General features: G+C 51.6%; 3 protein-coding genes and 2 long non-coding RNA genes across 5 annotated transcripts; 3 read left to right on the top strand and 2 right to left on the bottom strand.

Annotated features, from left to right (window-relative positions):
• Positions 1-428: 428 nt before the first annotated feature.
• On the bottom strand, positions 429-4,495 carry LOC140213717 (uncharacterized). The gene is made up of 3 exons (XR_011890611.1): positions 4,129-4,495; positions 3,272-3,358; positions 429-623 (listed from the first exon to the last, which is right to left on the bottom strand). It is a non-coding gene; the product is annotated as an uncharacterized lncRNA (long non-coding RNA).
• Positions 4,496-17,594: 13,099 nt separating this feature from the next.
• LOC126519189 (uncharacterized) lies at positions 17,595-18,701 on the top strand. Its single transcript, XM_050168808.1, has one exon. It carries the CDS (start codon positions 17,595-17,597, stop codon positions 18,699-18,701), a length of 1,107 nt encoding a protein of 368 aa, XP_050024765.1.
• A 3,605-nt stretch (positions 18,702-22,306) lies between these two features.
• On the top strand, positions 22,307-23,499 carry LOC140213430 (uncharacterized). Its single transcript, XM_072284654.1, has 2 exons — positions 22,307-22,622; positions 22,766-23,499. Exons 1-2 carry the CDS (start codon positions 22,307-22,309, stop codon positions 23,497-23,499), a joined length of 1,050 nt encoding a protein of 349 aa, XP_072140755.1.
• A 936-nt stretch (positions 23,500-24,435) lies between these two features.
• LOC129381978 (uncharacterized) lies at positions 24,436-26,020 on the top strand. Its single transcript, XR_008610062.2, has 2 exons — positions 24,436-24,929; positions 25,781-26,020. It is a non-coding gene; the product is annotated as an uncharacterized lncRNA (long non-coding RNA).
• An 11,304-nt stretch (positions 26,021-37,324) lies between these two features.
• Positions 37,325-38,623, bottom strand: LOC126519192 (uncharacterized). Its single transcript, XM_050168810.1, has one exon. The coding sequence runs from the start codon at positions 38,621-38,623 to the stop codon at positions 37,325-37,327; it is 1,299 nt and encodes a 432-aa protein (XP_050024767.1).
• Positions 38,624-71,237: the final 32,614 nt, after the last annotated feature.

Below are 71,237 nucleotides of genomic sequence, written 5' to 3'. Positions count from 1 at the left end.
CGTTAAGGGATAAGAAAAGAGCAGATTGGTTGAGGGAACAAACGCGAGTTAATGACATCTTAGTTGAAATCAAGAAAAAGAAATGGGCATGGGCAGGACATGTAATGAGGAGGGAAGATAACCGATGGTCATTAAGGGTTACGGACTGGATCCCAAGGGAAGGGAAGCGTAGCAGGGGGCGGCAGAAAGTTAGGTGGGCGGATGAGATTAAGAAGTTTGCAGGGACGGCATGGCCGCAATTAGTACATGACCGGGGTTGTTGGAGAAGTATGGGAGAGGCCTTTGCCATGCAGTGGCCGTAACCAGGCTGATGATGATGATGATGATATGCAGCCTGTATGCATGTATGTATGTCTAGCGAAGATGCAGCACTTTTGACATCTACATGGGCCCTACATATGCTGCATGTAAGACATTACTCAACGAAAGAAATTTAACAAATACATTTATTGGGCATATCAATGCTTCCTTAAATGCAGAAGGAGGTTAAATGAAAGGAAAACACACTATCAGTCTGGTTACAGATGTGATATCTTCCTTTCATTTAATCTCGCTACTTATCATTGAGGAGAGGCTGTTCTTGAGGTGGAGTGTCGTCATCTTGAAGTAAGTGCACGTGTACCCTGCATGGTAGAAAGGACAGAAAATTAACAAAACTTGGCAATCAACCACAGAAATACACGCTGTATCACTTGCTGCAGAACGATCTGGAGATGTTATAGCTAGTTCTGCGAAAAATTTATGTGGTGTCGGTTCACACAAAGTTGAGGAACCACTGCGTGGCCTTTGGGTGCAGCAGTAACTACAGTAAGCAGGAATTGCTCTTGGCTGTACAAATGTGCAACATGGATCAGCTGTGGCATGTGTACATGTCGTGAACAACTTCGGCTATATCGGTTTCCACTTGACAAAGGACAGCAGTGTCTGTGGATTACCAGCGTGAATGACAAAATCTCACTAATTACTTGGCATGGAAATGAGCGTAGGAGTGTTTGTGTACGGGCAACCCAATGCATCCCAGAGACATCCAAGTGCCAGTCGTTACAGAATATTTGCATCAGCTACGGTCACAGTTCTCACATATTCCAGGCCTACTATGTCATGCATGTGTTGGCCTCCTGAATGACGGCATATATCCCATTGAAGAAATACACCACACCATGTCTGGGTTTTTTTATCATTTACACCCGAGCACTGCTTTCAGAGGGAGGGCACAAGTTGTAAAACAAATGCGTAGAAGCATGATAAACAAGCTTGCATAAAAATAATTTAATAATTAAGCATGGTGGTTGCTATCCCACGTCATTAGAGAGTATTCCTCTTTGTCATGCAATCATGAGCGTTGACTGACACACGTCCCATTTTTGGATGTGCTATTCCTCACTGATTTTGTTGTATCAATCGGTTGCCATAGGCGAACGAAACAGATAAACAATCTAAATCCAGTGCACAGCTTGTCATGTCAATGCATGGTCAAATGGGACGAGCACACTGGTTCTTTGAGTGAATTATGGTGCTCTCCTAGGCGCATGCTGAGGCACTGGCTAGTCAGCGTGCCCGATGTACATTGGACCAAATATGCATGTGATCAAAAGAATAGCCTACATTAACTCTGAAAGATACGAGACAAATTTTGGGTATCTTTAACTAAGCAAGCCTCCAATGCCTAGGTGCCTTTGTCAATTCACTTGTGGACTGCAATGCACATATATTTCCAGCAAAAATAAATTAGGCAGCATATGCACAACAGTCATGTTGTATGGTCTCCCTTCCCTCGCTGCGCAAATTTTGTCCTGAAAAGTTACATGAACTGATTGAATTGAAAATTGAATCGAGAAAGGCAAGGAGGCAAGCGAGGCTTGCTTGGTTAAAGGTAGCACCAAATTTGTCCAGTGCGTGTCAGAGACACTGTACTGCATTCCTTTCACAGGTGGTCAAATGTACATAGCGCAGACTGGCTGGTGCCTAAATATGTACCTATGAGATCAACATATTTTGCTCAAAAGACCAGTATGCTCGTCCTACTTGGCCACATACATCCGCAATGGGGCTTCAGGCCGGATTAGGATTGTTTATCTGTTTTCACCCATGGCTGAAAATTGGCAAGAGAAATCAGTCAGGCACACCACATAAATAACAATAAGTGTGAGCCAGCCCCCATTATCAATGCATGAAGAAGGGCATACTTTGTAGATTACAAAGGATAGAAATTAGTCTGTGCCTATTTACTTACTTCTTTTTATGCAAACCATTTATCATGATTTTATGGCTTTGTATTATAACTTCTGCCATCCCTCTCAAATTAACTGGTGCACAACACAAGTGCACATCCAGTGCTATTTTTGTTAGTCCTTCCAACAACTTAAACAGTCAGTTGTTAGCCAAGGTCATGTTGCATAGTCTCCCTTCCCTCGCTGCGTAAGTTTTGTCCTGAAAAGTTACATGAACTGATTGGCAAATTCAAATGGACACTACAAGTTTCACCGAGTGGACACAGCTGGTTCTCAGAAATGCACAAAAACAGTGATGGGTATCTGTTGGCATCCTGGAGTGTGTGCAAACTAGCTGTGGCATTGCTGCAGTAGACACAACTGCTACAATGCCTACCAGCATGAATAGGGGCAGCTTGCAAAGAAAAGAATACGACGAAAGTGAGAGAAAAAATAGAAAGCTTACCAGAAAACACCTCACTACTTAAGTAACTGCAGCACAATGAATACTGGCCTTCCTATTTCATTTCAAGAAATTCGAGTTCATCAAATGTGTATTTGCAGTGACAGTTATTCTGAGAACAAGACAGACATAATTGTAAACATCAATGTTAAACAATGGTATGCACACTGTGTGCTTAGACCTATGACATATATGGCACACTGCACTTCGAATTCTTACATGGACAAAAACAGCACATGTGTGTATCATAAGCAGAAAGGAAAACAGGGAAATATATGCTACAGCATAAGAAACAGTTCCAAACAAATAAAACCAAAATAAAGAAGAAACATACTGTCTAATAGGCAAAAATAAAATGGACTTGCAGCCAAGCAATTGATGCGAGAAAAATACTAAACGTCAGGACATGCGAGGTGTAGTTTTAACAGAACAAGATAACGTGTGCATAATGTCTACAAACACAAATAAGCAGCAAGTGGAATAAAGTTGCACAAATATTTAGCCTATTTAGCAAGATGCATCAAGTAATATGTCGATATACTTATCCACTAATGATACCGAGATGCTACTTTTGTGAACACGTACACTTAAATCATACCTGACATGTCCATCCAGATTACACGCCGTGCTGCTGCAGCCATTGCCACGGGTTATGTGGACACTGTTGTGGGTCACGGCTTCACCACTACAAAGAGAATTCTGTGTTAACTTACAGCTGTGGCACAATAAGACTATCACATCGTGAACACATGCAAGGAGCATGTAAAAACAGTCACGAAAACAATGCCTGCACTGGTGCAGGGTGGCAACAGAGCACAAAGTCGAAGTCACTGATGAATGTCACGATAACAGGGACCCCTTCAACAAGGCAAAATTTCACACGCAGCAGCAGCAGCGCATTACATGAATGTTTGTATACATAACAATTCTAGAGTTTCTTTCATGACTTTAAGTAACTATCCCTTGTAATGTTTACTTACGTCAAAGTTATGGCAACACCCCTTCAAAACAAACCTGTACCAGTAGCACGCTGTGATTGCTTACATTTTTTTTTCCTAATACTGCTCGTAAATCGAAAACCTTGTAAGCAGAGATTATCTACAACGTCGAATCATTTATAAGCGAGGAAACGTCGTAGCAGTAAGAATCGGTCAAGAGGTAGATGAGTCGTTATCATGCGACTTCAGCAGAAAAGCGGGAGCTCACGCACAAGCGCGCATGATGAACACGATTATTTCCGAACGTAATCTTTCTCATCAGAAGAAAACGCTTATCAAGATTTTCAATTCTGCATTATGGCAATAAATTCGCGCAACTAAACTCTGACACCCAGCAAGCATCGGCATAGGTTTCACTGTTGTTGTGGGAGTTCTCTTTCCTACGTTTGCAAGGCACCCTATGCCCACACGAGAAGCACGCACAACACGTGTGTAGTTAGCAAGCACGGTTACTCACCTTTTGAATGGCACGACGCGGTCGAAAAGCGCCCTCCAAGTTGCCGGTGCTTCGATGTTACTTCCAGCAAACATGCCGGTGCATAGTGGACGAGCAGTGGCACGCTAACAACACGCATTAATTCTTCGCGACGTCCACTCAACTTTTCACGACAACCAGAGACAAAGGGAACGCACTCCACGGCATGAACATCGTTGGTACACATTTGGCTGGCGCGCCACGCACACGGCGAGTTTGCAGCGAGACACAAGCTGTCTGTGGCACTTATGCGCACGCGAACTAAGTCACATTTCGTTACAGCAAACACAAAAACACACGATCAAACAAGCACATCATTGCAGCTCGCACACCCGACCGACTCGTAAACAGAGCGACAGGCTGATTGGATTGGATTGGAAACGGGGCGGTGGGTGGCGCCACCAACAGGTCGGTTGGAGCCAGCCAATGTCTCGGCTAGCGTCATCTGAGGATTTGTGCGGCTGCCTAATTGCGCATAGCTGTTGCAAGACAAACAGAACCACAAATAAGTCTATATTGTAAGCTATAGCTTGGCATAGAAAGAAATTCTATAACGCATTTTCAATTTGAATCGCTTCTGCTATCTGCAGCCAGCAAAAGCATGGCCTTCGAGATCTGAAAATGTTAACACTATAGAAAACCGTTGCGGTGACGTTTTTCGAACGATTTTCACTTCGGTTACCTCTCAGGAAACCCGTGAATTACGCATTTCGCTGCTCCCCGTGCTACCTGCGCCGTCACTTCAATTTAAATAACTTCCTGCTGTCGTTAACATCAACTATATAGCCTCAGACATCGTTGACGCGATCTCCGAGAGACACATGTGCAGTGTGCGATGTTTTAGTGCCCGTTGCAACAGTGTCAGTCGGAAAGCATCAAATCTGCTCGTGTGGCGCAGCTTACACCCCTGTCGTCCGTATCTTGCTTTCGTGTTAGTGCGTTTAATGTGCGCGGGTTGCACTCCTGTCCCTCGTGCCTTCTGTGTTGATCGTGCTACCCACGAAGATTCCTCGAAAAACCCACATGTCTCGGCAGCGTGCATTTGTCCTATGTGGTATATGCCAGAAATGTGCGCTGGCGTACGATGTGCTTGCAACCAAGTACTACAGTGCGTTCCAGCAAATAGACGCTGCCGCTTACGCGCAGTTTTTTTTTTTTTTTCCCCGTCGTGGTTGCTCAGTGGCTATGGTGGTGTTGGGCTGCTGAGCACGAGGTCGCGGGATCGAATCCCGGCTTCGGCGGCCGCATTTCAATGGGGGCGAAATGCGAAAACACCCGTGTACTTAGATTTAGGTGCACGTTAAAGAACCCCAGGTGGTCGAAATTTCCGGAGTCCTCGATCCACTACGGCGTGCCTCATAATCAGAAAGTGGTTTTGGCACGTAAAACCCCATATTTTTTTACGCGCAGTTTTCCATGTCATGATCATGTCAATCTGCACAATTGTCGGTTTGCCACTTAAAGACTAGTAACACATCCGAGAAATCAAACTGCTCAGAACAAGGCATACGCTATAGGTTTGCACTGTTTACCAAATGTGATAACGGGGTAACACGAACTTACAGTGCTCTTTAAAAAGGAAAGAAAATGACGTCGTTGTTTTGTGCCTGCCCTGATATATCGGAAGCGTTTCCAGAGTACTCGGCGCTCACGCTGTGTTATATCGTTTTTTTTTTTCATTTCTTCATTCACCCACCCAAGGTACTGGGTGTGAGTGACTTAATTGCTAGATATTAATGAACAGTGCATTAATTAGCACCATCTTCATTAACAAAGGTCGTGGGTTCGAGTGCCTCAAATAACTGTATCTTAACTGTGCCCTAATTAACATCGCCTTCATTAACACCGAAGATCGTGGGTTCGAGTGTCTTAATTGACTATATCTTAATGAACAATACCTCAATTAATATCGCCTTCATTAACAACAATGGTCGTTGGTTCGATTCCCACACAAGGTAATGTGTTCGAGTGACTTAATTCCTAGGTCGTAATTAACCGTGCCTTAATTAGCATCATCATCATTAACAAAGGTCGTGGGTTGGAGTGCCTCAAATAACTGTATCTTAACTACGCCTTAAGAGCGCCTTCATTAACACCAAAGGTCGTGGGTACGAGTGTCTTAATTAACGACATAATAATCAGCTGCACATTAATTAACAAATTAATTAACAGGTTTCGACTTCCACTAAGGGTCGTACGTGCGTTCGAGTGCATTAATTAACAATATCTTCAATAACTGTCTTAATTAACGGTGTCTTAATCAACACCAAAGGTCGTGGGTTCGTAGCCTTAATTACCGCCAAAGGTAGTGGGTTCGACTCCCATGAAAGGTTGAGAGTTTGTAACCTCTTTGTACATCGAGTGCTCACGCCGACAATGCCGGATTTTCCGACTCATGAGCCATTGAACGCTATCGCATTACAAAGAATTTTTCACGACTTGGCATCGTACACATTCATATATGATGTACTTTGACATTAGCAATAACACAAAAAAGCTGTATACTCCTCTCATCAGAAATCCTAAGGTGCATTGTCATTTGAGTCTCTGATGTACTTGTGATGCCAAAAAACATTAGACGATGCATTTCTTATGAATGTCTGATGTCACCTTAGGAACACATAACGTCCTCTACAGAAACTCATGGTTCATTTTCATAAGGGTAGGTCAGCCTCTGAAATGGTGGCGCAGATGGCCGCAACGCTGAAAAACGTAAAACTGCTCTATGCAGATGTGGATGAAGTAGAGAACTTTCGCCGCCTCAAAAGGAACCAGTGGAAATCTTTGCCACGTGTTCCGGGCATACGGTTATGGCACATTTGGTTAAGCGAGCCTGACGCCACCAATTTCGATCGCGTTGTATTAGTGTCTCGCACTGCTGCAAGTGATTGGAAAAGCATCGAGCCTTTCTGAGCGTATACAGCGGGTAAGCTCGATGTTCCTTGTGCCCTCTCCCTGCCTCCATGCTAGAGCACTTCAATGCGGCATATGCGGATCATGAACAAGTGTGCACTGACAGGTCAGTAAGTCAACAGGCAAGCAACTGTGCCACTGCGTATTTGATTAGCTCCATTAGAACTGAGTGATCTGGCCCTCTGGATCAGCTGATTCTATAGAAAAATGCGGAAAGCACTGCCAGTACTGCAGCACTTCGTAAACTTAGGACGTGTTTTCATCACGCTATCATCGTTTAGCATTCGTCAGTGGTGCTTCAACAACTATTCCGTACATTGTATACCAGCAAGATTGGTCGAGAGTTCATCTGGTCCTGCCAATACTTCAATGAAGAAATAAATGCTCTGCTTGAGGCTTTGCACAGAAGGCAATTTCCTCAAGAGTGCGCGGACCAGGTAATGTTTCGCAAGAGACCCAAATATCTGAAAGAGGAAGTTTCGTGCTCCTTTCCAGCTTTTCTAAGAAACTGTGAACTTTGCGACAAGTGGTGATCCTTAGGGACTGTGAACTTTGTGGGGTCTTAGGGTCTCACAGGAGTACCGACCACCGCGGGTTCGAGCTTAGCGAGCCACAGGGCCGCGTCAGCCGTCAGCCTCTAGCGCCGCTGCGCGCGAGCTCAGGCCACGAGGGGCTACCGAGCGACGCACGCAAGAACACAGTATTGCCCAAAATTGACGGAAACCGTTTATTGTCTCCAACGGCACCCAACACTGCACGAACGCCCTGTCCCGGGACGGCAGGGAACCAAAGGGGTCCCGCACCAAGGGCGAAAATTACAGTTAGGGGCACCTGTAGCACGTCGCTGCGAGAGCACAGGCTCAAGCTGGGACGCGCCGCTAGGAAAAGTCCCGGCGGCTATGCTACTCGCTCTCGCGATAACCGATGGGTCAACTCGCGAGAGCTCGGGCAATCTCCTTCGGCTTGGGCCTCCGATGAGTGCGGCTCGGCGTGGTACGACCTCGCGCGAGCACTAGGCACCCGTTCTTCGGCTTAGCGTCGGGATAGGAACAACACGAGGTACGCGCTCCCCGCACTGGCAAAGGCACCGTGCGTGAGCTCGTCCTAGTCACAAAGGTGTCGGCGGACGAGAGGAAGCATGTACGTACCGGGCGCTGTCCCAAGGAGCAAGACCCTCGCTACCGTCACGGCAGTAGCCACCAGGGGCCGCTCCGTGACGTCACTAGCTCCGCCCTCACCGCGAACCACCGCAAGTGGAGCGCCACCGCCAAAACTGGTTCGGAGCAAGGACGACGTGGCAAAAAGGATTGCAGACATGGGTGAAATGCGCCCGCGCAATGGCGCGTCGAATTCCCCAAATCCCCACAACTTTTGATTATATAGTGTTCTAACAGTTCCTTTTTTTTCTTTTTCTTCAGAGGCGGTAAAATAAGCAATCGCTGGAACTACCTGCCAGCTAACCCTGCCTTAACCAAACCATCGCCACTCCCACCACCGCCTCTTAGGTTGTATAATGACGTTCATGTAATGACCAGTACGACATTTTTAGAGGCATTTACCTGCCGTACATTCTGTTACCTGTGTACATTTATACAGAGTTAACTGTTAATTCTGTAGCACACAAACAAATAAAAACCCTGCATTAACAGAAGGCACAAATTATCTAAGCTGCAAGGCGCACTTGCTGTTAACTTGCTGTTAAATAATTGAGCCACGTAATGGTTATGCTGACGCTTTGTTATTCCCATTCAAGCGAATAAGTAGTGTACTAAACGCACTTTTATGCAGAAGTATTAATTGTAAGGTCAAAACTGGCTTTACGTCGCCATTACGGTCAAGTTTAGGCAAGTCAGAGCCTTATGCACGCTTTTTTTACCCCGATGTCCCCTTTTCCTCAGCACCTTGCTGCATTCTGGCAAGCTCTCATTTCTACCACCTGTATTGTGATTACAAACAAAATAATGCAACATGTTTTTTAATATTCTTTTTCACGTGCCTGTGAATAGTTGTTTACGAAATTTTGAGAAAAATTTACGATGGGGTTTTTCTTATTTTCATTTTTAAATAGCATTCATTTTTGTCAAAACTTCAAATTTGAGGCGAATTGTAGAAATGGTAATTTGTGATACAGCAAGAATATTCAACACAATTGTTGAATAGGTTAAGGTTTCACAGTCCAGCAAATTTTAAAAGGCTACATGTACTGGTTTAGTTGATAAAAAATCGTAAATATAGCAACTTTTGAAGATTGTAGCAAATTAAGCAATTTTTTAAGAACACTTCCGTTTTGCACGGAAGCCTGAAACAGTGCTAGCTGACCCTTCTTTACGTCTAGGTTCTACACACAAGAATGTATTCTTTGTAGCGGTAGCATACTGTATTTCACATGGTTGTGAATTTGTGAAAATGCCTTGTGCATTAAATGGGCACCTCCGCACTGAAGAATCTCGTTATTTTTTTCCTCCTAAAATATTCATTTGGCAAAGAAGCCACGTTCACTTTAGTGCTACCTAGTGATATGCGCATAAAATATAAAATATTCAGTGAAATCTAAAATATGAAATTTTTGACCCATGTTGATCTCTCGTGGAATCACCCTGTACAATTTTCTCGTTGACGCTTTCATATCTAATTATAATATTTGAGAAGTTGATTAATTATGACTAATTATGTAATTAGGCAGAATGAAAAAAATAATCGAGCATCAAACATCACCACCTCGGTTCTGTCCAGCAACGTGGCATTTGCATATTTTTCAATTTTGGCTCCAGTTACGTGGGACACCCTGCATATATGCCTGCGAAACACCACCAAGCGTCATCTGCGCAAGCCGTTTCGTACTCTGCATTGCTCAGTTTTTACCGCACTGCGACGATCACGACAATAATAACAATAACGATAGCGATTTGGTCACATTGGTCGTAATCCACGGTGTGAATGCAGTCGGTACTCAGCGGCGAGTTCCCGATTTGGTAATCGCAAGCGCATTCTTCGCAGGCGCGCATGACGCCGTTGGTTAACATGTCTCTCGTCTTCGGCTAGCTGTTTCGGTGCGCTTTTCTTCTTTGGCTGACATCGGAGCCACCAGCCTTGCATTGGTAGGGAGCATATAAGGAGGGAGGGATGTGGGGTTTCTGGCTCTCGCGGCGTTTTTCAGGCTCTGGCGATGGTTGTGTAGAGGCCATTGCGCTGTATTGCCGGGGGGGGGGGCTCCGTGTCGCTCTCCTCCCTGCCTGGACGGGGTGGCAGCGGGTCATAAAACACTGTCGCTCTGCTGTCATCCCGCCCACGCGAAGGTCAACAGGCTTTCGCCATTGGCTAGCATTTTGGCGGGATTCGGGCCTTGCTTGCGTGCACTCCGGGTAAGCGCGCGCAAGTCGGGTCCTAGGGAGACCACATCGGGGCGTCTGAAGGTGCGTACGTGTTCCTCTCTGCCGGCGGCGGCCCCCTTTGTCCGCCGCCGGCCGATGGTTACTTCGGCTTGTCGGGGTCCCGGCCTCGGCGGGCGCGCGCGCACTCTTCCGTCGTCTCGATGTCCTGAGACAGCGTCTACCGAACGTGCCCCCGCTGTTCCTCTGTCGTTTCTCTCTATTTCCCCTTTCACTGCTGTGGGGCGCGCGATGGCAGGCGCTGACCGAAGGATAGGCAACTTCTTACTGCTGGGGTTCTTTTGTTCTTTGTTCCTCGTTTCTTTGTTCTCTCTGTCGCGGTGCGCCGTTAGTGGCCACCGGCGACCATTCGGCCATGTTTTGTGTAACTAGCTTCAGATTCGGACGGGACGTTAAAATTGATGTTTGTATTGACTCCCAGTTTAATAAATGTACTTTCTGGCTTCTCGAGAGCTTTGCCTAGGGTCTTCCCTTGCTGCGCGCGCGGTCTCGCCTTCCCCCTAAGCTGGGGCCGGCGGGGCGCGTACGCGCGCAGCTGCGCGTCGGCACACGGAGCGGGCCGGAGCAGGCGCGGACGCGGTGCCCTGCACGCATGGCGCCTCGGAGTGCTCGAACCCGCGGTGGTCGTCCGGCGCGCGCGGAATCGGAGCGTGCGCGCCGTGAGCGTAGCGAGAAGACCACAAATTTTTCTTTTGTTCTTTCTGCAGGTTACGACATAATAGGTTTTGTGACCGCATGCGGCAATGAAAGTGACAAAAAAGAAAAGAAGAAGGAAAAAGAACATTGTGCTTTGGAGACGACCGGGAGCTTGTCTGTGGTTTTGTCGACAGCGTCTCTTTCATGTGCGCCGCGGTGCTTTGGTGGTACATGGTGGCCGAGTCAATGGAAAATAGCAACAGAATAGGCAGAGGGCCAACTATAAAGTTTTTGTGGATGGCCCACACAGTCAAAACTTACACACTTATGGCTTGATGCACGGAATTGTTAATTCTGGGGCTTTTGCTATAATGACGTTTCATATTAACGAACAATTTATTGTAGTCCCCTGCAGTTTATTATATAAAGATTTCACTGTAGCATCATTTTCAGTATTCCGGAATGGCACTTTGGTTTGCCACCTATAGCACCCTGCTGCTGAAGTGACACTCACCGAAGTAAATTAAATTCACTCAAGGTGCCCTAAGTTTGCCCGTCTGACCAGGATATTAAAGAGACACTAAAGTGCCAGTAAGTGTGTTCGATTATTTTTAACTAATTTTTTTCCTCTTTCTCAGGAAGGTCATCATCTTCTTTTTTAAGACAGTTGGTTCTAGTGATTGACATTGCTTGCATTTATAGTCTTTTTTTTGCTTACATTTCTCTTTTTTCTTTGTGAAGTTTATTGAATTGTATAATTTCTGCTTTGAAGTATGCCTTATTGTTTGCATTCAAATTTTTCTTATGTATAATATTTGCTTGTGTTGATCAGTGTTTGCACCGGTTTCTATCACTGTCTGAAATTTTTTTAAATCCACTTTCGTATGTTTCGTGGTCACCGTTCCCACTTATTCTTTCTGCTTTCATTTTGAATTTTTTCGTAACACACATTCAGTTGTACAGATATTGCAATCTATTCTTCGAAGCCACATTAGTATTTTCATTATTGTCCCCCCTTGTGCAATACCCTTAGTTGAGAGCCTTATGGGTGCGATGAATAAAACAATGAACACAAATCAATTTACACTGACGCAGTGGTTCGATAACTATTTTCGTTATTCTTGCAATATTAGATTATTTGTTAGAAGAGAAAATGAAGGCCAAAGTTCCATTTCTTGGATACTGCACCGAAACCTAAAGGCCAGTGCAACTACACAAATTTCAAAGTATTTTTCATATGTGGCAATGTCAGCTCAGAAAAAGTTCTCAAAGCTTACCATGATCGATCAGTGGGTACTTAAAGCACAATTTAGCTTACTTTTATTGATAAGCATTTGACTAGGCCCTAACAGGTGCCATTAAATTCCTTGACGTCATGGCAAGCTGGTGCAGTAACTTCAAGGTGGCAGCCTCACTTGCCCTTCCCTCTTTGCATCTTTTCCGGTTTACCAACCCTCTTCTCCCAATAAGTGACGTTTTGGTATTGTAGAATGACAATTTACTATATTGGCGAAATCATTTTTCTCTTTAGTGCTTGTTTAAATTCTGGGTTTGGTGCAGTGAAGAGCCACTAATGGCCTAAATAAGAGCTACTTACTCCCGAATGCAGAGATCTAACTTGGATCGGGCTTGGACTTGACGAAGTCGGCCCGAAGCAAGAGGCGGACTTCAAAACGCCCAAGTCGGCTTTCGCGTTTCATAGACGCTGAAGCTGACTTGCTTCGTCAAGTCAAGACTGTGCTTCAATACAAAAGCAGGTTGCTCGTCTGTGTTCGAGGTTAACAATAAATTTATTAGCGTAAGGCACGTTGTACAGCAAAAAAGTATGTATCTTTCCAAATTTCCACCAGGGCATAAATGCTGAAGTATAGTTTGCGTAAACTTATTCCACCTGGCTACGTCCGCCGCTGCGATGGGCAGTGTTGCTTGCGGAAAGCGCACGTTCCCGGCGGATTTAAGTGGTCTTCAAGTTTCGGCGTTTTGGCGCGCTTTTTGAGTTGCAGGTTTCACCATCTTTTCAAGTCGCCGCTACACCTTTAGGCGACAGTGTATTTGAGTGCAATTCAATTTTATCGTCCCATTTGTTTTGGTTTTAGCTTATCTTTAAATCGGAGGGCTTGTTGCATGTTTGTTGCCGTAGACAAGCGAACGAAATGGTTGGTTCGTATGGTGGTCTTTAAATGGCTTTTGTTCTCGATTGCCGCAAGGCGTTCATGCGCCGTCTGGGCCGGCAACCGGATACAAGAGGCCGAGACGAGGCATACGGTCGGTTTCTGAGGGAGCTCGCGCGTCCCTTTTCGCCCATAGGCATTCCAGGAGGAAGGCGACGGCCCGTGTTCTGCTCGGGCTACGTGACCCTTTGAAGAAAAAGCCAACCTATTCGAACGCACTAGGCCGGAGTCACAAACAAGAAAAAAACTGCAACATGTGCTGCGAACGAAGAGTACCGAGCGCCGTTGAGTCCCCTGCCCGGACCCATATGGGTGACAACACCCGATAAAAAACAAAATAAATAAGTAAAATGACACGTGCAAACGATTTGTCTGCTTCGCATGGAGGGTTTATCGAGAACAACGAGAGGGAGAGTGCGGCACAGTCGTAGACATCGCAAATTGGCAGTGCGTGTCGTCTGCTAGGAAAGTGTCGTCTGTTAGGAAAACAAGTTGTGGGGCTCGCGCGACGGCCGCGCGCCGCATTTGGTACGAAATTTCTGTTCTGTCAACAGGCTTTGACGCTGAAATGTCGCACTCACGTACGGTCTCCTCCCAAGAGAATGCACCGCAACGCAAGACGGCAGCCCGTTTTAAAGAAGACGAAAAGAGCCTGCCGACGACACTCCTGAACGACTACAAGCATATTGTGGAATGCAAGAAAACTGATGTCGCGTCGTTGACCAAGAAGAATCAGACATGGAAAGAAATAGCAAAACATTAGAATGCCAACCACGGGATTACGCGGCGCGATCACCTGCAACTGAAGAAATGCTGGACCAACCTGAAGCAAAAGCGGAAAGAGGAAGCTGAGGAAGAAAAGGGAAAGCGCCACAAAACTGGTAAGCGCACATGTTCTGCATGACTGACTTATTTGGGCTACTTTTTATTATGTGTAGTCACAGGAGATGAGAAAATACGCTCGGAATCAATCTTTCCGTGACTGCGGGAAGCGCACCAGCATCGGGCGCGGGTGCTTCGCGATGAGCAGAGTCACCTTTCCTACTGCGCGGCACACTGTTGACTGAGGAATGCGGACCGGACCTCCGGTGACTGTTCGAAACGTGCCAGCACCGTAAAACATCACAGCCATCAGCAACTGCAGCATGGGAGGCACACAGTCGGTCCTCTGTTGTCCCCGCTTACCCGGATAGGCAACATAGCGAGAAGTCGCACGGCGTTCTTCTTGAATCTGTCGCGACCGAGGAATTGTTCGTCGTCGTACAGCTCCATCGGATTCCCTCGGTCACGTAGGGTGCGTCGCGGAATTTTCGGCAAGGGCTGCGTCTCTGAAAATGCTGTATCCATGGCGTAGCAAGCAAACTCGAAAGCAGCTAACCTCCGCGCGACGTCTGTTCGGGAGGCTGCCATGTTGGAATAACACACGAAGTCAGTTTCAAGCTAGCCCGGGAGCAGACTTCAAACTTGAGCGGACTTCGACGCAGCCAAGTCGTCCGCAAGTCGTCCGCAAGATCAAGCACGATTTACGACGCGCGGCGAAGCTGTCTTGAGACTGCGAGAAGTCAAGTTCGAGCCAAGTTAGATCTCCGCATTCGGGGGTGTTCAGATGGTGGTCTTGCTGTATTGGTCAATTTTAAGTACAACGTGAACTTGCAGCTTTTCCGCTGGAGTCAAACTTCGCTGGTGGAGGAATGTTCTTCATGGTTGATGCACTAGAATAAGCACTGATAGCACTAGTTCACTTTTGTTGCCATGTTTCTTTATTATTATTCTTTATTTATAGAAATGCTGCAGGCTACAAGGCCCTAGCAGGAGGTGCAATACAAAGCATGATACAGTAACAGATATAGTGATATCAATTGAGTAATTGCAAGTCAAAATAACATTGCTACAAGTGGCAAAGATCAATGCAACAGGAAAGTAGTAAGTCATTGAAACTACCCATAAGTGGGAATGTATAATGTGTGCAATAGAAGTGTATGTACCATCAATTTTTTTTGTCTTTTTTTGAGGAGGGATATCTGAGACCCTCGCAATATTTGTAATGTGATTACCAGAAGCATTGTAATATATTTGAAACCATATGTCGTAACCGTATTTGTGAACCAAACATTTTTTTTTCTCCTACATTAAAAATGTTTGTTACATGCATTACATCAAAGTGTTCGCACCCTCAACATCCTTTTTTTTTACTTTGGGGGAAACTAGCAATACCTTGTGCTGTGATTACCAGAATCTTGCCACCCATACTGTGTTCGCAACATTATGCTATTGTATTTGTGCACCAATATTTGATTTACTTGGACATTAATCATGTTCATTACATGCATTATTTCAATGTGTTCGCACCGTCACTCTCCCTTTGGCATATGTATGCTAGTATTCCTTTTTTGTTTTGTTAATTGTGGCTCAAGATTATGGTGGCAATATTTAATTAAAAATAAACATGGGTTACTTGAGTTCGATCATTGTTGTTGCTTGAAAAGCTATGGCAACCTGGAATCATTGGAAAAGTGATTTCGGTGCATGACTGAAAAGTATGATTTATTCCAAACACTATATTCAATCCGAAACACGTTGTTTCGGATTGAATGTTAATCATTCCTGTTTGAACCGTTAGCCTCTAGAACATTAGGGTGGTATAACCATTACCTTTATGGTGGGCAACATTTAATCTTGGGGGAACAACTGTTGGTTTAGTGGAAGTACTTGAAAGGAAGAACATTTCTCCAGAGAAGGGCGAACAGATAGTCTCTGGGCTAACTTAACCAGGCCAACCATTGGTCCTCCCTGGCTTAAAAGTTGCTCGTTAAGTTAGCCCCGGTGGACTAACCTAAACAGACTAATCGTTGAACCTCTAGGGACTAATTGGGAGGGAGTAAAAGTTGTTCTTGCAGTTACTCTCTGTGGACTAACCTAAGGGGACTAACCGTTTATCCTCTAGGGACTAACTGGGATGGACTAAAAGTTGCTCCTGCAGTTACTCCCTGTGGACTAACCTGAACAGACTAACCGTTGGTCCTCTAGGGACTAACTGGGAAGGACTAAAAGTTGCTCCTGCAGTTACTCCCTGTGGACTAACCTTAACAGACTAACTGTTGGTCCTCTCGGGACTAACTGGGAGGGACTAAAAGTTGCTCCTGCAGTTACTCCTGTAGAGTTACTTTAATAGACTAACCGTTGATCCTCTAGGGACTAACTGGGAGGGTCTAAAAGTTGCCCTCACTTTTAGTCTGCAGTAGTTGCTCCCCCAGTGAGGCCGCCGCATTTGCTCCCGCAGTTAGTCCAAAATTGATTCAAGATCTGTGGCAGGTCATTTAGTCCCCCAAGAGACTAACAGCCATACCCGTTTTAGTCCTTTTTGGCTTAGAGTGTACGCGGCCGCGCTGAGGACGGGCCTCGCGCCGCCTGCTGGCGCGGCTGACGGCGGACCCGGTATTGCCGCGACGGTGGGCGCCGGGGCGGGAAGGCCCCGCGCCCCACACAAACACGTCGCCTTCCTCACGCCGGTGGGGGCGACCGCGACGCCGGCGCGAGACGTCCTCCGGCTGCTGAAGACCAACGTGGACCCGCTCGCCAAAGACATCACGGACGTGACACAACACCATACCAGGTACGGGCTGACCGTATTTATGGATAACATCAAATCGCTACGCAACTTAGAGCAGGCGATAGCCGCGAACTTAATGCGCGTCGCCCAACGGCGCAACCCCTGCATCAAGTTTACAGGGGTAGACCCCGACATCGGCCCCGATGAGTTCTTGCGAACGCTCAACGAACGTATTAGCGGTCTCGACCTCGACAAGTGTAAGGTCCGCGTCACCTTCGGGGAGAGGGCGGGCTCGCGATCATACGTAGCGGAGGTAGACCCGGAAGGATTCCAGATCTTATCGCGTCCGAAGCTCACGGTGGGGTGGACTTCGGTTCGCGCACGAGAAGACTTGCACGTGCCCACGTGCACCTTTTGCGCGTCTTATGGGCACGGGCGCATGACGTGCCCCCATAAGGCGGACCCGTCAAGGGCGCGCTGCATGAAGTGCGGCGGCCCGCACTTGGCCGTGACTTGTAAGGTCAAGATGGGGGACGCCGAGGTGCGTTGTTCCGAGTGCGATAAGGCGGGCCACAGCGAAAAGAATCACCCCACCGGTTTCCCCGAGTGTCCGGTGCTCCTAGAAAAGGTGGAGCGGCTCAGGGCGCGCACCTACTACGGCGACCCGAAGTAGAGGGAGCGCCGCGGGGCCGGGGGGTGTGGGGATGGGGGCGCATCCGACAACTGGCGAGCGTCGCGGGAGCGCCCGATCGACCGTTGGAGAGCGGATGCCGAGAGGAAACCAACATCATGCACCTAAATCTCGACCACGCCAGGCGAGCACTGACGGCCGCGACGCGACGGATGGACGAGGTCGGGATACCCATCGCGGCGATCAACGATCCGCCATGTACGAAGAGGGTGAGGCCGCAGCTGCCGCCGGAATTTTCGTATTTCGGGGAAGAGGAGGAACCCCTGAGCGCCATCTTCGTCCGTCGGCCCGATTTCGACGTGTTCCCTGTGTACGTGTCAAGGCGAGTGGTTGCGGTGAGGTGTTCCACAAGGGACCGCGAGTGGTTGCTGGTGGCCGCGTATGCGCCGCCGCACGTCTCCATTGAGCCCACGTTAGACGAGATCTCGGAGTGTCTCGACGGAGGGAAGACATCTGAGGTCCTGGTCATGGGCGATTTCAATGCGAAGCACGCCATGTGGGGACCGAGGGCCAATGATAATCGTGGCTCTCGTCTGATTGAGTTTGTGGCGGCGCACGGATTGGTCGTTCTGAATGACGCGGCGTCCCCTCCCACCTACTCAACCCTCTACACCGACAGCTGGATCGATGTGACGCTCGCGACTCCCGCGCTCGTCCGACGAGGCTACAGGTGGTGCGTGTCGCCGGACGAAACGTTTTCGGAGCACCGGGCCATCGACCTGGCGCTGCACAGTGGCACTGCGCGCGGCAAACGCCTCAGGAAGTGCGGCCGCCTGAACTTTGTCGCGGAGTTGCGCGACATTCCTTGGTTCCGGCGGGCGGCCGGCGCAGACATCCGTTCGCCGCGGGCGCTCGACGCACTGTTGGAGAAAATGTACGTAATCATCGACCGAACTCGCACCAAACATCTTCGGCCGGTCGTCCCGCAAAAACCGGGCAAGAGTTGGTGGACCCCGGAGCTGCAGCTCGAGAAGCGTCGAACGCGGGCCCTCCGGCGCAGATTCCAGCGCTGCCGGGACGACGCCCTTCGACCGCTCCATCGTCAGCTGTACAGCGAGGCGCTGGCGAAATTCCGCCGCCGAGTCGAACGCGCGAAAGAGCAGGACGCGGGCGAGCGATGCGCCGACTGTAGCCGCAAGTGTACGCGGCGCCTTCCGGGTGGGTTGTGTGCAAGGCCCAACTTACAGCAGATCTGCTTGACTTAGACACACAGTGGAAGCCGCCGGCCCAGTCCGAGGACCCGAGGCGCCGATAACGTACCATTGTGACGCGTGGCTTCCAGACCTCGTGTCGATGTATGTGGTGCCTACCGGGTGGATCGCATAAACGGCCCACCGTACAGTAGATCTTAGCGACCGAGCAGCACGGTGGATGCCGATGGCCCAGAGAGAGGACCCGAGGCACCGAACATGATCACTTGTGACGCGAGGCTTTCATGCCTTTGCTGCCTTTGTGGTGCGGTTATGCTTGGACGAGACGACACCACGAGAACACTCTGCGAGTGCAGTGTGTGTAGTTTGATTTTCTTTCTTGCTTTAATTTTTTCGTTTTCTTTACTTTTCTTCATCTTTCAGTGCTTGGTTTCCTTCCTTTTCCTCTTTTGTACCTTTACTTCTTTCACTTAGTTATGCTCAACCGCGTGTTTATTTTGCTGAGCCTCATGGATGCGGGACTATGAACACTCGTAAGGCAGAGGCTGTGACCACTGCCATCAGCAGGTGTAAACGGCCTTCAGATTGTTCGAGCATCCGGAGGCTATCGACCGTAGCGTCATGTTCGCATTAGGTTAATCCACAAAGCTGGCATTGGTATACGTGGCGCCTTCCGGGTGGGTCGTGTGAAAGGCCCAACTTATAGCAGATCTGCTTGACCGAGACACACAGTGGATGCCGCTGGCCCAGTCCGAGGACCCGAGGCGCCGACAACGTACCAATGTGACGCGTGGCTTCCAGACCTTGTGTCGGTGTATGCGGTGCCTACCGGGCGGATCGCATAAATGGCCCACCGTACAGTAGATCTTAGCGACCGAGCAGCACGGTGGATGCCGATGGCCCAGGGAGAGGACCCGAGGCACCGACCATGGTCACCTGTGACGCGAGGCTTTCATGCCTTTGCCGCCTTCGTGGAACGCTTTCCATCCTTTGTTTTTCTTCTTTTCATCTTGCCTGACTGTTTTCGTGCATAGACCGATATTTTACCTCTTTTCTTTTCCTTTTATTTTTGTTTTTCATTTTGCCGGGAATGGGGACTTTTCACTTCTCGCTTACGGCATGTTCATGCCACCCCTCGTCTCTGACTCTTTACTCATCTTCATTAAAAAGCCCGACGCGAGGGCTTCTGAGCTCGCTGAGACGCCTCAGGACACCAACGCGTTACCTATCCGCACACTTTTATTTTTTCAATTGGCTTTCTTCACAAAATATGCGCTTTGGGTATTAATTGACAACCCCTTTTCATTTATTTTCAATTGGCTTTAAACCTGGTATGCATCTTTGCAGGTACAGGTTTCCCCACCATTTATTTTTTGCTTTGATTTCGGGAATGACGGGGAAGTAGTCGGCCGGGGCGGTACACCCGCCACATGATAACACGATAGCGCCAGGGCAAGCTCAGCGCAAGAAACAAGGCGGAAACTTCAGTCCTGGATATCTTTCTTGTTTGAAGGGGCTGACGTACACGCGAGGACGGGTTCGAAAAAGGATTTTTGTATAGCGTTTTATTAGAGTGCGTGACCGTACGAAAGTGTCAAGGGCGCTGTCGCGTCCAGTTCACTGTATCTGGCTCACTAGAGGCCAAGAGAAATAAAGTTTACTGGGACGAGCGCGCGTGCAAGTGCTCGGCTGGCCGGTCGGATCGGGCTCTTGCTTTTCTCTTCAAAAACCAGGTATTTCGCATTTGGCACTTCTAAATTTTAGCTGGGGTTGTTTTTAAACTTGTAGGGACCTCATTCGACGCGAAAACCGGGACTAAAAGGGGCTTCTTTTGTATTTAACCGCGATTTCCTTGCCGCCGGGTATCGGGCCCAAGATGGCGTGGGCTCATACCCCCTGAGCCCCGGCCATGCCGAGTACGCGCAAGACGAAGAACGCGTCGCCGTCCCGCTCGCCCCCGCGGTCCCCGGCCGCCGGGGAGTCGCCCCGCTCGCGGGGCTCCGACTTTTCGGAAGACGGCGACGCGGCTCTTGCGCGATTTTGCGAGCTAGTCGATCAGCTCCCAACTGCAGGGGAGGAGAACCGGCCGGCGGCTGGCGGTGAAGAGGAGGAGGAAGCCCTGTCCTCCGTTTCGGAGGGCACGGCCGTGGCGGCGGCGCTTCCCGGCGACCCCGGGAACAAGGCGCAGGGGCGCCTGCAGGAGATTGTCAACGAGGCCCTGGCGTACAGCAACCAGCCGGCCAACCGCGTCTCCGTCGAGGCGCGCTCATTTTTCATGACGCGGCTCTTTGAAATGGCAGGTCTATGCGCGGAGACGCGAGCGGAGGCGGCCACGGAGCGCGGCGCGGCCCTCGCGTTGCGGGGCCAGCTCATCGAGGCGCGCCGCGAGGCCGCCGAGCTCCAGCGACGACTGGCCGTCATCGAGGCCGGCCTGGGCGATCCTGCGGTGGTGCCGACCGGCCCGGGGACCGCCGGTCGTGGTGCCGCCGCGCCCGCGCGCGCGGTCGCCGCGCCTTCGGGCGCCGGCGGCCCGGTGGGCGCGCCCGCGGGCCGCATGAACTACGCGGCCGCGCTGAGGACGGGCCTGGCGCCCTGTGTCGGCGCGGTCCGCGCCGGACCCGGTGGTGCTGAGGCGGCGGGCGCCGAGGAGGCGGCGCCCGGCACGCAGCACAGGCACGTCGCCTTTCTGACGCCGGTGGCGTCGACGCAGACGCCGGCTCGGGACGTGCTCCGCCTCCTCAAGGCGAACGTGGACCCGACGGACATCAGGGACGTCACCCTGCGCCATACAAGGTACGGGTTGACCGTCTTCACTGACAACGGGCAGTCAATTAAGAACCTAGAAAAGGCCATAGGCGGTAATGAGATCACGCGCGCGGCAATTATCATGCGGGTCGCGGAGAGGCGCAAGCCCCACGTGAAGTTTTCGGGAGTCGATCCCGACGTCGGCCCCGACGAGTTTATCAAGTTACTCAACGAAAGAAATAAGGGGCTCGAGCTCAATCTTGATCAGTGTAAGGTCCGCGTGGCGTTTCGCGAACGGGCGGGCACGCGCGCGTACGTGGCGGAGGTGGACCCGGAGGGCTTCAGAAAGGTCATGTCGAGGCCGCGCCTGTCGGTCGGCTGGACGTCGGTTCGCGTGAGGGAGGACCTGCACGTCCCGACGTGCACGTACTGCGCGTCGTACGGCCACGGGCACATGACGTGCCCGCACCAGAAGGACCCGGCCAAAGCGACGTGTATCAAGTGCGGCGGAAACCACCTGGCCGTCACCTGCAAGGTGAAGATGGGCGACGTCGCCGTGTGCTCCTCGGAGTGCGGCAGGGCGGGCCGCAGCGACGGGAACCACCCCACCGGTTTTCCTGACTGCCCGGTCCTCGTGGAAAGGGTGGCCCGTCTCCGAGCGCGCACAAATTACGGCGAACCCCAGTAACGAGAGCGCCGACGGTCGGGGGGGCGCGCGCGGGGCGACGCGGCGGCGGACCGGCGAGCCTCGCGGACGCACCCGCTCGAGTGTAGACTCGTCACCACCGGAAACGACGGTTTTGATGCAACTGAACCTAGACCATGCGAAGCGAGCGCTGGCGGCTGCGACGCGTCGAATGCAAGAACGCGGCATATCAATCGCCGCTATTAACGACCCGCCTTGCATCAAGAAAATGAGGCCGCAACTGCCGCCGGACTTCACCTACTTTGGGGTCGAAGAGGAGCCGCTGAGTGCAGTCTTCGTTCGTCGTCCGCGCTTCGACGTCTTCCCGGCGTACGTCTCCCGGCGGGTGGTCGCGGTGCGCTGTACCACAGCACGGCGCGAGTGGTTGCTCGTCGCGGCGTACGCACCGCCGCACTGTTCCATCGAGCCGACCCTCGACGAAATTTCGGCGTGCCTGGACAGTCACAAGACGCCAGAAATCTTGATCATGGGCGACCTCAACGCGAAGCACGCCATGTGGGGCCCGCGCGCCAATGAGAACCGCGGTTCTCGCGTGATTGAGTTCGCGGCGGCGCGAGAGTTGATCGTATTGAATGACGCGGCGTCCCCCCCCCCCCCACCTACTGCAACATCTACACGGCGAGCTGGATCGACTTGACGCTGGCGACCCCCGCGCTCGCCCGTCGAGGGTACCGGTGGAGCGTGTCGTCGGACGTCACCTTTTCCGAGCACCGCGCCATCGATCTCGTGCTACACAGCGCCAGCGAGCGAGGGAGGCGCCTGACAGAGTGCGGCCGGCTCAACTTCGTTGCCGAACTGCGCGACATCCGATGGTTCGCGCGGGCTAGCGGAGCAAACATCGGCTCGCCGCAGGCGCTCGACGCAACGATTAACAAAATGTATGAGGTCATCGACCGAACGCGTCGCAAGCATCTCAGGCCGGTCCTCCCGCACAGGCCGGGAAGGAGTTGGTGGACGCCGGACCTGCAGATTGAAAAGAAACGAACGCGGGCCTTGCGACGCCGTCTCCAAAGGTGTCGGGACGACGCGTTGCGGCCGATTCATCGCCCACGTTACTGCGAGGCGCTTGCCAAGTTCCGTCGGAGGATTGAGAGCGCGAAGGCGTCGGAGGCGCGCGAGCGGTGCGACGAGTGCAGCCGCAAGTCGCTGTTTTCGGCTCCATTCCGGGCGGCCTTCGGCAAGGAGAAAGGACGACCGCCTTTGCCGCCGCTGACAACACCGGACGGCGGCCGGACGGAAAGCGTCCTACAGTCGGCCGCACTGCTCTTAAACGTCCTAATAGCCAAAGATGACGCTCGCACGGACCTTACGGAACACAAAGAGCTACCCCTTACAAAAATCGGTTTGACCTTTCAGTCACTCATGAGTCACCTATCAGTCACCCCTGTCACCTATCTGTAGACTCGACCTTTCTGTAGACTAAGTCCGCAGAATGTCTGCAGACACCGTGCGGACTGCAAGTAGACTTGTCTGTAATATGCGTGCCCAGTGAGTGTGTGTGTAAATATGTATATGTATGTATATATACATACATATTCTGAACCATGACATATTTTATAATTACGGTTGAATAGTTTTGACCTTTCAGTCACCCATGAGTCACCCACCAGTCACCTCCACGTAGACCTAGTCTGCAGAATGTCTGCAGACACCGTGCGGACTGCAAGTAGACGTGTCTGTAAATGCGTGCCCAGCGAGTGTGTATGTGTGTGTAGATGTATATTTATATATAAACACATATATATACATATTATGAACCATGACACATTTTATAATTACGGTTCAATAGGTCTGACCTTTCAGTCACCCATGAGTCACCCACCAGTCACCTCCATGTAGAGCTAGTCTACAGATTGTCTGCAGACACTGTGTGGACGGCAAGTAGGTAGACTTGTATGTAATATGCATGCCATATATATATATATATATATATATATATTCTACATGACACATTTTATAACAGTTAAATCGGCTTCACCTTTCAGCCACCCACGAATCACACACGCACACAAGCACACACACAGAAACACACACACGTGTGCGCATCCTGAACCATGACACATTTTATCATTGCGCTCTGTTTTGCCATTTTAACATTTTGAAAACTTTGTCACTGATTGCTACAAGAATAGTCTGATAATGGCAGTTATATAAATCAATTATTTAATACTAATTGAAATAAGGTAATTGTTACATAACGTACATTAAATGCAGCAGTTATACTATGGCTCGAACCGCAGCCTCAATTTAAGGACATATCTACCGCGCGACGCCGACACCATCCATCCGACCACCGACTGCTTGGTTGCTTTCGGCGCCGGCCCCCAGGAGGCGCTGGCCGCGAGCACCGGTAAAATTACGGGTGAGATTATTTTCCCGTCTTCACCTGGTCACCGACATGTCACGGCGTGCACGCGTGCACGCCATGTGCACGCCGCATTGACGGCGACCGATGAGGTAGTGTACATGCCGTGCCGAGAGGAATTGTGGCGATTTTTGTGTGTATTAATGATCCAAAACCCCTGTGACTGCATAACGTAGCTCTCAGTGTTTTTCGTGTGGTGTGCCGATGCCAATTATCGTAGTTATGACCCGGTCGCGCTTTCTTTGTTGCCGGCTCATGAAAAGCCGATGGTACTCTCGCTGCGCTCGCATTCCATCACAGTGCGCGGAAGAATTTTTTGAAAGTTGTGCTGTCACGTGCTGTAGTTCATCTGCAATTCTACGCTGTTGACGCCGGAGGCACCGTGCACAGACTGTCCTTCCTGCGGTACCTGTGCGATGCGGCAGCAGCTGTCACGGAGACTCGTTTACCGAGCACGCCTAGAAAGGTAATTCCGGCGCGTACGCGCATTCTTGTGGTGCGTGAAGTGTGCATTTCTGTACGGATAACAAGATGATTAGTAACGTGACAAAAATGATCGTGCTTTTCGAATGTTCGTTCTTGTCGCAGGGCGCATTTAGCGAACAGTTTGATGAAAATTGCCCTAAAACGTGATGTTGCCAAAATCTATCGATTATTTGCTTTCTGCTGTGAAGTTTCCTTGCGCCGGGGACTGTTTGATTTGAATAGGCGCAAAAATTCAAGCAGGGAAAGTTACTATTTCTGTACGTAATTTTTCAGCGAGAAATCGCATAGCCATTTCTAGAGGTACGTCGATTTGTCGTCTTCACAGCTAACGGCTGCGCGAGATGGCACCCGATTGCTGTGTACGACGCATGGCCAGATTTTAGCTTGTATGCAAGTTCTTTTATTTATATAGTGTCTTCAGACAGCCTCTATTTCTTGCGTTCGGTGTCATGTGTTTTCGTGTATTTGTAAATGGTTCCGAGATTTCAACAACAGTATCTATCTTTAATGGAAAAAATTGTTTTCTCACCTGAAAAAGAGGGAGTCTGTTCTTTTTCAATGCATCGTCCTTTGGGGCAGGGCTTTGTTGCACCGCATAAATAAATTAGGTTTTCGAACGCTTATCATGTGGTAACGAGTTTTCTGCGAAGTTTTTTATAGTAGATTCATGTTTGCTCCAGTTCCATTTACATATTAACTGCCTGTAATGTAATAATCGGGTATTTGTGCAACCATGCAGCTTCATGTAGCTGTTTGTACGAGACGTTTCACAATGTCACAAGTTTAGTTTCAGCAGGGCTTACAGTAAACTGAACATTTCTTCTTGTTTAGGGATGTCGGGATTTTGTGAGCCAGAGGAATCTACACCACTTGAGAGCCTGCGGCACTTCTGCAGGCTGAACAGCGCGTCAAAGCATCTGATTTGCATGCTGCGACAAGGTGTGTGCAAGACGGTCACTGCCACACACATGAGATGTCGGTACTCACTACTTCATTCCTTGGAAGCGATATTCTTGGTCCCAACCAAGCAGCCCGGAAGAAATCGGAGACAAATAAAATGTGCAAAGAATACTATTGCGTCTGTTATTTTATTGCATGCATGCATGCCAGTTCCCCATAGTGGGGCTACAGAAATTCTCTCTAATGTCTGCCTAAATGCTGTAATCCTGTGACCACAATCTCGACAGACTTTCTGCAGAAATGCTGTATCCTGCAGCTACACAGATTGAGCAGACTTTCTGCAGAAAGGGTGTACCAATTGGGCGCTGGGAGGTGACAGGGGGTGACAGAAAGTCTGTCACCTGTCTTCAGATATTCTGCATCCCGGGTGACTCGGGGTATGCAGAATTTCTGCAGCAAGTCTGCAATAATTTTTGTAAGGGACGGGAGCGGAGCGCGCGGCCCTGCGAATCACGTGTGCGAGACCGTCCATTCACCGCCGGAGAGCTGGCGGCGACGCTCGCCAAGCTTGTAAACGGCTCGGCCCCGGGTCCGGACGGACTGACGACTGACGTTGTGGTCGCTCTCTGCACGCATCACCAGCGTTTCGTACTAAACATTTTTAATGCAGCACTCACCCTGGGCTACTTCCCCAAGGTGTGGCGGAAAGGCAGGGGCATTTTCATTGCAAAACCTGGCAAACCCCTAGACTCGCCGCAGGCTTACCGGCCCATTTGCATGACATCAATCCTAGGAAAGGTGCTGGAGCGCTTGTTGTACGGAAGACTGTACTACTTCCTTCTCACGGGGAATTACGTCCACCAAAACCAATTCGGCTTCGTGCACGGTAAGAGTGCAGTCCAGGCACTCGCATCTCTGTGCCACTACATCAGCGATTACAGAGCGCGGGGCACGCCGGTCACGCTGATCTCCCTGGATTTCCAGGGAGCATTCGACAGCGTTTGGCACCCCCTTGTTTTAAATTATTTCAAGGAGCGCCAGTGCCCCTGCAACCTAGTGGACCTCCTGCGGACTTTCCTCGGCGACCGCACAGTCGAGTTCCACTGCCACTCGGGCGTCGTTGTGACGGAAGCGACATTAGGCAGCCCCCAGGGGTCGCCTCTGTCCCCCCTGCTATGGAATGTCGTCATTGATGGCCTGCTGCGTTTGGAAATGCCGGAGGGAGTCCGCATTCAGGCGTACGCTGACGACACGGTGGTTCTGATCCCGGCGAAAAATCGCCTCGACACCATGGCTAGAGCCACGGCTGCCCTGACTAAAATAAAGGCGTGGACCACCACCACCAAGGTCCGTCTTAATCACGACAAAACAGAATGCGTCCTCTTTTCATTCGGCAGGGGGGGCATGGAAAAAAGTAAGCCGACGATCAAGATTGATGACAGCAAGAAGGGCCTCTCATTCAAAAACTCTGTCAAAATTCTCGGGGTCATGATCGACCGAAGGCTCTCGTTCTTCGATCACGCCGAACACTTACAACGAAAGGCCGAGACGCTCGCCATGAAATCCATCACCTTCGTCCGCATGCACGCGACCCTCGACGCTGGGACCCGTCGGCAGCTCTATCGCCAGGTTCTGCTGCCGGCCATCGCGTACGCTTCGCCCGTGTGGTGGAATGCACAACCTGATTGTCGACTTCGAGCGCGCATAAACACGGTACAGCGCACGCTCTTGCTGGCGCTAACCGAGGCGTACCGCACCACGCGCACGGAGGCGCTGCAGGTTCTACTAGACCAACCGCCACTGGAGCTCGAACTTGATCGCCTCAACGCCGAGTTCGACCTCTTTCAACGGCGACGATCAGTTACTTTCGGAAGTTCAAGCTACGCGGCGGCTGATGTACTATTCTTGCGAGATGTTTGGCGCGAACATCCGTCGGAGGCGCGGGGCTTTGGCTTTGAGCGCTTGCAAGTACACGAGGCGGAGCGTGCTGCCAGACGCCCGGGCACCCACATCTACACAGACGGCTCGTTTACATCTCGGTCAGCTGGAGCCGCGGTGGTGGTGCTGACGCCGCGTGAGCGGATAGTTGCAGTGCGGCGGTACCGCCTAAGCGTTGCGTCAAGCGCATATTGCGCAGAAACGCTCGCTTTTCAGGAGGCGCTTCACTATATCCTCTCGCACGATCTCGCGCCACCGTTATATATCTACTCTGACAGCTTGTCACTGCTCACGGCACTTGCGCGCCCTACCACCAATGACACCAGAATTCAAGCCATTAAACAGCAGCTACAACGCCTCGAGAACAGCGCCCCTTTTCTGATCCATCACGTTCCCGCCCACAAGGGCGTGTATGGAAACGAATTGGCGGACATGGCGGCGAGTGCGGCGGCATCAAGAGGCATTTTACGACGCACGCAGTTCACCTTTCGCGTCGTGCGTGCCTCGTTTCACGGGGAGACGATGGCGCGTTGGAACGCTCGTTGGTCCACTGACCACAAGGACACTGAATTGTACAAGTGGGTCCCGACGACGTTCTGCATCCCGCGGTTTTTTCCGCCATCGCGCAAACTGACTACTTTATTAACAGCGCACGGAAGGTTCCCCTACTACTTTGCCCGCTTTGGCTTGCAGAGCACACCGACCTGTCCCTGCGGGAAAACGTGCGAAAGCGCCGCACACTTCTTCAACGAGTGTTCATTAACACGCGAGACGACAGCGGAAATAACACAGCGTGCCGCACAACAACTCACGCCGCGGGTGTATCCTCTGCTGTTACAAAACGCACGAACGCGGGCACTGTTGGAACAGATCGTCGACACCATAAGCGATCACATACCTGACGTCGCACGCAGGTGACGAGCGGCTAACCATCACATACCACGACACTTCCTCGCCTTTGCGTCGCACCCCCCGCGTGCCTCGGCCGCTTCCGCCGTGTTTTTTGGAGTTCTGCGGCGCTGCTATCTGCCCTCACCGAGTCGCAGGCGGCGCCAAAGTGAGCCCAACCGGGTACCGAGTGTACATCCGCCCGTTCGGCTTGCAGGGGCTTTGGGCGACGCCTTCTCACATCTTCTCCCGCTGCTGACTCGCTCAGCGACGTAGCAGACGGCACAGAGGCGCGCCTTGCACGAGATCAACTTGTATTGGCTCACTCGCTCCTCTCGGGACTTGTGACACGCCCCGGCACACTGGCGGCTCAACCATTGGGTCCACCGCGCTGTAGGGGGCGTTGAATCACGCCACATACGTAGACAACGGCATATTGGCTCACTCGCACCGGTAATGCAATGCGAAACGCCTCCAGCGTCGTATCGCGTTGCGATTTGACCACGCCGCACCACGGGCTGGTAGGAGGCGCGCCAGCCACGGTGGAACGCGTGTATTGGATGTATTGGATTGGAAAAAAGAAAAAACTGAAAAAAAGCGTGGTGTTGCCTTACAAACATGGCTTGTCACACAGAATAAGACAGCCCAACGCCATGATGTTCAAGTTCTGTTCTCCGCCCCGCAAAAACTAAAAGGCATGTGCAAGAGGGTGAACGCAGGACCCACAGAGGCCAACCCCAGTGCTACGGTCTGTCAGACTACGCACGTGAAAAAGTACGTGCAATGCGCTACATCAGTTGTTTACAAAATCCCACTAGATTGCGGGAAAGTATACATTGGACAAACTGAACGTTGTCTAAATGATAGATTACGGGAGCACAAATACACGTGCCAACTTCTGACTGCACCTAGCAACTTGGCCGCACATTGCAAACAATGCAAATGCTCCCCGCTACTAGAAAGCACCACAGTCATTGGAACATCAAAAACAAAAACGGAGCGAGAAATATGGGAGGCGCTTGCGATAGCTAAAGAAAAAGCGATGTGCGTAAGCACTCCGTCTATCGCGCATATCAAAGCTGAGGTCGAGTTTGCCAGTGCGAACGGGTGCATGTGAACGATCCATGCCTGACCCAAACTATGATCACATGTCGTCACCTCGTCATATCGACGCCGCGGTTCTGCCGCGGCGTCGACGTTGTCAGGGAACGCCCGCTTTGCCCATGGGTGAGTGTAGATCGCCACGCTGATTGGGTTGTCGGAAATGCTCAGGGCGTCGCGGCATGTTAGCTTGCTGCAACCGCCTCATCATACGCTCTGTAGGGGCGCGCCCCGCTTGATGATAGGCTCGTGCCGCCCCTTGGCGTCTGTCGTACCTCACAGAAAGACATGCACGGCCTTTTCTTAGTTGACTGCCGCGACTGCAAGCAGACCGCGGTGCGCCCGAGCGCGCTCACGCGCGTCGCGCGAGCTTAGTTGTCGGTGGGCACGGTCAGCCTGTCCCGAGGGTCTGGGCCGGGGGATGCGTGCGGCGACAGACTACCCTGACTGTGGACATGACCGAAGACGACGACCGTCGACCAAGGCATCGACTGTGACGTGTGTGCGGTGCATATCGCCGAACAATCCACACGCCTCAAAGACATCTGTGAGACATGCGAGAACGCTCTGCAAGCACACTGCGTCTCGTGCAACTGTGTTTCCTTTTATTTCTCATCTCTATTTCTTCCTATTTCGATTTATTTTCATTTTTATTTCTTGTCAGTGTTTTCTGTACTCCCTGTGTTTTCCTTTTACGCTTTTCTCTTTTACTTCTGTTTTATTTTTATTTTTTTTTGTTCCACCCATCACGTGTCTGCTTCCCCTCGGCCTCATGGATGCGAGACTTTGCCAAGCCGACCAGTACAGCCATGCGGACTGTCTCACCAGCAGATGTACGCGGCTCCTGGCCCGGTCGTGCATCCTGCGGCCGCCCATCAAGTCGCGATGACGTTCATTCACCCGAAGCGCTTGATGTCAGGACACAGTGTAGACTGCAACATTTTTTTTCTCTCCTCCTGCTACTCTTTCATTACCTGAACAGTGGACGTTCGCGGCTCCCGGCCTGGTCGTAAATCCAGAGGTCGCCTCTGCAGTCGCGCCCACGTCTGTCCACATGCGCCGTTCGGAGTCACGTGAACACAGTGTGGAACGCGACCTTTCTTTTCCACTTAATTTTTTCAGCTTTCATTTCTTTTGTATTTTATTTTTTCTTTCACTATCCGTTAGCTCGCGCCCGATTATCGTGTGCTTTACGGGAGGGTCGCGCGGACGCGAGGACCTTCAGTAGATTTTGAACGCGTGTATGACAGTGGATGCTGTGGGACATACGTCACGCCCCGTGGCACCGAGCGCGAACGGTCACAGAACTCGCATTCAGTGATGCTTGCCTCTTTTGTGTTACGTTCTCTTTTCCTTCTTCTTTCTTTCTTGCCCTTTCTTTTCATTTCATGCCTGTGTTCTCCCATACTGACTGTAATTTCCCCCCCTTTTTTCCTTTCTTTCTATTTTGTCCATTTCATTCTATTTCGTTGGGGACTGGGGGGATGTCTCACTTTTTTCTACGGCATGTCAATGCCACCTCGTCTCACCCTCTTTCTTTCATAATCATTAAAAGCCCGACGCGAGGGCTTTTGAGCTCGCTGAGACGCCTCAGGACACAAACGCGTTACCTTTGCCCACACTTTTATTTTAGAGCGCAGCTCTTTGGCGTCCGTTCCTGGGTTTCGCGTCGTCGTCGGCGTTGTCGTCGGCCTCGTAACCAGCTCCGCCCCCCTTTCATCCCCCCAGCGCTAGCAGCGACCGACTGATACCGCTGGATGCCGCTGACGCCGCTAGAGAGTCAAGATAACGTGACTGCATAGAACACCGTCGCCGCCATGCAGAAAGAGGAGGAAAGGGTCCCCCCCCCCCCCCCTGTTCTTGTGTGGCGGATAGGGTGCTCTTCAGTTGCCGACGCGCCGGTTATTTCACGTAGGCCCCGGCTCGTCGACGAATACGTGACCACGTTCCCACGGCTAGACCTGGTTCTTAGCGCTGCGGAAGCGAGGGTATCATATTGTTTGTGTCGGCATCGGCGGCGTTGTCCCTGAAACCAACTCCGCAGCTGGGGTTGACTCACTATCGGCGTCAGCGGCATCAGTCAGTCGCTGCTATCTCTTCCCTCCTCCCTTTATCGTGTTGTCCGCTTGCTGCGCGCGCTTCTGCCCCCATCGTTTGCCGCTGGGTGTACACGCCCCCCCCCCCCCCCCCCCCCCACTCTTCCTGCGAGTCTCCGGTTGTCAAAGCGCCGGCTCGAACTTAATTCCTTTCTTCGCTCCTCCTCCAATGCAACCCCTGTGCGGTGGCAATCAGAGAGCCAGATCGGTGGGACGTCGTGCACTTCCTGCAACTCGCATTAACCGTCCATCGATCCACACCGATGTTAGTAGTGGGGGACTTTAATGTTGACATAAAGACAAACAGCAATTTCCTAACACTTATGCGGGAGAACATCCCGTTCCTCTCGCTCGTAACGCGTCCCACGGCTGTGACAACCTCGCGAGGCACTTGTATAGATCTCGTCTTTGAGAATCAAGCATTGGTGTACCAAGTCGAACATATATCAGTCTATTTCTCCGACCACAAAGCTTCCTTCATGACTGTCAAGAACTGTTTGTTAGTGGAGCCTTTGTTAAAGGAATACGTGTGAAAAATAAACAAAAATTCTGTGATTGCGCATACACGTGTTGCTCGATTTCTTTGCCTCAATCTATCGAAAAGGTGAAACAGCTTATTTGCTGCGCTCAAATTTCGCATTAGGAAGTAACGTAATCGTCGGTAATTTTTCCAATTGGCTTTTCTTCACAAAAATATGCGCTTTGGGTATTACTTAAAAACCCCTTTTCATTTATTTTCAATTGGCTTTAAACCTGGTATGCATTTCTGCAGGGACAGGTTTTTCCCCAACATTTATTTTTGCTTTGCTTTCGGGAATGACGGGGAAGTAGTCGGCCGGGGCGGTACATCCGCCACATAACACGATAGCGCCAGGGCAAGCTCAGCGCAAGAAACAAGGAGGGAACTTCAGTCCTCGATATTTTTCTTGTTTGAAGGGGCTGACGTACACGCGAGGACGGGTTCCAGAATTTGATTTTTGTATTGCGTTTTATTAGAGTGCGTGACCGGACTAGGGCGTCAAAAGCGTTGCCACATGCAGTTCACCGTATACGGCTGAGTAGAGACCAAAAGAAATAAAGTTTACTGGGGCGGTACACCCGCCACATGATAATTCGATGGCGCCAGGGCAACCTGAGCGCAACAAACAAGGCGGAAACTTCAGTCCTGGATAATTTTCTTGTTTGAAGGGGCAGAAATAAACGCGAGGACGGGTTCCAAAATGATTTTTTGATGGCATTTTATTAGAGTACATGGGCGGACGAAGGTGTGAAGCGCGCTGCTCCATACCGTGCAGCGTATATGGCTCACTAGAGGCCAAGAGAAATAAAGTTTACTGGGGTGGTACACCCGCCACATAACTCGATAGCGCCAGGGCAAGCTCAGCGCAATAACAAGGTGGAAAATTCAGTCCCTGATATTTTTCTTGTTTGAAGGGGCAGAGGTAAACGCGAGGACGCGTTCCAAAAAGGATTTTGTATGGCGTTTTATTAGAGTGCGTGACCGGACTAAGGAGTCAAAAGCGCTGCCACGTGCAGTTCACCGTATATGGCTCACTAGAGGCCAACAGAAATAAAGTCTACTGGGGCGGTACACCCGCCGCATGATAACACGATAGCGCCAGGGCAAGCTCCGCGCAATAACAAGGCGGAAAATTCAGTCCTGGATATTTTCTTGGTTGAAGGGGCAGAGGCAAACGCGAGGACGCGTTCCGAAAGGGATTTTTTGATGGCATTGCATTAGAGTGCGTGGGCGGACAAAGGTGTGAAGTGCGCTGCAGCGTCCCGTTCAGCGTATATGGCTCACTAGAGGCCAAGATAAATAAAGTTTACTGGGGCGGTACACCCGCCACATAACTCGATAGCGCCAGGGCAAGCTCAGCGCAATAACAAGGTGGAAAATTCAGTCCTGGATATTTTCTTGTTTGAAGGGGCAGAGATAAACGCGAGGACGCGTTCCAAAAAGGATTTTTGTATGGCGTTTTATTAGATACGTGACCGGACTAAGGCGTCAAAAGCGCTGCCATGTCCAGTTCACCGTATATGGCTCAATAAAAGCCAACAGAAAAAGTTGACCACGCTGACCTTCGCTGTTACCATCTCAACAGGGTGTCGAACGTCTTTCATTCGTGTGGGCGGGCGGCGTGCCTGCCGTCGCATCCGCGCTGCGCGCCTACCCGACGAACATTTCAAGGAATCCGTTGACAAGAGTAAACAGGCGCATGAATGCCTACAAAACCAGCACATTATTACACACCTGTATGGGCTGGCTTAAGCCAATACCTCCGGCAGCCGACAATTGCCTGCCTGATTATTCTGTGCGCATCCAAGGGGCCGGGGCTTCGTACGCGTCGCGGTGCCGCGGGGCTCTGCGGTGGCTTCGCGGTGCTGTGTCGGTCGGGTACCTGTTCGGACGTATTGCACAAGGTCTGACCATACTAGATCGTCAATCAGCCCACACTTAGCACATATCTCAGGAAATGTTTCGAACTCTTATCGGTGTGTCACCTAGATAATCCCTTACTTCTTTCCATTATTCTTTACTTTCCTTTCTTCATCCTATCGTAAACAACTGTCGGACGCCACGGAGTCTTCACTTCCCGCTTTTCAGGATGTGGATGGGAGGGGCAGTTGCTGTTTCCAGACAGACACAATCGGTGCAGTTTACTGTAGGTGGCTAATTCGACGTCTACCACGACTCGACTACTTAGTACTTACTATTCTTCTTAAAAAAAAAAAAAACCATCCACGGCAACTAAGTTGTACATCCACGTGTACCCTACTCCCCAGCTGGTCCATGCGTGGATGGGAGGGGCAGTTACCTACAATAACGAACAGTCATAACTCAGTGGCCCATTCAGCACGCAACCTTGTCACTCTCCTATTGGGAACAAACATTTATATCCCACTTCAATTTTACACGGTTTTGAGTTGCCTCACTAATTAATCTTTGATCGCCAATGTACATTCTACTGGTCCATCCATATTGGACCAGTAGAGTCACTACTGATTCAATTTTCAAGTTTTCCAGTATTCCTCAGCAAAGGCATCCAGTCTTTCCTGCTCTCGGAAATCCCAGGCTGACCCAGGCCATACACACATCGGGCACCTGGTCTCTGTCACCTCGTCATCGAGTCACCTTTTACATTACCTGAATAAACGCTCTATGCGGGGTTTCTGTCCTCGCCGAAGGAACATTGGGACACCTGCAGTTACCGTGCCCACTATTTCTTTTTCCAATTGGCTTTTACCTCCAATTTGTCCATTGGGTTACCACCCCTCAGTTTTTATATTTAATTGGCTTTAAACCCGTTATTGCTTTCAGTAGGTACGGGTTTCCCCACTTTTCTTTAGTTGGTTTTTCTTTTGAGGAAAAGACGAAATCCGGGGCGGTACACCCGCCACATGATAACACGATAGCGCCAGGGCAAGGTCAAGCCAACAAACACGGGGGAAACTTCAGTGCTGAATGTTTTTCTTGTTTGAAGTGGCTGAGGTAAACGCGCGGACGGGTTCCAAAAATGATTTTTGTATTGCGTTTTATTAAAGTGCGTGAGCGGACTAAGGCACCAAAAGCGCTGCCACGTCCAGTTCACCGTATATGGCTCACTAGAGGCCAACAGAAATAAAGTTTACTGGGGCGGTACACCCGCGACATGTGGCACCCCCTCGTCTTGAGCTATTTGAGAGAGCGCCGCTGCCCCAGCAACCTCCTCGGCCTTTTGCAAACGTTTCTCTGCGACCGTTCGGTACACTTTGACTGTCGCTCGGGCTTCGTGAGCACGGCGGCTACCTTGGGAAGCCCACAGGGATCGCCCCTCTCCCCCTTGTTGTGGAACGTGGTCGTTGACGGCCTGCTGCGGCTGGACATGCCAGAAGGCGTCCGAGTCCAGGCGTATGCAGATGACACCATCGTGTTGATCCCCGGACGCAACCGCCTCGACACCATGGCGAAAGCCGCCGCCGCCCTGACCACTATAAAGGCGTAGACAATTTCCACCAAAGTCCGCCTTAACCACGATAAAACTGAATGTGTTTTATTTTCATTTGGTAAAGGCGGGATGGAGAAAAGCAAACCCACATTAGAGATCGATAACAGCAAGAAAGGCCTGTCGTTCAAGAATTCTATCAAGATACTCGGCATCGTGATAGACAGAAGATTATCGTTCTTCGACCACGCCGAGTATTTGCAGCGAAAGGCCGAAACACTTGCGCTGAAATCCATCACGTTCATTCGATTGCACGCGACCCTCGATCCTAAGGTCAGACGGCAGCTGTACCGCCAGGTTCTACTGCCGGCCGTGGCATACGCTTCACCCGTGTGGTGGAGCGCGAAACCCGACTGCAGGCTCCGGGCGCGGCTCAATACGGTGCAGCGGACGCTGCTACTGACGCTTACAGGCGCCTATCGCACCACGCGCACGGAGGCGCTACAGGTGCTTCTCGACCAGCCGCCACTTGATTTAGAACTTGACCGCCTCAACGCGGAATTTGACCTGTTTCAAAGGCGGCGCACGGTCACTTACGGCGGCCATACTTATACACCAGCAGATCTGTTGTATCCGCACGAGTGCTGGCGAGACCACCCGTCGGAGGCGCGGGGCTTCCACTTCGTGCGCCTACACGAGAGCGAGGCGCCCGGGGCTTCCACTCGCCCGGGCACGCACGTTTTCACGGACGAGTCCTTCACCACTACATCGGCCGGGGCTGCGGTCGTGGTTTTGACACCACGTGACAAAATACTCAACGTGCTGCGGTACCGCCTGAGCGTGGCGTCGAGTGCGTACTGCGCCGAGGCGCTTGCCTTTGAGGAGGCGCTACGTTACGTCACGCTACGTTACGCTACGCTACGTTACGAACCGCTCATTCGCTTGACGAAGCGGCTCATGTTTTGCGGAACGCCTCCTTAACTGTCCTGGTGCACTTGATTGGTTCCGCAGCTGTGCGGCCGCTGTCGGGGCGCGCCACAGATGTTGACGGCCGCGCATTCGCTTGTCGAAGCCGTTCGGACAGTGGTTTCATTGCGACTCCGATTGGCTCCGCCGCGAAGCGGCTGGCGGTGGGGGTGCGCCGCGCGCGCTAGCGCCCAGGGGATTGCTCGCCCGTGCCCCTTGCACATGGGAAACACCTCCAACGCCCTCCCTGGTCATGTATTGGTTCCTGCTGCGCCGCTGCTAGCGATGTGGCGTACTGAGCGCGACTGAGAGAGCGCGATCACGGGGATCTTCCCGATCTGTTGGGCGCTCGACGCCCTAATAGGCGCGTTCCGCTCGTTGCGATTAGAGGCGCAAAAGGCGCGACGTGTGGCCGAGCGTGGCGGTGGACGACGCGAGCGCTTAGAGGTAGGTAAATACGGTCAGCCTGTCCCGGAGGCGCCGGTCGTGCGGCGAGTGCGGCGTCCAGGGCCGCCGCTACGTGGAGGCGGCTGCCGAAGCGGATCGTTGACGGCATCGCGTTATGTGTCGTAATCGTTGAGGAAATGGGCGGTGTTTTCGCACGTCTTCCCGCAGGGACACATCTTGTCGCGTTGCAGGCCGAACCGCGCGAAGTAAAACGGAAATCTTCCGTGCCCCGTCAACAACGTGGCCAATTCTCGCGATGGCGGAAAGAACCGTGGAATCCTGTGCGTCGTCGGGACCCACCGGTACAGTTCAGTGTCGGTGTGGGCCGTTGACCATCCAGTATTCCATTGCGCCGTCATCGCTGCGTGGAATGAGGCACGGACGGCACGGAAGGAAACCTGCGTGCGTCTGGTGACACCTCGAGTCGCCGCCGCGCTCGCCGCCATATCCGCCAACTCATTTCCAAATATGCCTCTGTGAGCAGGGACGTGATGCAGGAGGAACGGGGCGCGCTTCTCCAGGTGACAAAGAAGCTTCTTAATGTCATTGATTCTGGTGTCCTTGGTTGTAGGCCGTGCAATGGGCGTGAGTAACGAGAGGCTATCAGTGTATATATAATAGGGCGGCGTGTGAGCGTGCGAGAAAACGTAACGTAGCGCCTCCTCAAAGGCAAGCACCTCGGCGAAATACGCACTCCACGCCACGCTCAGGCGGTACCGCGGCACGGCGAGTATTTTGTCACGTGGTGTCAAAACCACGACCGCAGCCCCGGCCGATCTAGTGGTGAAGGACCCGTCCGTGAAAACGTGCGTTCCTGGGCGAGTGGAAGCCCCGGGCGCCTCGCTCTCGTGTAGGCGCACGAAGTGGAAGCCCCGCGCCTCCGACGGGTGGTCACGCCAGCACTCGCGCGGATACAACACATCTGCTGGTGTATAAGTATGGCCGCCGTAAGTGACCGTGCGCCGCCTTTGAAACAGGTCAAATTCCGCGTTGAGGCGGTCAAGTTCTAAATCAAGTGGCGGCTGGTCGAGAAGCACCTGTAGCGCCTCCGTGCGCCTGGTGCGATAGGCGAATGTAAGCGTCAGTAGCAGCGTCCGCTGCACCGTATTGAGCCGCGCCCGGAGCCTGCAGTCGGGTTTCGCGCTCCACCACACGGGTGAAGCGTATGCCACGGCCGGCAGTAGAACCTGGCGGTACAGCTGCCGTCGGACCTTAGGATCGAGGGTCGCGTGCAGTCGAATGAACGTGATGGACTTCAGCGCAAGTGTTTCGGCCTTTCGCTGCAAATACTCGGCGTGGTCGAAGAACGATAATCTTCTGTCTATCACGACGCCGAGTATCTTGATAGAATTCTTGAACGACAGGCCTTTCTTGCTGTTATCGATCTCTATTGAGGGTTTGCTTTTCTCCATCCCGCCTTTACCAAATGAAAATAAAACACATTCAGTTTTATCGTGGTTAAGACGGACTTTGGTGGAAATTGTCCACGCCTTTATAGTGGTCAGGGCGGCGGCGGCTTTCGCCATGGTGTCGAGGCGGTTGCGTCCGGGGATCAACACGATGGTGTCATCTGCATACGCCTGGACTCAGACGCCTTCTGGCATGTCCAGCCGCAGCAGGCCGTCAACGACCACGTTCCACAACAAGGGGGAGAGGGGCGATCCCTGTGGGCTTCCCAAGGTAGCCGCCGTGCTCACGACGCCCGAGAAACAGTCAAAGTGCACCGAACGGTCGCAGAGAAACGTTTGCAAAAGGCCGAGGAAGTTGCTGGGGCAGCGGCGCTCCCTGAAATAGCTCAAGACGAGGGGGTGCCACACGCTGTCGAAGGCTCCCTGAAAGTCGAGGGAGACCATCGTAACCGGCGTTCCCCTCGCCCTGTGCTCGCCGATGAATTGGCACAGGGATTGGAGCGCCATGACTGCACTTCTTCCGTGCGTGAATCCAAACTAATGCGGGTGGATGTGATGCCCCGTGAGCAGAAAGTGGTAGAGGCGCCCGTACATCAGCCGCTCCAGCACCTTCCCAAGAATGGATGTCATACAAATTGGCCGGTATGCTTGCGGCGTGTCGGGTGGTTTGCCGGGTTTGACTATGAATATCCCTCTGCCCTTCCTCCACGTCCTGGGGAAGTAGCCGAGGGCAGGCGCCGCGTTGAAGATGTTGAGTACAAAACGGCGGTGGGATGTACAGAGCGCGACCACCGCGTCCGCCGTCAGATCGTCCGGGCCCGGCGCCGATCCGAGGACCAATTTCTCCAATGTTGCTTCGAGCTCGCCCGCAGTGAAACTACCGTCCTGCACTTGCGACGCGTAGGGCCGCGCGTTCTGGGCGCGAATCGCCCTGTGCACCGGCAGGTCCGTGGCGTCGTCGTCCTTAGCAATCAACGTGCTTAACAGAAGTTCCGCGGATTGCAGAACACTCTGTGGCCGCCCTCCGGTCGCTTCAGCGGCGGCAAAAACGCCTGCCCGTGAGCTCTTCCAAACGCCGTCCGGAAAGGTGCAGAAAAAAGCGACTTGCGGCTACAGTCGGCGCATCGCTCGCCCGCGTCCTGCTCTTTCGCGCGTTCGACTCGGCGGCGGAATTTCGCCAGCGCCTCGCTGTACAGCTGACGATGGAGCGGTCGAAGGGCGTCGTCCCGGCAACGTTGGAATCGGCGCCGGAGGGCCCGCGTTCGACGCTTCTCGAGCTGCAGCTCCGGGGTCCACCGACTCTTGCCCGGTTTTTGCGGGACGACCGGCCGAAGATGTTTGGTGCGAGTTCGGTCGATGATTATGTACATTTTCTCCAACAGTGCGTCGAGCGCCCGCGGCGAACGGATGTCTGCGCCGGCCGCCCGCCGGAACCAAGGAATGTCGCGCAACTCCGCAACAAAGTTCAGGCGGCCGCACTTCGTGAGGCGTTTGCAGCGCGCAGTGCCACTGTGCAGCGCCAGGTCGATGGCCCGGTGCTCCGAAAACGTTTCGTCCGGCGACACGCACCACCTGTAGCCTCGTCGGAGGAGCGCGGGAGTCGCGAGCGTCACATCGATCCAGCTGTCGGTGTAGAGGGTTGAGTAGGTGGGTGGGGACGCCGCGTCATTCAGAACGACCAATCCGTGCGCCGCCGCAAACTAAATCAGACGAGAGCCACGATTATCATTGGCCCTCGGTCCCCACATGGCGTGCTTCGCATTAAAATCGCCCATGACCAGGACCTCAGGTGTCTTCCCTCCGTCGAGACACTCCGAGATCTCGTCTAACGTGGGCTCAATGGAGACGTGCGGCGGCGCATACGCGGCCACCAGCATCCACTTGCGGTCCCTTGTGGAGCACCTCACCGCAACCACTCGCCTTGACACGTACACAGGGAACACGTCGAAATCGGGCCGACGGACGAAGATGGCGCTCAGGGGTTCCTCCTCTTCCCCGAAATACGAAAATTCCGGTGGTAGCTGCGGCCTCACCCTCTTCGTACATGGCGGATCCTTGATCGCCGCGATCGATGGGTATCCCGACCTCGTCCATCCGTCGCGTCGCGGCCGTCAGTGCTCGCCTGGCGTGGTCGAGATTTAGGTGCATAATGTTGGTTTCCGTCGGCATCCGCTCTCCAACGGTCGATCGGGCGCTCCCGTGACGCTCGCCAATTGTCGGACGCGTCCCCATCCCCACACCCCCCGGCCCCGCGGCGCTCCCTCTACTTCGGGTCGCCGTAGTAGGTGCGTGCCCTGAGCCGCTCCACCTTTTCTAGGAGCACCGGACACTCGGGGAAACCGGTGGGGTGATTCTTTTCGCTGTGGCCCGCCATATCGCAGTCGGAACAACGCACCTCGGTGTCTCCCATCTTGACCTTACAAGTCACGGCCAAGTGCGGGCCGCCGCACTTCATGCAGCGCGCCCTTGACGGGTCCGCCTTATGGGGGCACGTCATGCGCCCGTGCCCATAAGACGCGCAAAAGGTGCACGTGGGCACGTGCAAGTCTTCTCGTGCGCGAACCGAAGTCCACCCCACCGTGAGCTTGGGACGCGATAAGATCTTCTGGAATCCTTCCGGGTCTACCTCCGCTACGTATGATCGCGAGCCCGCCCTCTCCCCGAAGGTGACGCGGACCTTACACTTGTCGAGGTCGAGGTCGAGACCGCTATTACGTTCGTTGAGCGTTCGCAAGAACTCATCGGGGCCGATGTCGGGGTCTACCCCTGTAAACTTGATGCAGGGGTTGCGCTGTTGGGCGACGCGCATTATGATAGCCGCGCGCGTGACTGAGTTCGCAGCTATCGCCTGCTCTAAGTTGCGTAGCGATTTAATGTTATCCGTAAATACGGTCAGCCCGTACCTGGTATGGTGTAGTGTCACGTCCGTGATGTCTTTGGCGAGCGGGTCCACGTTGGTCTTCAGCAGCCGGAGGACGTCTCGCGCCGGCGTCGCGGTCGCCCCCACCGGCGTGAGGAAGGCGACGTGTTTGTGTGGGGCGCGGGGCCTCCCCGCCCCGGTGCCCACCGTCGCGGCAACACCGGGTCCGCCGTCAGCCGCGCCAGCAGATGGCGCGAGGCCCGCCCTCAGCGCGGCCGCGTAGTTCATGCGGCCCGCGGGCGCGCCCACCGGGCCGCCGGCGCCCGAGGGCGCGGCGACCGCGCGCGCAGGCGCGGCGGCACCACGACCGGCGGGCCCCAGGCCACTCCGCACCACCGCAGGATCGCCCAGGCCGGCCTCGATGACGGCCAGTCGTCGCTGGAGCTCGGCGGCCTCGCGACGCGCCTCGATGATGATGTGTTGTGTTTAGTGGCGCAAGGGCCAGGTTTGGCCAAAGAGCGCCATGACAAGTGTTAATGTTGACGATGTATTATGGAAGATGTGACTTGGCTGTAAAGTGGCCTAAAAATAGTCGCTGTAAAGTGCGTAAAATCTACCTGCTATAAAATTATGGCGATGATTAATGACGAATACTGTGACCATTAAAATCCATCGTAGGAAAATGATGCAAAATAAAAAAATATATAGGATGGTAAAATCACTTGGAGCACTGCTGCCTCGTCAGAGCCCTTGAAGCACAAAGGCCTAGAGGCATGTGCTACACTTAAGAGCTATCGCAGCGGCATCCTCTGAAGAGAGGACCTGCTACGAACATGTGGGGTTAAAAACATGCAAGACAACATCTCTCAGAAAACTTAGGACTGCGTTGGCGTCGAATAAAGGTTCTGGGCCGAGTAGCATTACGGGATGTAGGGGGATGTGCTGCCAGTATGCTAGGGAGAAATGTTTCCTTCTTTCAGATTCGGCTGCCCGACACTCCAGGAGGACGTGGAGGACGGTCAGCCTCTCCCCGCATCTACCGCAGGTTGGAGGATCATTTTGAGTGCGTAAAAAGTTATGTGTGCCAAATGTGTGTCCTATTCTGAGGCGACAGAATAGGACATCTGTTCGCCGTGATTTTGTTACGGAGGGCCAAGACCCTAATTGTGGCTTTATCACGTGCAGTTTGTTATTTACTTCTGCGTCCCACTTACGTTGCCAGTGATTTCGCAGTTTCCTTCTTAAAAAAGGCTTCAGGTCTGTGACAGGGACCGAAGCAGCAGGATTAACTGCATGCAATGAAATCGATGTGGCCATCTGGTCTGCTAGAACGTTACCCTCGATGCCCCTATGTCCAGGCACCCAGCATATAATGACATGCTGGTTAGACATATACGCTCTACAGAGAATAGAATAGAGCTCAGTAATTACGGGGTTTCTGTGTTTACAGTGTGACTTCAAGGCTTTCACGACGCTTAGGGAGTCTGTAAATAAAATTGTTTTTTGAATATTTGATTTTCTGATATGTTTCACAGCCGATAATAGTGCATGGGCCTCAGCCGTAAATATACTTGTTTCAGGGTGCAGTACACCGGATTCCGAGAAGGATGGACCAATGGCTGCGTAGGAGACCCCGGCATGCGACTTAGAAGCGTCTGTGTAAAATTCTGTGCACGAGTACTTGTACTGGAGCTCCAAGAAATGCATTTGGATATGTGTCTCTGGGGCATGTTTAGTGACCTCTACAAAGGATGTGTCACACTCTATCAGCTGCCACTCCCAGGGCGGTACTAGCTTTGCTGGAGGCATTAGGCGTTGTTCCAGAACTGGGACATCCATTTCCGTGCTAAGTTCTCTTGCACGCAGTGACAATGGAAGTCTCATAGAGGGTCGGTTATGAAAAAGTGTTTCACACGTCAAGTCGTTAACGGTTGTGAAACACGGATGTCCTTTATAAGAGCGAACCTTGAGAAAATATGTTAAGCTGATGTTTGTTCTCTGAAGATGGAGTGGCCACTCATCTGACTCTACATATAGGCTTTCAACAGGGCCTGTCCTAAATGCGCCAGTGTCCAGACGGATACCCAGATGGTGAACGGGGTCTAACATCTTAAGCGCACTCGGTGCGGCAGAGTGATACACTACGGCACCATAATCTAACCGTGATCGAACTAGGCTCTTGTAAAGATTCAACAGGCACCTCCTGTCGCTACCCCATGTAGTGTGGGATAGAACTTTAAGTAAGTTCATCGTTTTTAGACATTTTTCATTAAGATGTTTTATGTAAGGAATGAAAGTGAGCCTGGAGTCAAGAATAACACCAAGGAATTTGTGTTCTTTGTTGAGAGGAATTTGTTGTCCGCCCAGTTCTACAGAAGGATCTGGGACCAGGCCTCTCTTTCTTGTATAGAGAACACAAGAACTTTTGTGGGGGTTGACCTTAAATCCGTTTTCGTCTGCCCATTTGGACACTTTGTTTAAGCCCTGCTGTACCTGTCTTTCGCATACTGTGAGGTTGCAGGATTTGAAGCCTATTTGTATATCGTCTACGTATACGGAGTAGAAAATGGCAGGCGGTAGCGAAGCACGTAGTGTGTTCATCTTAACGATAAAGAGAGTGCAGCTGAGCACGCCTCCCTGGGGTACACCAGTTTCCTTGGTAAAGGGACGTGACAGTGCATTGCCGACTTTTACACGGAAGGTACGATTGGACAAATAGCATTCAATTATTTTCAACATATTTCCACAGATGCCCATTCCCGACAAATCTCGCAAGATACCGTAGCGCCATGTTGTATCATATGCCTTCTCCATATCGAGGAATATGGAGAGGAAATACTGTTTGTGTACAAAGGCATCGCGAATATATCCTTCAATGCGCACAAGATGATCTGTTGTTGACCGCCCTTGTCTGAAGCCACACTAATAGGGATCGAGTATATGGTTGAATTCAAGGAAATGTATGAGTCTGTGATTAATCATTTTTTCGAAGAGCTTACACAGACAATTCGTAAGAGCTATCGGACGATAACTTGCTGCCAAGGAGGGATCTTTTCCCTGCTTCAGGACAGGAACCACAATCGCCTCTTTCCATGCAGATGGGAGGTATCCCGCAGCCCACAGAGTGTTGAAAAGTGTAAGTAGTGTAAATTGAGTGTGAGTATGTAAGTTTTTGATCATGTCATACATGACTCTGTCAGGTCCCGGTGCAGTGCTTTTGCATGTGTTCAAGGCAGCTCTCAACTCGGCAATACTGAAAGGCTGGTCATACGGTTCATTTTGCCTGGATTTTCGTAAGATTGGCTTACGTTCTTCTATTTCTTTAAGTTTTAAAAAGGATTGGGAATAGTTGATTGAGCTCGACACGCGCTCAAAGTGCTCCCCAAGTGAGTTCGCCTGATCTTGTAGGGTATCGCCTTGTGTGTTTACCAAGGGGAGTGAATATGCTTGTCGCCAAGAACAACATAGGGTTCTGGCAATTCATCTATAAAGGACTGAAATTCATGTTTCCTTAGTTTATAATGTGGGGGTATGTAGACTGAGCAAACAGTGATAAGTTTGTTTAGCAGAATAACTCGAACCGCCACTGCTTCAAGAGGCGTTTGTAGCTGTAAATGCTGACACGCAATGCTTTTATGGATGAAAATGGCAACACCGCCCGATGATGCGACACCATCATCGCGATCTTTACGAAAGGTTATATACTGTCAGAGAAAGTTGGTGTGTTTTGATTTTAAGTGTGTTTCCTGTAAACACAGCACTTTTGGATTGTGTTGGTGGATGACTTCATGTATATCATCAAGGTTTCTCAAAAGACCTCTGACATTCCATTGTATGATTTGTGTATCCATATTTAATGTAAATTAGTGCTGTGTGTACGGAAACGGAAGTGATGCCTTAGATTACAGAGCCCTTTCGAGGCCCTGTAATAGGGGTTTTGTTCTTTCTAGAGCGTTCGAGCGAGTGTCGGCGCTCCTTAGGCGTTTGGTGCGCCTTGAGGACAGGTGTGTCCATTGCCTCGTGTGAGACGCCGGACAAGCGCTCTTGCGAGCGAGAAGTTTTTAGAGGGAGTCCCGCCTTGGAGGGCAAGACCCCGGCGCCCACCAGCCCGGAGGTCGATGGGGCTCCCAGAGGGATTTGGCTGCGCTGGCCGTTGCCAGCGCTGGAAGGGGCCTCGGAGGCTGGGGCAGCCTCGGCTGCGCCCACCTTCGGGGTCGTTGATCCCTCATTCTGGGTTGACGGAGCAGCACTAGCTGCATCCGCCAGGGGGGCGGATGGCGTCACTGCCGGCTCACTGGGTGTGGGACGGACAGCCGCCGGAGACCGTTGTGGCGCTGCCCCCTGACGCGCCACTTCGGCAAAGGTGTTCTTTGGCAGGAAAGATACCCGCCTGCGTGCCTCTTTGAAACTTATGTTTTCTTTTACTTTAATCGTAGCTATTTCCTTCTCTTTCTTCCAAGATGGGCACGACCGCGAGTATGCAGCGTGCTCGCCTTCACAGTTTACGCAGCGGAGAGAGTTTTCACAAGATTCATAAGTGTGCTCATTAGCACTGCATTTAGCGCAGGTTTGGCGGCCTCGGCAGCTCTGTGAGCTGTGACCGAAACGCTGACATTGGAAGCAACGCAGGGGATTAGGGATATATGGCCGTACACGGAGCTTGATATACCCGGCCTCGATGGACTCGGGCAGGACACTTGTGCCAAAAGTAAGTATCAAATGTTTGGTCTGTATTTCCTTGTTGTTACGCCTCATCTTAATTTGCTTAACGTTGATGACGTTCTGCTCACTGAAGCCCTCCAAGAGCTCAGCCTCAGTCAGCTCCAAGAGATCATCATCGGAGACTACGCCACGGGTGGTATTCATAGTACGATGCGGGGTTACTGTCACTTTGGCATCGCCAAATGATACTAGGTTGGGTAGGTTTTCATATTGTTTCAGGTTGCGGAGCTCGAAGAGGAGATCACCGCTTGCCATTCTGGATACTTTGTAACCTGTACCAAGAACTTGGGTCAGGGACTTGGACACGAGAAATGGTGAGATTGTCCGTACGGGTTTGTTTGGTGTTTCGGAGTGGACTACGTGGAAGCGAGGAAAAGTTTCTTTTTGACGGGAGAAAAATTCTAAAACATCATCGGTGCGCCCCCTCTTCAGGGAGCGATCAGGTAGTGGAGGGAAGGAGCTAGCCATAAAGATAATTGAGATTTCGGCAGTAACGCCAGCCACCCACCATGGAGTCCTACAAGGGGACGCTGCAGGACCTGTGAAACACGGCCTACAAACGCCAGCTGTACTTTACCACTATAACCAAATATGAAATAACCTAGGTTGGCTATTCACACAAGGTTAACCCTAGCTGCCTGGAAAATTGGAAGTAAGCGGAAGCTAGGAGAAGACAGGAAAGATGAAAAGTAAGAGAAAGACGAAGATTGGAGAGAGAGAGAGACAGGAAAAGGCAACTACCGATTTCCCCCGGGTGGGTCAGTCCGGGGGTGCCGTCTATGTGAAGCAGAGGCCAAAGGGGTGTGTTGCCTCAGCCGGGGGGCCTTAAAGGTCCAAACACCCAGCATCGGCTCAACCCCCAGGATCCCCTTTTCCCCAGACACGGCTAAGCCGCGCACGGCTACACGCGGGAGGGTCCAACCCTCGTGTGCTCGGGTACGTGGTGTCGCAACACACCAAACGCCTGCTGACGCAGACGCCCCTGCGGGGGCGCCTCGATGAGCTGGCCCCGCAACGCGAGGGCCGCGCCGCGCTCCGTGGCCGCCTCCGTGCGCATTTCGGCGCATACGCCGGCCATTTCAAAAAGCCGCGTCATGAAGAAGGAGCGCGCCTCGACGGAGACGCGGTTGGCCGGCTGGTTGCTGTACGCTAGGGCCTCGCTGACAATCTCCTGCAGCCGCCCCTGCGTCTTGGTCCCGGGGCCGCCAGGAAGCGCCGCCGCCACTGCCGTGCCCTCCGAAACGGAGGAGAGGGCTTCCTCCTCCTCGTCACCGCCAGCCGCTGGCCGGCTCTCTGCCTCTGCAATTGGGAGCTGATCGACTAGCTCGCAAAATCGCGCAAGAGCCGCGTCGCCGTCCTCCGAAAATTCGGAGCCCCGCGAGCGGGGCGACTCCCCGGCGGCCGGGGGCCGCGGGGGCGAGCGGGACGGCGACGCGTTCTTCGTCTTGCGCGTACTCGGCATGGCCGGGGCTCAGAGGGTATGAGCCCACGCCATCTTGGGCCCGATACCCGGCGGCAAGAAAATCACGATTAATTACAAAAGAAACCCCTTTTAGTCCGAGTTTCCGCAACGCATGTTGTCCCTACAAGTTTAAAAACAACCCCAGCTAAAATTTGGAAGTGCCAAATGCGAAATACCTTGTTTTTGGAGAAAAAAGCAAGAGCCCGATGTAGCCGGCAAGCCGAGCACTTCCACGAGCGCGCGTGCAAGTGCGCCTGCACCTTTTTCACTTAGTTATGCTCAACCGCGTGTTTATTTTGCTGAGCCTCATGGATGCGGGACTATGAACACTCGTAAGGCAGAGGCTGTTACCACTGCCATTAGCAGGTGTAAACGGCCTTCAGATTGTTCGAGCACCCGGAGGCTATCGACTGTAGCGTCATGTTCGCATTAGGTTAATCCACAAAGCTGGCATTGGTATACGTGGCGCCTTCCGGGTGGGTCGTGTGACAGTCCCAACTTATAGCAGATCTGCTTGACCGAGACACACAGTGGAAGCCGCCGGCCCAGTCCGAGGACCCGAGGCGCCGACAACGTACCAATGTGACGCGTGGCTTCCAGACCTTGTGTCGGTGTGTGCGGTGCCTACCGGGTGGATCGCATAAATGGCCCACCGTACAGCAGATCTTAGCGACCGAGCAGCACGGTGGATGCCGATGGCCGAGGGAGAGGACCCAAGGCACCGACCATGGTCACCTGTGACGCGAGGCTTTCATGCCTTTGCCGCCTTCGTAGAACGCTTTCCATCCTTTGTTTTTCTTCTTTTCATCTTGCCTGACTGTTTTCGTGCATAGACTGATATTTTACCTCTTTTCTTTTCCTTTTATTTTTATTTTTCATTTTCCCGGGAATGGGGACTTTTCACTTCTCGCTTACGGCATGTCCATGCCAGCCCTCGTCTCTGACTCTTTACTCATCTTCATTAAGAAGCACGACGCGAGGGCTTCTGAGCTCGCTGAGACGCCTCAGGACACAAACGCGTTACCTATCCGCACACTTTTATTTTTTCAATTGGCTTTCTTCACAAAATATGCGCTTTGGGTATTAATTGACAACCCCTTTTCATTAATTTTCAATTGGCTTTGAACCTGGTATGCATCTTTGCAGGTACAGGTTTTCCCCACCATTTATTTTTGCTTTGATTTCGGGAAGGACGGGGAAGTAGTCGGCCGGGGCGGTACACCCGCGACATGATCACTGGATAGCACCAGGGCAAGCTCAGCGCAACAAAGATGGCGGAAACTTTAGCCCTGGGTATTTTTCTTGTATGAAGGGGCAGAGGTAAACGCGAGGACGCGTTCCAAGAAGGATTTTTGTATGGCGTTTCATTATATACGTGACCGGACTAAGGCGTGAAAAGCGCTGCCACGTCCAGTTCACCATATATGGCTCAATAAAGGCCAACAGAAAAAGTTTACTGTGGCGGTACACCCGCCACATGATAACACGATAGCGCCAGGGCAAGGTCAGGCCAACAAACACGGAGGAAACTTCAGTGCTGAATATTTTTCTTGTTTGAAGTGGCTGAGGTAAACGCGCGGACGGGTTCCAAAAATGATTTTTGTATTGCGTTTTATTAGAGTGCGCGACCGGACTAGGGCGTCAAAAGCGCTGCCACGTGCAGTTCACCGTATACGGCTAAGTAGAGACCAAAAGAAATAAAGTTTACTGGGGCGGTACACCCGTTACATGATAATTCAATAGCGCCAGTGCAAGCTCAGGCCAACAAACACGGGTGAAACTTCAGTGCTGAATATTTTTATTGTTTGAAGTGGCTGAGGTAAACACGCGGACTGGTTCCAAAAATGATTTTTGTATTGCGTTTTATTAGAGTGCGTGACCGGACTAAGGCATCAAAAGCGCTGCCACGTCCATTTCACCGTATATGGCTCACTAGAGGCCAACAGAAATAAAGTTTACTGGAACCCCATAGTAGGCAGCCCTGCTGCAGGCCCACGCTGTACAGCGACGCATCTACGGTCAGGACGCAAGGGGCACCCGGCTGCCCCTGGCGCCCCCAAAGCTTTACTTTGCTTTTACTGTTCGCACCGGGAGGCGCCCCCGAAGACTCCTGAGATGTGGCCGGACGAGTCGCAGCTAGTAGGTGTGACGCCGGAAGTACAGCGATCGTGTGCACCGACGCCGAGGGCGTCCCTGACGGCCGACGCCTTTGCCTCGCGTGCACCGACTGCGAGGGGACGTACCTGGCCGTTGGGGCGTTCACCCCGAGTCGTGTGAGCCGCCGGGAAACACCCCCGAAGTCCGCGGCGGCCCCCGCCGACCGGCGGAACAGGTCTACCCTTAGGTGCGGCGTCGCGTCGCATGGACGTGAAACAACGACGCCGGGGCAGTTCCTGGCACTCGGCAGCGGAAGCGCCGGGCCGCCGTGAGACGCGCGCCCTCTCGGGTGCGTCGACGGCGTGTCCGGCAGCGTCCGGAACTGTCGCTGACCACGTCGTTGTGTGACCCGACCCCTCTTTCATTTCACCTGTCCTTTTCCTTTCCTGTCTTTTCATTTTTCTTTTGCCTTTACTGTTCACTCCGGGAGACGCCCCCGAAAACTCCTGAGATGTGGCCGGACGAGTGGCAGAGGACTCGCGAACGTCGACGCCGGGGGCGTCCCTGACGCTCGACGCCAGGCCCCGTACGTGCGCGACGCCAGGACGCGTCCCCTGGGACCTGCGGCGGCTCTGCCGAGGGGCGGACCCGAACCGTCGCTTCCGCGTGGCGAAGGCGTCGTCCGGAAGGCCCCGGTCTGCGAGGGGACGTACCCGGCCGTTGGGGCGTTCACCCCGAGTCGTGCGTGATGCCGGGGAAACACCCCCGAAGTCCGCGGCGGCCCCCGTCGACCGGCGGACCGGATCCACCTGTAGGTGCGGCGAAGCGCCGCATGGACGAGGGACAACGGCGCCGGGGGTGTTCCTGGCACCCGGCATCGAAAGTGGCGGGCCGTCGGGTCACGCGCGCCCTCTCGGGGGCCGCGAAGGCGTGCCCGACCGCGGCCGGAGCCAATCAACGGACTTTCTGTATATAGACTGTATTTGCATTCATCCTTTTAGCTTTATTTTCTTTTACTTTCTTTTACCTTCATTTTGCTCTTTTACCTCATTTATGGCATGCCCATGCCACCACGACTCCGCCTCATCAATCACGTCTATTCAATGCCCGGCGCGGGGGCTTCTGCCCTCGCTGAGACACCTTGGGACACGTATGCGTTACCGTTAGCCCACAATTTTATATTTCCAATTGGCTTTTCTCCACAAAAATATGCGCTTTGGGTAATATTTCACAACCCCTATTCATTTATTTTTAACTGGCTTTAAACCTGGCATGCTTTTGCAGGGACAGGTTCTCCCCACCCTTTATTTTTGCCTTTGATTTCAGGAATAAACGGGGAAGTAGTCGGCCGGGGCGGTACACACGCTACATGATAACTCGATAGCGCCAGGGCAAGCTCAGCGCAACAAAGATGGCGGAAACTTTAGCCCTGGGTATTTTTCTTGTTTGAAGGGGCAGAGGTAAACGTGAGGACGAGTTCCAAAAACGATTTTTGTATGGCGTCTTATTAGAGTGTGTGACCGTACGAAAGTGTCAAGAGCGCTGTCGCGTCCAGTTCACTGTAAATGGCTCACCAGACGCCAACAGAAAAAAAGTTTACTGGGGCGGTACACACGCCACATGATAACTCGATAGCGCCAGGGCAAGCTCAGCGCAATAACAAGGCGGAAAATTCAGTCCTAGATATTTTTCTTCTTTGAAGGGGCAGAGGTAAACGCGAGGACGCGTTCCAGAAAGGATTCTTGTAAGGCGTTTTTAGAGTGCGTGACTGAAGTAAGGCGTCAAAAGCGCTGCCACGTGCAGTTCACCGTATATGGCTCACTAGAGGCCAACAGAAATAAAGTTTACTGGGGCCGATGGCCCAGTATACATTTGCCAGCGCTCACCTTACCGACTGGTGGGAAAACCACCGACACACTGCAGTCAGCAGCTCTGCTTCTCCAAGCTCATAGTCCAGCGGACGACACGATTCACGACAATGCTCTACATACGGCCATGCGTCTAGTAGCCAGCAGACCAGCGGTGTGCCGCACGGAAGACAGGGCATTTACCCATACCTAAATAGAAATTGCGATCGCGCAGGGCAGGGAGGGTGCCGCTCCGGGTCGCGACGGTATCACTCTTACAATGATCAAGTCTTTTTCAGTTTCATCCAGATTTTTTCTTGTTTCTTTTTAATTCGGCTTTAAACTTGGGTCACTTCCCTCAAACTTGGAAAAGGGGCAGGATTATATTTCTTCCGAAACCAGGTCGTCCCCCCGACCAGACGTTCTCCTATAGACCTATAGTCATGAACTCCCTATTCGGCAAAATTCTAGAACGACTCCTTAATTCTCGAATTTATTACTTCCTCTATTCACGCGGCCTTATACATCTTAATCAATTCGGCTTAACGCATGGGAGGATTGCCGTCTTTGCCCTATAAGAAGATACCGGCTTTGATCGTGGCTTTCGACTTCAAGGGCGCCTTCGATTCCGTGTACCACCGGCTGGTGCTTTACTTTATGCAAAGACACGGCTATCCACCTAACCTGTTCAATCTGCTAAAGAGTTTTTTTGCGTGACAGACTAGTAGTCTATCGATCGCGTTCGGGCGAGGTCTCAGCGGCGCACACTCTCGGCAGACCTCAGGGTTCTCCGTTGAGCCCGCTTTTGTGGAACATAGTAGTGCGTAGCCTCGTAGAGCTCCCAGTTCCACAAGGAGTAGTAATACAGGCGTACGCGGACGACGTAGTCATCACCATTCCGTGCAAGAACCGTGCGGTCATCGAGCGACTGGCAGAGGCGGTTTTGACCTCGGTAAATGACTGGGCGCGGGAGACAGGCGTTAAGATCAACACGGCGAAGTCGTTCTTCATTGGCTTCCCTCATGGATGCAGCTCAATGAAGGCGAGTACTCTCCGAGTGGTCGTGGGTGATGACCGGTTGCAAAAGAAAGAAAAGCTGAAAATTATCGGGGTGGTATTCGATTCAAGATTAGGTTTCAATGAACCTGTTCATTATATTCGAGAAAAATTGGAACTTATGGTTCCCAAAATTACGGCATATTTACAAATGCATCATTCTGTAAATCCTCTTGCGATCAGAGCATTGTACAAACAAGTAGTGCTTCCGGTCATCACATACGCGGCAACGGTCTGGTGGCCAGAATTTCCCGACAGCTTATTAAAGGCAAGAATAATATCATTACACAGTTCTATTAATCTCTCTGAGAGGGGCTTACCGCACGACGCGTACGGCGGTCTTACAGGTGCTCTTGCGAGCGGCACCGCTCCCTTTAGAGTTGGAGCGGCTTCGAGCCGAGTTTCATCTATTCATGCTTCGACGGCCCACCTGCTACGGTACCGAATATTACACTCCCTCAACAGTCGACTACCCATACTATCAATGGCTCGATCACCCAGCCGAAAGATACAGGTGCTCCTTTGAAAGACTGAGCAACGCAGAGGTAGCAACGAAATCGACAGAGCAGGCACTACGCATATATACAGAGAGCTCTTATTCCGAAACCTCTGCAGGAGCGGCCTATGTAGCAATGGGCCCTCGCAACAGAATCTTGAAAATGGGTAAATTTGAAGACGAAAGGGCTGGCGGTGCGTACTGTGCGGAGGCCATAGCGTTTCTCGAGGCGCCCAATTACGTGGCAGTGTCGCGAACCAACACGCCAGTTAAAATTTATTCCGACTGCCTCTCTCTGTTGTCGGCGATCGCGGCACTACGGTCGGTGGATGCTCGTGTAGTAAATATTAAGTGTTATGCAACCTATCAACTCAAACAGGCATAAAATTATACCAGGTACGAGGCCACTCGCGCGTCTAGAAAATGAATTGGCTGACGAGGCGGCAGCGAGTGCTGCGCGATACGGCTTGTCGCGCAGCGTTTGCATCTCAGTTCGCTCCATCAGAACAAAATTCTACAAACAGATGGACAGAGAATGGCAGCGCGAATGGGCCACTGAGAACTCCAGTACAGCAACCTACTTGTGGATCCCGACAATAAAATCCATCCCAGCCTTTTTCCCACCTCACAAATCAATAGTTCACATCATTACTAGACACGGGAGATTTCCGTACTACTTAAACAGATTCAATCTTGCACCACATAACATGTGCCTCTGTGGGCTGGTCTGTCATTCGTTTGAACATTACTTGACTGAATGTCATCTCACAGCGGCACTCGCGTCGCAGCTTACGGGCGCGCCGGGGGGCCGTCTTGACAGTGCCGCGTACCCACACATTTTGGGGCCCAAACAAAATCGTGCCATCCTCATCAGAATGGCCCACATTATGTACGAGGCGTTGCCAGATTACCCACGGGGCGCCCCGCGTGTGGATGCATCGTAGGACGCGCGGTCTGCGCCGCGTTCTAATAACCGATATCAATTTCAGTCTTCATTTTCCTTACCTTCTCAAATAAAACAGGGAATACGTCTTAGTTACATGCGCAGCTCGGCAGGAGCATTTCGTTCCACGGGAACTAAAATTCCACGTCCCGGACGGGCAATTCTGGAATCGCATTGAGTGCTCCGGTCTTGATCACGCGTTGTAATACAAGGCCAGACGTGCACACCCGGTGTCGTGGCTGACACTGAAATCCAGCGTCTGGGACGGCCGTCGGCAATTGCTCCGGCAAAGGGATGGGTCAGCCTCACACTGCTGCCAAATTCACAAAGAAATAAGTGAACATCCCTACCGGTCAGCTGGAGGTCGTGGCGGACCCTTTACTCCAGCGGCTTGGAGGGGTATGCGAGCGTCTACGAACGGCTCAGACGTTAGTGGCAATTCAAGTATGCAACACACCCGTTTTTCGCACGGCACAGATGACCTCATCAAAGATCACACACAGATGTGACTGATGAGGATACCGAATGCGCTCAGATGCATTCAAGGCTGACGAGTCGCATGTTTCAGCAGGCGGTCGTTTCAGGTCTCGAGTGACATCCATCAACGAAGTATCTGGAAAATGCCCGCCCACGCTGCGTAGGAGCAGACGTTTCTTGTTTTTCCCTGCGACCATATTGACGCGTGTACTTATCTTTATCCGGCGACCACGTTTCGCAGCCTAACAAATGTAATCGCACAGCGCGGGACGCGCCTGCATGTATCCGAAGTTTCTGGAAAGTTATCGATACTTCTACCCGGCTATCTGTTGTCGCCGAACGTTGTGTTATCTGATTTCATCGTGTGACGCGAATGGTGCAGAACTTTGTGGAAGGTTCGCGGGTCCGAACGATTAGTCTGGAACATTCGACGACTGCTGTATAAAAGCCGACGCGCTTGAATCGCTGATCAGATTTCCGACGATCGCCGACCCTGTTCGCTGCTATCGTTGTGCTATAAGTGTAGCCTGTTTTTGTGGGCACAGGTTCGCCCAATTAAAGTTAGTTTTTTGCCTTTCACAGTATCGCTACTGTGTTCTTAACGTCACCACAACGTGACATCATTATCATTGTGAGGCTTCTTTTGGCCTCTGCTGTTTTCTTTTCGATTGAGCGTCGAGCTCAAGCTTCAAAATTTAAGGTCGGTTGCGTGGGGCGGGTGGCGCGGGTGGCGTCGCGTCCGCATTGCGCGCTTGCCCCGGTGGGTAGCTGGAAAATAAATTATTATACGCTTTGAGCGGGCTAGCCTGGGTTGTTGCACTCAGCAGACGATACCTGGGGGGCTGACTACTCTGTACGAAGTCCGGGGAGACGGCGCTTCGGGCGTGCGACTGTGCGGCGAAAATCCGCAGTGGCTCCGTTGGCCACTTATTAAATCGTGGAAGTACACAATGATTAGCACACAAGGAAATGATCAGCATTGGATCAGTCTACAGCACACAGTAAGGACAGCTACTAGCAGTCAAATATTCTGGTTCAATCATTAGTGTCTCACCCAACAAACCCTTGTTTTTTATACTAATCATTTGTTTTCTTTTTCTTATCATACCGAAAAAAAAAAACAAGTCTATTCGCCTAGGGTTCTGTCATCCTGTTAGTCGGTGAGTGGATGGGAGGAGCAGCCATCGGTGATAACAAGAGACATAACCCGGTTTCCCATTCGGAGGAAGTACATTGATAGCGACATAGATTGCCTAGTTGAATAGAGTTAAACCCATCCACAAATATTTCCTTACGCTAATAAATAGTTTTCTCTTTCTTTTTCTTTTCAAACCTTCAATACAACAGTTCATTCGCCTAGAGTCCTGCCTTCCCGCTTGTAAGCGTGTGGATGGGAGGTGCAGCTGGTGACAGCATGACAGACACAACCTAGTGGCCCGCTCGCAGGGAGTGGATTGACAGCTATAAATCTTCGCTAGAGTAATAAAGTCTTAACCCACACACCATCAGTTGTTCAGAAAACTAATTTGTTTTTGTTTTTTCATAACTTAAAACATCAGTCTATTTTCCCAGAGCCCTGCCTTCCCGATTGCAGGCGTGTGGATGGGAGGGGCAGCGCTCGGTGACAAAAGGACACACAACCCAATGGCCCATTTAGCACAAAAAGTTTGTTAATATGATCACATTGGAAAATAAACAATTGAATTCATTATTTGATTTAATGCTAATATGACTTGTATAAGTAATGACCAATAGTTTGGTTGCACAGGCGCATTCTACTGGTCATTACCACCGCATGAACCATTCTTTTTCAAAGTTTTTCAGTTTCCTTTCCCTGCACATGCATTCAACCATTTATGCTCACGGAATTCACATGGCAATCCAGGCCATCAACCCATCGGGCACCTGTTCCATGATCTCTCTACATCTTCGTCAAACTCTTCATATTATATCAATAAACGCTTTAGGCGAGGCCTGTCTGTCCTCGCGGAGGGAGTCTTGGGACCCCAGAAGTTGCCGTGCCCACCATTTATTTTTCCAATTGGCTTTTATCTTAAATTGCACACTTTGGGTTTTCGCCCCTCATTTTTCATTTTTCATTGGCTTTAAACCCGTTAGTGCTTTTAGTAGGTACGGGTTTCCCGACCTTTCTTTAGTTTGTTTTTATATTTTCGGGGAAAAGACGAAATCCGGGGTGGTACATCCGCCACATGATAAATCGATAGCGCCAGGGCAAGCTCAGCGCAGCAAACAAGGCGGAAACTTCAGTCCTGGATATTTTTCTTGTTTGAAGGGGCAGAAATAAACGCGAGGACGGGTTCCAAAAGGATTTTTTGATGGCATTTTATTAGAGTGCGTGGGCGGACAAAGGTGTGGAGAGCGCTGCATCATCCAGTTCAGCGCATATGGCTCACTTGAGGCCAACAGAAATAAAGTTTACTGGGGCGGTACACCCGCCACATGATAATTAAATACCGCCAGTGCAAGCTCAGCCCAACAAACAAGGCGGAACCTTCAGTCCTGGATATTTTTCTTGTTCATATGTTCCAGTGTGATAAAACGGGTAACTAAAAATTGGCAATTTTAAATATAAAAAGAAAAAGACCAGGGCTACAGATCAAAGTCAACAGAGAGTCAATCTAGACATAGAGAGATATAAGTCCGGTCCAATTGAGGAGCGGGGTCGAATCCGAGGGGCTGCCTATCGGGGTGCGACGTGCTTGTGGGAGATTGTTCATGACGCACTAATCACATCACTGACAGCCAGCTTCTTAAACAACCGGAGGTAGGAACGTGAGCATAGTCGTCGCATGACAGCGTCATTGCAGGGATCCCAGGAGCCAAGAGCGCCGATGACAATTGCGTCAACAGTCACGCGTTGATAGCGCTGTGCGAGATGTACCCGCACAGGTTCGTACTTGGCAATCTTAGTGGCACGGGCAGCGGCGAAGGCCTCGAGGCGGTTGTCAAAAGGACAGCAAACATCAAGGATGATGGCTTCCTCGCCGCGTACCAGGACGACATCTGGGCGTAGGTTAGTGTTGCCAACCGTACGATTCTCGGACGCGATTGCGAACCGGTTACGGCTAGCAGTGCGTAGCCGGGCGACGATGTTATGCCGGGCCGTGTACATGGCGCTACGCGCCATGCAATCACAAAGCACGTGGGGCAGAGACTCCTTTGCATAGCCGCATACCCTGCAGCGTTGGTCTCGTCCAGTAAGCCATGGGCTGGCTCCATTAAGAGGTAGCAGATTGAGTCTTGCTTCGTGGATAAACCGCCAGTCAGCAAACCGGGTGAAGGACCCGGTATGCATGAAATGCGAACTGGCGGGATCCGCGGCCTTGCACTGCATTACGTTTCCCTGGTTTGGTTTGTTGTGGCGGGCGTTGTCCCTGGCCGTTGATTGAATGGCGCGCAGCGTCCGGATAACCTTCCTGCGGTGGGAGGAGGTAAGAGTTTTGTCGCTGCAGGTTATCCGAACGCCCTCAGGGTCCAACTGCCACAGGACATCCAGGCGGCGAGATGCCGTACGTGCCTCCGTCCATGCCGATCGAAGCTGCGAAGCCGGCACGCGGAAGTCGCCCCCCGTGGACCCGTCGAGGTATTCTTCTACGTCCCTTTGTTCCGCCGGCCGGCGAAGACGTTGAGAAACAACTTCGAACAGGCCCTGCGACGCCATATCGCGAACCTCGAGATCGGCAGACGTAAGGAGCTTGAAGGCATTGTCCACCCGGCAGAGGTTACTGAGCTCGGCAGCGAGTGGGATTGCTGCAGCTCCAGACCGGGGACTTCCGTACAGGTACTCGTTGGAGGCGTTGGGTGGGAGGTACAGCGTCCGCTAAAATAAGGGACGGAGAGCGTCATCCAGCCGCTGCCTATCCTCTTTGCCTAGAGTGCCGCACCTCATCGTGAAGTTGAGGCCGGGGTAGACAAAGGACCGGAGGGCATCAAGGCGCTGCCAGGGGGCCAGCATGGATGAAAGAAGTGCTGTGCCTCGCTGGATGGCATGGTCGATGATGTTTTTATCGTCTGCCAGCACCCGGAAGCCTACAGATCGACCCAGGAACTTCTGGGAGTCGTAGTCTGCCATGGCAGGGATGTCAGCACCCGCGACCTGGAAGATGGAAGGCCTCGTCCCAACCGGGGTCGCTCCGCTGAGATGGAGAGAACGGCATTTGTTAGGGTTGAGGGCCAGGCCGATCTCGGAGGCGAGGGCTTCTATTTGGTCAATGCGGGCTTGTAACATCCCAGGACAGGTCGCCAGGGGGGTTAAATCATCAGCGTATGCGAGCATGTTATGCTGACGTCCCCCCCCCCCCCCCCCTGTATAGCTCGGATGATGGGATGCACAACGATGTTAAAGAGGAGCCCACTCAATGGACATCATTGGCGGATCCCGGCCAAGATGGGAATAGGTGCCGAGATACCGTCAGCCGGAAGGATTCTTGTACTGTTGGCATTGTACAAGTCGGCCACGAGTTCGATGAAGTGATCACCTGCGCCGGTACCTCGAAGGGCATCCAACAACGCCTGATGGGGCACGGACCAGTAGGCGTTGGAGAAGTCCAGGAAGGCGACACAGATGTCTTCGTGGCCGCCGCGGGCTTTGTCCAGACGATCCTGGAGGACAAAGCCTTTATTTTCTTTTACTTTAATTTTGCCCTCCTTTTCACCTCATTTATGGCATGCCCATGCCACCACGACTCCGCCTCATCACTCCCGTTTATTAAATGCCCGGCGCGGGGGCTTCTGCCCTCGCTGAGACACTTTGGAACACATACGCGTTACCGTTAGCCCACAATTTTATTTTTCCAATTGGCTTTTCTCCACAAAAACATGCGCTTTGGGTAATAATTCAAAACCCCTTTTCATTTAATTTTAAATTTGCTTTAAACCTGGTATGCTTTTGCAGGGACAGGTTCTCCCCACCCTTTATTTTTACCTTTGCTTTCAGGAATAAGCGGGGAAGTAGTCGGCCGGGGCGGTGCACCCGCCACATGATAATTGAATACCGCCAGTGCAAGCTCAGCCCAACAAACAAGGCGGAACCTTCAGTCCTGGATATTTTTCTTGTTTGAAGGGGCAGAGGTAAACGCGAGGACGGGTTCCAAAAAGGATGTTTGTATGGTGTTTTATTAGAGTGGGTCACCGGACTATGGCGTCATAAGCGCTGCCACGTCCAGTTCACCGTATCCGGCTAAGTAAAGAGCAAAAGAAATAAAGTTTACTGGGGCGGTACACCCGCCACATGATAATTCGATAGCACCAGCGCCAACTCAGCCAAACGAACAAGGCGGAAACTTCAGTCCTGGATATTTTTCTTGTTTGAAGGGGCAGAGGTAAACGCGGGCAGGTTCCAAAAAGGATTTTCGCATGGCGTTTTATTAGAGTGCGTGACCGTACGAAGGTGTCAAGCGCGCTGTCGCGTCCAGTTCGCCGTCGGCCTGCCTGACTGGTCGAAATAGGCCATTGGTTAGTTACTTCCTAAACCATTCCTAAACTTAGTTGAGGAATGGTCTGAGGGGAGCATGGAGACAGCAGCACACGGGGCCACTTTACCTCGGTATATAAGGCCGTCAACGATCGGTATGTCGTCGTTTTGTATTTGATGTGTAGAGTACAAATCTAAATGCCAAGTTAATAAACCTAGTTATTCGAATGGCACTTCTCGTCGTCTTCGTACCTGTGGACTTGTACTTGCCCCTGCCGCAGCTCATCCTCCCTTATTGCCGTCTCCCTAGTGAGCTCATGCGTCAAAACACTAATAGCTGCGTCCCTTCGCTACAGCCCAATGATCGTAAAAGTGCTGCACGTCCTTAGACATTTCTCCGCAGGGGCATCTCTGGTCTGGCGCAAGGCGGAATCGGTGAAAATAGTACGGAAAACGGCCGTGTGCCGTAATCAGAGACGTCAATTGCCGCGGCGGCGGGAAGTTGCGCGGAATGTTCGCGACGTCATGCACCCACTTGTACAGCTCGGTGTCCGTATGATCTTCGCGCCACGCAATAGCCCAGCGCACGCGCAAAACCGCTGAAAACGCAGTGCCCACCATCCTGAACGACCGGTGCAACCGTCTGTCAATATCTGACGTCAGCGCGGCGTTTGCTGCCATATCCGTCAGCTGACTGCCGAAGATGCCTCGATGAGCGGGCGCGTGATACAGCTGTACGGTGTTCCGACTTTTGCAGCCGAGCCAGCGTTTCCTTTACCTTCGCGATTCGCGTGTCACCGGTATCCACGTGCGAAACTGCGGTGAGCAGCGATAAGCTGTCTGCATAAATAAACACTAGCTGGGCGCACTCATGCGTGCTCAGGTAGTTGAGGGCTCCAGTCATAGCCACGACCTCGTAGCAATGTGCGCTCCAGGCCATCGTCAACCTGAACTTCCGCACCGCATCAATTGTTCCTCTCGGCTTCAGTACGATAAACGCACGACGCGCGGACGTCGATGTAAACGATCCGTCTGTGACGACGTGCGTCCTCGCCTCCGACAACCCGCTTTTTCATCGGGCACGCCGACTCTCCTCAACGGAAAACCGCGTGCCTCCGAAGGGTGAGCCTTCCATGCGTCGTATGGATACAGCGTCTCGTAGGGTGTGAATGTGTGTGCTTAGCACGGCACCACTCTTCTCATCTGGAACAGCGCGAACTCTGCATTGAATCTGTCCAGCTCCATCCAGCCCGATGGGTGGCTGGTTGGCAAGCATTTGTAATGCGGCCGTTCTCGTCGTGCGATAAGCGCCCGTGACGGCCAGGAACATGGTCCTCTGTACCGAACCATGCGGGCTTGCAGCCTGCAGTACTGTGACTCCGATCACCAGGTCGGGTCACCGTACTGTCGGTCACCGGTCACCGTAACCGTCAGCAATAGCACTTGCCTACAGAGACGGCGTCTCATCGGCGAGCCCACTAAGGTATACAATCTCAGGAACGTCAGCGACTTCATGACAAGCGTCTCCGCTTTCCGCTGCAAGTATTCGGCGTGTTCAAAGAACGACAAACATCTGTCCATCACCCCTCCCAGGAGCTTGATTGATGTCTGGAACATAAGCCCCTTCTTGCTACCGGACATTCTGACGGTAGGATTGCTCTTTTCCATTCCTCCCTTTCCCGAAGGAAAACAGGACGCAGAGTGTCTTCTCTTGATTAATCCTTACCTTGTTTGCTGTGGTCTATTTTTCTATCCTTTGGATTGCGTCCGTTGCTGCCGCTATGATATATGTCATATTACTGCCCGGCACTAGCACTACCGTGTCGCCCGCGTACGCTTGGACGCCTCCTCCGTTCGGCATCGGCAAGAGGGGCAAACTGTCGATGATCACGTTCAACAGTAGTGGAGAGAGAGGCGACACCTGGGGACTGCCTAGCGAAGCCTTTGTTGACACAAAGCCGGCATTCAACGCGTATTCCACCGATGGTTCCACCAGGGAAGTGCCGAACAATTTCCCCAGATTTCAAGGGCATTCACGGTCCCTGAAATATTTCAACACCAAATTGTGCCAGACGTTGTCGAATGCCCCCTGAAAATCTAGATAAATCAGCACCACTAGCATTTGCTCCTCCTTGAGCTGCCTACGGACGCTGCTCAACGCGTGCAGCGCCATCACCGCGCTCTTGCCGCGGGTGAAGCCGTACTGGTTCCGGCGTACGTGTCCCAGCCAAGCCACGAAGTGATATAGGCGGCCCTCCCAGAGCCGCTCGAGCACTTTCCCCAGGATTGAGTTCATGCATATTGGGCTGTACGCGCTCGGCGAATCCGCCGGGCCTACCTGGTTTCTGTATGAATGTGATCCCGCCCTTTCTACAAATCCTTGGGAAGTAACCAAGCCTCAGCGTCGCATTTAGCAGCAAGGCCACTAAACGCGGGTGTGCGGCGAAAATGCGTCGTACCACGTCCGTCGTCAGACCATCAGGCACGGCAGCCGAGCCGAGCGACATCTTGCGAAGTATACCACATCAACCTCGGCCCAGCGAGAACGGCCTCCCTTTTTCTTTTGTGTCGTACGGCCGGCCAACCGCCGCGCGAATCAATGCGTGATCCGGGGTGTCCGTTTCTGGCATGTCGCAAGCTATGAGGTGTTGCAGGAGCAGCGACGCCGACTCTAAGATACTTTCTGTGGCTGCCGTTTGGCCTCGTCAGCGGTGGTAGCATGACGCGCGTGTGGATCTTTCCAAACGCCAGACGGAATGGCGCTTGAAACGTTTTTTTTACTGCATTGATTGCAGTACTCCCCGTCTGGTGGTTCCTTGGCGCGATCTACTTCTTTTCTGTACACTGCGAGTGCCCGGCTGTAGTCGTAACAGAACAGCGCTCGCAATTCGTCACATCGGCGTCGCTGGAACCTGCGCCCGATCGCGTTGACCACTCTTCTCTGGGGGTCCAGTTCTGGCGTCCACCACGACTTGCCATTGCTTCCCTTCTCCCACGAAGGACGGAGCTGTCTCTCGCATTCTTTTGCCACGATGTCATAGAACTTCGCGAGGATCGCGTCCAGAGCACCCGACGAAGTGACGTCCGCACTGCTCACGCTCGGGAACCATTGCGTTCCTCGGAGGGCCGCGATCCACTACCTCCTCCCGAAGCTAGTGAGTCGCGTGCCCTTCGCCCTATCAACGGTGTCTATGGTGAGGTCCACATACCGTTGCTCCGACATCGTCTCCTCCTCCGGCACCCAATACGCGTACCCGCGCTTCGCGAGCGAAGGGCATGCGTGGTCCGCGCGCCCACGCAGCCCATCCTTACACCCGGTCCACCGCGGGCGCAGCGACCCCCACCGCGCGCTCGCCAGGGTCGCGCACCCGGGACCAGGCGTCACGACGATGGATCCGTCGAGCCTTCCCTCGGCGACGATGGCTCTCCTTTGCAGCCCCGCGGTCTCACGGCGCGCCTCAACGAGCTGACCCTGCATGGCGTGGACCACGCCGCGTCGGCACTGAGGTCCGACCACAGGGCCATGATCCCGTAGATCCGACTCGTGATGAAGTTTTGCGCGGCGACGGGTACTTTGTTCGCGGCGTTCGAACACTACTGATAGATCTCGCCCTCGATCTAGAACAGTCGCGCCTGGACTCGCCCGCGGAGGTCTCCCGCAAGCGCGGGAAAAGCCACTCGCCTGCGTGACTGCGGACATCGCTTGGTCCTCGTCGCCATCTGCCGCCGTTAAGTCTTGTCCGTTGCCTCCGACTTCACCTGCAATGCCGCGGTGGCGTAGATGTCGCCGTCATCGAAAAGATCCCATTTCGGCGATGAACTCACGCTCGCGTTGTCCGTCGGGGACGGCGAGATGTGTACCTTACGTGTGTTAGGCACGGCCAGCTCAAAGGGTATCAGCCATGGCCCCTTTAGGCCCCGTGGCCGCCCGCGTTGAATGCGCCAGTGGACGGTTGAGCCTGCATTTCGCTCTCCGGCGTTTCAACAGATTTTAAAGGAGATTTATATTCCGAGTCTCAAAGTTTACCTGTGGGTTGTTTTAAAAGTATAGGGACTGTAGTAGCTTCGATGAGGCGGCCGGACGTGGGACTTACCGCATGAAGCCTAACGGCCGGGGCACGAAGCGCCGCAAAAGCAGAGCCGGACTGCTCGACTCCGGGACCAGACAAAGAACCCCATAGAATAAAGAATCAACTTTAGAGTAGGGAAACTGCACCTTGCACAGTGGTTCGAAAATAAGCAGCGGCAGCGCATGGAACTTACTTAGGTGCACGCCTGATGGCGCTGCTCAAAGCAGAAGCGGAAGTCTTCCTTGGAGCAAAACCCAATATGGCCGCTTTTTGCCGGTAGCGCACGCTAGTACGCGCCGTGCTTGCCCTGCCGGCTATGCGGCGTGCCTCAATGCCTTGGCTGCCTCATAGCTGGTGCTTTCTAATTGCCAGGAGACCAAAGAGCCTCAACTGTATTGTATTGTATTGTATTGGGTTTTATGGCGCATAAGCAACTGAGGCTATCATGCGCCAAACACATGGTATGATTTATTTCTAAAATTGGGTATCCTCAGCGAAAATCCTTGTCCGGACAAGGACTCTGAGGAGCCCAACAGACCAAATGAAGACCTCAGCCTTCTTCTCAGGACTGAGAAAATGGGTGAGGTGCATCATAAGATGCGTGAAAAAACTAGGTAATAATTTTTAGAATTAGTAGTTCTGTGATATATTATATTTTGTTTAGGATCGCTGCGTCTTTCAAAAAACTAAAAAGAGATGAAGTTCCTACAAGTGGGTTATCTCCTAAAAGCAGACTGGGATGAAAGGGAATGCGTTCATTGTAAAATACAGTAAAATATCTTTTTCTTAGCCGTTCGAGTTGTGTGCACGAGAATAAAATGTGATTTACAGTGAGTTCATCTCCACATTTCTCACATAAGGGTTTCTCTTGTTTTGTCAGTAGAAAGTTATGTGTTAGGTGTGCGTGTCCGATGCGCAGGCGGCATAAAATTACTTCTATAAAACGTTCCTGATGCCTGCATGATCGCCATTCTCCTAGAATAGGTTTTACTAAATGTAGTTTGTTATTTTCTTCGCTATTCCATGTACACTGCCATTTCTCTTTCAGCTTGTTTTTCACTAACTTCATGCAATCTGTATAGGGTATATTTACAGTACTGACCTCCTTACAGCAGGCTTGAGCGGCGCACGCGTCAGCTCTCTCGTTGCCTCTAATTCCGTGATGGCTTGGTATCCAACAGAGCTTAATTTCGTGTCCTTGTGTTTGAGCGGTTATTATGTTATGAATTATATTTCCTATTAAAGGTTCCCTTACGTTTCTGGCTTTCAGTGCTGTTATTGCACTCAGCGAGTCCGTGTATATAATGCTGTTTTGAATGTTCATCTCGACTATTTTTGATACAGCCACCGAAATGGCATGACATTCGGCTGAGAAAATTGACGTGCACTGAGGCAACCTGACTACCTTTTCCCATTTATCTTGCACTACACCACTTCCGACGTAAAGTGATGTTTTAGAACCGTCAGTATAAAATGCTGTGTGTCCTTTGTACTTTTCGTCTAGCGCCAAAAATTCTTGTATTATATGTTCACGTGGAGTTTGCTTTTTATGAAAATGTGTCAGTGTGTAGTCACCTACACTGGGAAAGGTGTGCCAAGGTGGCAGTGGTTCGGGTCTCTGGGCAACGTCAGGCAGTGTGTCTAGAATACCTAATTCCTGGCAAATTTCTTCAAATCGGAGAATAAGGGGTCTCGTCGCATTCGGTTTGTTGTTAAAAAGCTGCTTAGACGGGCACTTCGTAACTATGGAGTAGCAGAGATGTTTTGGTAGTGAACGGGTTTTTAGGACATATGTGCATGTGAGCATGGCTCTTCTATCTGCGAGGGCTGGTTCGTTACATTCGACATATAGGCTATTTATGGGTGATGTCCTGTATGCCCCACTTGCAAGGCGCAGACCTGAGTTATGAACTGGATCTAATTGCTTCAGGTAGGACTGTCGAGCTGAGTTGTATACTATGCAACCATAATCGAGGCAAGAGCGAACTATACTGCGGTAGATGTGTAAAAGGCAGGTCCTATCAGCCCCCCAGCGTTTATGTGAAAGCACCTTTAATATGTTCAATGATTGGGAGGTTTTCTTCTTCAGGTTCTTTATGTGTGGCAAGAAGGTCAGTTTTCTGTCAAAAGTTATGCCCAGAAATTTGTGTTCATTTTTTACCGGCAATTCTGCTTCGTTCAGGTATAGTATAGGATCTGTCTGTAGGCCACGTTTTAGTGAGAAAAGGATGGCCACTGTTTTCTGTGGGGAGAACCGGAAACCATTTTGGTCAGCCCACTTTGAAAGTTTATTTATTGTTAACTGCACTTGTCTTTCGCATGTTGCTATGTTTGAGGACGTACAAGCTATCTGAAGATCGTCGACATAGATTGAATACATAATTGACCTTGGAATTATTTTACCGATTGAATTCATTTTAACAACAAAGAGGGTCGTGCTTAAAACACTCCCTTGGGGCACTCCATTTTCTTGAATGAAAATTCTCGACAGGTTTGAACCGAGGCGTACATGGAATGAACGGTTTGACAGGAAGTCTTTCAGGCAGTTCAGCATCCTGCCCCGAATACCAAGTTCAGCCAAATCGTGAAGAATTCCGTACCTCCAGGTTGTGTCATAAGCTTTCTCTAAATCGAAAAATACAGCAAGACATTGTTGTTTGTGTATAAAGGCTTCACGAATAGTATATTCAAGACGAACCAGGTGGTCTGTTGTGGAGCATGCCTTTTTGAAACCGCACTGATGGACATCGAGTAGCTCACGGGCTTCTAGCACAAAGGTTAATCTCATATTCACGATACTTTCAAAGGATTTTGCGAGGCAGCTGGTGAGCGCTATGGGCCTGTAACTACTGGGGGAGGTTGGTGGTTTTTCGGACTTTAAAAATGGAACGATGATGGCCTTCTTCCAGGCTTCGGGTAGTCTACCCGATACCCAGACCTTATGAAAAAAACTTAAGAGTGCCTCTACGGCAGGTTCAGAGAGGTGGGACAGCATTTGATAGTGTATTCCGTCAGGGCCGGGTGCAGTCTGTTTACCAGCGGATAAGACTGTGTTGATTTCTTGAACTGTGAATAATTTATTATATGGTTCATTTGTATATCCACTTGTAGGGAGTCTTTGTTTCTCGGCTCTGTTTTTCTACGTAAGAAATGATTCTGTGTAGTTTGATGAGCTGGTAACTGCCGAAAAATATTCACCTAAAATGTCTGCCTGTTCTTCGATATTTGTCTGTGCACCAGGGGCTGTTAGAAGGGGAAGTGTGAAAGGGGAGTATTTACCATCTAGCTTACGTACCTTCTCCCACATTTCTTTTGATGTGGTTGAGCTATTTATGGAAGTCACGTAATTTTGCCACGAAGTCTTTTCGGTTCTACGGCGGATATATCGGGCTTGTGCTCTTGCCTTTTTAAAGTCTATGAGATTTTTCTGCGTGGGGTACCTTCGAAAGTTTCCCCATGCTTTGTTCTGTTTCTTTTTTGCTAACCTACATTCTTTTGTATACCAGGTTTTGTTTCACCACTCCAGAAGATTGAGGTATAGCCAGGAGCGCGGCAGAAATAATGCAGTTTGTGACAATTTCGTTAAGTTCATCTATACCTAAATGATGTGGATCTATTTTTTCTAAGCTGGCACTTTCTCGAAACAGCGCCCAGTCGGCCAAATGGAGCATCCAACGTCGTGGTTTTGTAGGAATGATTTGCGGAGATGATGTTAGGTTGATAAAAACAGGTAAATGATCGCTACCATACGGGTTGTCCAAGACATCCCATTTAAAAGCATTAAAAACAGAAGGCGATGTAAGAGACAAATCTATGCAGCTCCATTTTCCAGAGCTTGGAGAGCAGTATGTGTGTTTGCCCCTGTTGAGCAGGCATATATTATTGCAGAGAATAAAATCTTCTAAAATACGGCCTCTAGTGTCCGTTTGTTCGCTTCCCCACAAATTGGAGTGAGCATTAAAATCGCCGACTAACAGATATGGCTCTGGTAATTGTTTTAAAAGGTCTTCTAAGTCATGGAGCGTTACTATCAGGTTTGGTGGGATATATACGGAGCATACTGTAATTGTTTTAAAGTGTACTACAGATACTGCAACGGCTTCAAGTGCAGTCTGAAGCTTGACTTCACGAGTAGCCACACTACTTTGAACAACTATGGCAGTACCTCCAGAGAGCCTATTTGCTTGCTCTCGGTCGTGACGAAAGACTTTGTACTTACTTAAAATATTTTTATGTTTTGATCCCAAGTTTGTCTCCTGGAGACACAAAACAACCAGGGAATATACAGCAAGGATATCTTTTATGTCACCGTAGTTTTTTAATATGCCTCGACAGTTCCAGTGAATTAGGAACGCCATACCTAATAAATTTGACGAAAGCATTTCAAAAACCTATGCTAGCGGTTTTGTGGGGCCCGTTATTGGAGTTTTTCCTCCCTTTTTGTGATCAAGGGAGTTGCGCCGCCGCTGCTGCGGAGGCGGGCTACTGCTTATATCCATCGCCTCCAGCGAGGTGATGGGTTTCCGCGGGGAACCCGCGGGGGTACGGATTTGTGGCTTCTCCCTATGGGGGGAAGCCCTGCGGCCTACCGGCTCAGGGGCCAGCGAGCCTTTTCTCTGTGATAGTATGGCAGCCTTGGCTGCACCTGTCAGAGTTGTGGATGGCCCTGCCTGGGCAGTGGCCTGAAGTTGGAGTGGTGTGTCGCCACTCCCACTAACTTTGGTTGTGCCAGAGGCCGCCGTCAGGTGAACCTCCGGGATGTCAATGGTGCCGACACCGGAGTGCCGTTCGGGTGGGGGACGGGGCAGGCACACATCAACAATGGTGTACTGTGTGCCCACTGTCACCAGACGCCGCTCGGCCCCCCGGCGCACGGCGTCAACATATGACTTGGATGTCTCTTGACTGAACTTTTTCCTTGCCTCAGGGTAAGATATGTTTTCTCGTACTTTCAGATTGATTATTTGTTTTTCTTTTTTGAATACTTCACAGGTTCGTGAGTACGCGGCATGTGGACCGTTGCAATTTGCACACTTTGTTTCACTTGCTTGGCAGTTGTCAGTATTGTGTTCGGTTTCGGCGCATTTCGCACAGGTCTCCTTGCCTCTACATGTGTTGCTGCCATGGCCATACCTTTGGCATTTGAAACATCTCCTAGGGTTAGGGATGTATGCGCGCACTGGGCACCTGATGAATGCAACCCGGACAGACTCGGGCAAGCGAGTGCTGCCGAATGTTAGCACGATGTGAGGTGTTTTTTCTTCGCCATTGCGCTTTATATTTATGCGGCGCAGGGAAGTTACTCCTTGGTCTCGCAAATTCTCGAGGAGCTCATTTTCGTTTTCTGTCATTAGCAGCCGCTCAGAAATTACTCCCTGAACGCTGTTCAGGCTTCTGTGAGGTGTTACAGTAATGTTAAGGTCAGCAAGCTTCTTTTGTGCGATTAACGCATCACTCTGCTTTTTGGATTTGACTTCTACAAGCAGATCTCCTGAGGACAGTTTTTTTGCTTCATATTCTTCGCCTATGTTAGCTACTAGCCACTTTTGTAGTACGAACACTGATAGAGTGGCCACTGGAACCTTTTGCTCAACAGCGTGAACTACCAGGAACTGTGGAAAATTTTCTGCACATTTCTGAGTTGGAACTTTGATTCCTTCGGTGCGGTACCGTTTCCGGTTCCGATCATTTTTTTTTAGAGGGGGAAATTGAGAATGCATGCGGCATGTATGGATTAAGGGTTCCTATTGTGTCACCTGTGTTTCACCCTTATAGACACAAGAAGGTCCCGGAGCCCCCCACCTGGTAAACAGACGGGGAGCCCGTCGGCCTGGGCTTGACCATGGCCCCGACCGCCACCGTTCATGGTTTCTACCCTTCACCTTACAACCTCTCGCCACGGTGCGGATTACAGCTTCGGTATGGGGGCTAAGGGTCCGTGGTGGCGCCAAGCACCATCACCTTGAGTCTCAAGGTGCCCTTGCGGGCAAGAGCCTCAACTGACGCCCATGTAAACAAGCCATGAGTGAATAGAACGTGCGACTTTATTGGCAGAAGACAAGCAGTGTACATCCTCGCGCAATAGCAGAAGCAGTGTACATCCTCGTGCAATAGCAGAAATAAAATTTCCATGTCGAGATACGCTGGAATCATTGACCCGAGCTCGTAAACGGCTCACCGTCGTCGTCGCACATGGCGGTCTGGTAACGAGCGACAACCATCGGAGCAAGCAGATTAGAGAGTGTCCCACCTGTTTGCAGCGGCAGTCGGCGTTAAAGATGAGCAACTTCTATTGCGATGCTATCGGGTGCTGCAGGCAACTGCTGCCGCAGCCAATACAGCGACATGGATTACCCGGCATTTTAGCGTTGAGTCCTTTCCATCCTGCACGTTTCCTTTCTTTCGGGGGCCGCTAATGTGTGGCTCACACTTGGTGTCCCACATTGTCTCAATATGAACAAGTCGCTTTCGTGGGCATCACCTTCATCAGCCACTTTTGCGGGCCTTTCGACCCATGTAGCTATCACCTTCATACATGTCGGATCGTGTAAGCACGTATGCTTGTCTCCGTTCGTGCTTAATCGCAGCCGAGAAAGGCCACAGGCATAATTTTCCCATGGCTGCAGCAGGAAAGGGTCAACGGATAGCAAGAATCACGGTGTGTGCAAATTGGGAGTCTATGTCGCTGTGCAGACTGCAGGAGCAAATGCTTACTTCGAGAAACTGCTTCCAAATGCAAATGACAAGCCGCCATATCTGAAAAACATAACACGGCAACCGTAACCAAGTTAGATGACAGCGAAATCAAACAACAATCAATCACCACAAGAGGTTCAGATAACACATTATACATTGGCTATGAACCATATGGCAACAGTCAGCTTTCACATGCACGGGTCCCTTACGATACATTCAGCCGCCTACTTACAGGCATAATATTTGCCTTCGTCGCATGTGGTGGTCTGGTAACGAGCGACAACCGGCAGTACAAACAGATTGGACAGAGCGTCGCACCTGTTTGAACTGAGTTTCCGTGGAAGATGAGCAACTTCCATTGCAAAGCACTGAGGCGACGCAGGCAGCTACTGCCACAACCAACACAGCGACATGGACTGCCCGGTACTTTATCATTAACTGCTTTCCGACCTGCAGG

The sequence above is a fragment of the Dermacentor andersoni genome, chromosome 10 (assembly GCF_023375885.2).
Source record: "Dermacentor andersoni chromosome 10, qqDerAnde1_hic_scaffold, whole genome shotgun sequence".
NCBI classification, from domain to species: Eukaryota; Metazoa; Arthropoda; class Arachnida; order Ixodida; family Ixodidae; genus Dermacentor; species Dermacentor andersoni.
Note: the sequence above shows the minus strand (reverse complement) of the source record. Positions and strands in the feature narration are given on the sequence as shown.

Excerpts from the sequence above, each read along its gene's own strand:
- LOC126519189 (XM_050168808.1), top strand. The coding sequence starts at position 17,595 with ATGCACCTAAATCTCGACCACGCCAGGCGAGCACTGACGGCCGCGACG.
- LOC140213430 (XM_072284654.1), top strand. The coding sequence starts at position 22,307 with ATGAGGCCGCAACTGCCGCCGGACTTCACCTACTTTGGGGTCGAAGAG. Across the intron at positions 22,623-22,765 it reads GCGCGCCAATGAGAACCGCG|GGTACCGGTGGAGCGTGTCG; the intron begins GTTCTCGCGTGA and ends TCGCCCGTCGAG.
- LOC126519192 (XM_050168810.1), bottom strand. The coding sequence starts at position 38,623 with ATGGAGAAAAGCAAACCCTCAATAGAGATCGATAACAGCAAGAAAGGC.